Below are 72,089 nucleotides of genomic sequence, written 5' to 3' on the forward strand. Positions count from 1 at the left end.
TAAGAAAAAAGGTACAATTATTTGTAAAATCAGCAAACGGGTTAATGTGTGAGGAGGATGTATCAGAAAATCTTCCTATAGAGGACCCACTAACAGGCAAACAAGTTGAATGTAAAATTGTGATATCTAAACGATGTCCGGTTAACCTGCTGGGCAGGGACTTGTTTCATGCACTTGATATTTTGGTTATACCAGCTGAAGGGGGCTTGAGAGCCCACCGCACTTGCAAAACACATGTAGTGGAGGCTCACAGCGAGCCTTATTACTGGTATAGCCTGGATCTATGTACTGCAGGTCCTGGGTGCATGCAGCAACCCCTACTGAACAAGGTGGAAGAAAAGGTTAAAGTGAGGAACTGCAAGGTCCAGCATCATTCACATTGTACAATGTATTTCAAATGTTCTTCAGGACCTGATATGAATTATGAAAAGAAACTAAATTAAAAGGGGTCAGAATCACCTTGAAAACCCTGTATTGGTATCGGGAGGGAAACAGAATGGCCACCTGTCTCCTTCCTGATGAGGTATTCAAGCTGCACAGAGAAAGAGTTTCCACCCCATGTGTCAATCACTGGAAACACTACAGTAGAATGGTATGAGTTGGGAGATTTGTTAAATGATTGGGCACACATGACACCAGAACAACGAAAAACAAAGGGAATCCAGTCCTGTAGCTTTAATTGGGTGACACAAAGTACTCCAGGGGTACACCTTTCAGGGGGAGATTATGATGAAGAATGACTGGTCCTCTTGACCTGGGAGGAAGAGGAGGCACTTAAAGACATCCCCGACCACCTTTGGTCAAGAGGAAAAGGTGATGTAGGACTAATTAAAACAGCAAGTGAAGTGCATATCACCCCCAAAAGTACTATGAGACCACATCAAAAACAGTACCCTTTGAGAAAAGATGCAGAGGTTGGAATAGATCTTGTAATCAGGGAACTGCAGGATAAGGGTATAATCATAGAATGTCCAGATTCACCCTGTAATACACCATTGTTTCCTGTTAAGAAGCCACAAGGAGGCTGGAGACTCGTTCAGGACTTACAAGCAATAAATAAAGCTGTGGTGTCGTGGGCCCCAGTAGTCTTTTCTGTCATTGATATAAGTAATGCTTTCTTTTCAATACCTGTGATTAAGGATAGCCAGTTTTGGTTTGCATCTACCTACAAAAAATAAATAATCAAAATAAAATACGCGTACACAAGATTACCACAAGGGTATTGTGAAAGTCCTACAATTTTTCACAAGAAATGTCAAATAATTTGTCCAGGTTTTCACCTCCATGTGGCAGCCAAATACTTCTGTATGTGGATGACATCCTGGTGGCATCTCCTACAGAACTGAGCTACAAGGAAGACACACTGGCCTTGTTGTCCTTTCTTGCTGAACAAGGACACAAGGTCAGTAAAGATAAACTAAAGCTATGGAAAGATCAGGTAAAATACCCGGGGTATACCCTGTCACAGGAAGGTAGACACTTGAATGAGGGCCGTAAGACATTTATACTTCAGGCCCTAAAACCACGCACAAAAAATAAATTATGTCTTACCTCGTAATGGCTAATTTCTGCCGGTGTTCTGACGAGAAAGCCCCCCCCCCATTGGATAGTGTCCACCATGTACTGTGATGGCGCAGCGCTTGCGCAGTACGGAGAACAAAGGAGACGCAAAGGAGACGAAAGTCTCCGAAGATGAACAGGTGATCATCAGCTCTACACGCCGCCTACGCACTTAATAGTACATTCTGTCACACGCTCCTGATAACAGGGCCCCTCGCGGGCTCGCTTCACTTGCCACTCTTTGGGCACGGCCTTCGCTTCGCTCGGCATAATTATAATCTAACTCTATGTTTACTTGGATGATGGGGCCTGAACCTGGACTCAGGGCAGAATGTAGTGTTAAGTGCGCAGGCGCCGTATAGAGCTGACGATCAGCTGTTCATCTTCGGAGACTTTTGGCGTCTCCTTTGTCTTCCGTACTGCGCAAGCGCAATATAGGGCAGACATTATCCGGTGGGGGAGATTCCTTGACAGGACACCGGCCCTAGATAGCAAATTATGCAGCAGAAACAGTTCCACTAGCAGAACTAATTTATGACACCCCCATGGCAGCCAAAATACAATGAACATCTAATGCTGAGGTGGCCTTTGTGAGGGTTAAGCAATTGATTGTGGGATCAGTTTTTATCAAACATTAGATTGCAAGAACGGGTACATGACATCTGTCCTCACCCAGATATATGGTAGCAAACACAAACCAACTGCATTTTATTCCACCAGATTGGCCTCAGTAGAACACGGTCTACCCAATGGTGTTCAAGACGTTGTAGCTGCTTCAATGGCCATTAAGTCCTCAGCCATGATAGTTCCCTTTCACCCTCTTGTCCTGAGGGTCCCACATGCCATTTCAGTAATCTTGCTGCAGGACAAAATCTCCTATTTGTCCCCGGCAAGACATCTGTCATGCATGACTACTCTTTTAGGGCAACTTCACATAACCATTGGAGAGGTGTACTACCCTAAATACTTCCACACTCATGCCCGCACCCACTGAAGGGGACCCACATCACTGTATAGATCAAATTGATGAAAGAATACTTCCCAGAAAAGATCTCACGGATTTGCCATTTGATAATGCCGATATTACTTATTTTGTTGATGGATCATGCAAAATAAAATGTGATACAGGTACAAATAAGACAGGATATGCTGTTGTAACACATGACCAGGTTATTGAGGCAGATAAACTACCTGATTCTTACTCAGCCCAACAGGCAGAAATCATAGCTCTGACAAAGGCATGTGTCTCATGCCGCGTACAAACGATTGGAATTTTGGCCATTGGAAAATGCGACTGTGTGTATGCTCCATCAGACTTTTGTTGGTGGAATTTCGGCTAGCAAGTTCTCAATTTTTCCGACAAAAGAAATTCCTAATCGGAAATTCCATTTGTGTGTATGCAATTCCGCCGCGCAAAATTCTGACACATGCTCGGAAACAATTCGATGCTTGCTCGGAAGCATTAAACTTCCTTTTTATAGTGCCGTCGTACATGTTGTACGTCGCCGCGTTATTGACCCGTCGGAATTTGGTGTGACCGTGTGTATGCAAGACAGCTTGAGCTGAATTCTGTCTGAAAAAACCTTCGGACTTAATCCCGATGGCAAAACCGGTCGTGTGTACGCGTCATTAGGAAAAGGGAACTAGGTGAATATATACACAGATAGCCAATATGCCTTTTCCACCATACATGTGTTTGCACAACAATGGAAAAATAGATGAATGGTCACATCAACAGGCAAAACCATCCTACACAGAGATCACATTTTAGCCTTGCTAGACAGTGTACAAAAGCCAGCTATATGCAAATGTACAGCACACAAGAAAGGTAAAGATCCGATTACACTAGGAAATGCCTTAGCAGATAGAGCAGAAAAAGAGGCAGCTGAGGGCAAACGAGGGATACTGTACATTCCTATCTTGCGAAACCAGCAGAAATGCAGAGCGTGATAGAGGAAACATGGTTAATAGAAATGCAAAAATCAGCACCTGAGGCTGAAAAACGAAAGTGGTTGTCAAAAAGGGGCAGTACAGATAGAAGGTATTTATACAAGTATAGATGGTAAACCTATATTGCCTACCTCATTGTTTAGATATGCAGCCTTATGCCGCATACACACGACCGGACTCTGACGGACTAGGTCCGACAGTCTTCCGACAGATTTCCGACGGACTTTCCGAAAGAACAGACTTGGCCAAACACACTCACACCAAAGTCTGATGGATTCGAACGTGATGACGATACGACCGGACTAGAATAAGGAAGTTCATAGCCAGTAGCCAATAGCTGCCCTAGCATCGGTTTTTGTCCGGACTAGCATACAAACGAACTGATTTCTTGATAGGAACTGGGTCCGGTGGAGTTCTATTTCTAAAGTCCGTCAGATTTTGGACAGCAAAGGTCTGATGGAGTCCACACACGATTGGATTGTCCGATGGAATTGTTCCATCGGACCTTTGTCAAAAAGTCAAATCGTGTGTACGTGGCATTATTGAGTCATGAGCAGGCCCATGTCTCAAAAAGGGGGGATGGTACAGATGATTATTAAAGTGTTCACAACGTATGGATTTACACATTACTAAAAAAAAAAAATCTGTGTGACCTGTAACAAATATCATGTGCAAGGGGGCTGAGACCTCTGAGAGGCCAATTTCCTGGGCCTCCCTACCCCTTTCACATGATAGCCCAGGTTCCCCAACAAAAGAGGAGTCTAGCCCATCGTTTAAGATTATATAAATTATCACCATGGAGGAAGGGCTTTAACCAACTATTATTAGCCTTGAGAGATGCAAAGATTCGGGAACCTATGGGCTAGGAAGGAATACATATACCCCTGGGCAAAGATGCAGTGGGGACCATATGGATTCAAGTACTCAGGAAAGGACAAGTTGTGCCCTCAGTCACCAGCATGCCACTAATAAAGCCACGTCAAGACCTGTTCAAAGCTGACTTCGCCTATAAAGAGCAGTTAAGTATAGAAACGGGGTTTGGAGATAAAAAATTAGTGGATAGAATGGGTAAGATGGACAACCAAAACCAAGGGGCTGGGGAATTGTATCTCATGTGCAAACTCACAACCCCAACTAGCGACTGCTCCTTTCCTAACTGATGAAAAAAACCTGACATGTATAATAAGAATGTTCAAGGAAAATGTCACAAATACACAAAATGTACAAAAGAGCAGAAATGATATTCAACCACCAAGATGCGGAGTATATCCCCCTTCTGTTAGAGCGGTCCCAGGGAATGTCACCTGCTTTGTCAGCACCGAGGATAATGGGCAGCAGGTAGGAGACTTACCCCCGATGTACTGCATACAAAATATATCAACTAGTGAGCCACCATACCAGCAGATTTGTTTTTTCAAAACAAAACAAACAAAAAAGAAAAAATGAGCTGATGTGTGGTGGATGTGCGGGGATATGAAACTTAGGACCAAACTCCCTCCTAAATGGAAAGGGAGCTGTGCTTTAACCCATTTGCTTCTCCCCTTGTATATGATACCTGTAGGTGATGAGATAAAGTTGTCACAGTTGAAGAAACAACATTTACGAATGAAAAGGAATGCACCACAAGGATTGTTTGACAATCGAGTCTACATTGATTCCATTGGAGTACCGCAAGGAGTCCCTAATGAATTCAAAGCACAGGATCAGATATCTGCCGGATTCACCTCCATCTTTTTGCGGATTCAACCTAACAAGAAATGTTGATTGGATAAACTACATCTACTATAACCAACAAAGGTTTGTGAACTATACCAGAGATGCCCTTAAAGTAGTAGCCAGCCAACTGGACGCAACCTCATTGACAGCCTGGCAGAATCGTATTGCTCTTGATATGCTGTTGGCAGAGAAGGGAGGGGTGTGCAAGATGTTCAGAGCCTTTTGTTGCACCTTCATTCCTAACAATACAGCCCCTGATGGTAGCATAACGAAGACCCTGCAAGGATTGAAGATACTGTCTGAAGAATTGGTGGAAAACTCTGGTGTGGAAGATTCTCTGGCTGGACTCTTTGAGACATGGTTCGGTAAAGTGGGGTAAACTGGTGAGAAATATGTTAATCTCAATAGTAATGGCAGCCACAGTACTGACTCTGGGTGGTTGCTGTTGCATTCCCTGTGTCCGAGGATTCCTCCAACGACTCATTGACACATCCTTGACAAAGACTATGTTTCTCCAAAAGGAGCTAAACAAACTTTATTCTGGACTTCATTCTGAAACAGATGAGGACGAGTATAAGAACTTTCCCCCGACTCTCATGTGTGAACTATATGATGGACCTTGGTGGAATCCTGAAAGATGAGGTTCTGAAAGAACATCATAAATGAGTATAAACAGGGGGGGTGTTAGAGAAATTAAATGCATGTTTTATAAAATGTATACCTCCTTGTATATCACGGCTTAAATGTAGGATTGTTTTATGTAAACCACAGAGAAGATTCGATTTCCTGAAGCATATAAATCACAGGAGATAATAGTTCCGGGTTACAGAGAAATGGAGCTTCAGATCCTGAAATATACACAATCAGTTCCATTTGTTTTTATTTTAGTTTGTGGGACTGAGCATGCTCACTTCTAAGATATGAAAATAAAGGTCAAGCCCAGACATTTACGTCAACCAATCATATCTAGGGGAGGGGCCTAGTCAGGCTTGTAAAGGTAAATTATTGCAAGTTTTTCAATTGTCAATAGGACAAGTCAGATATGTGCCGATCAGGCTGACCTTTATGTATGTTGTCCCACTGCACGGGTCATAGAGGTCAGAACCAATAGGCAAATATCTGTCCTTTTCTTGTAACTTGTCTCCTCGTACGAGAATAAACTTCTTAACTTGATCCTGAGTGCGGTCTAAGGTGAATTTCCCTCACACATTGTACTGCTGTGGATAGAGATATCAGACTGGTTGCGTTGATATCATTGTATGCCGGTACAGCCAGCCAGTGTCTCCAATCACTCACCACAGCAGTACAATGTCACCACACCAGTGCAGCCATCAACAGTGTCCCTGATCACCATAACACCAGTCCCAGTGTCACCAGACCAGTGTGACCATCAACAGTGTCCCTGATCACCATAACACCAGTCCCAGTGTCACCAGACCAGTGTGACCATCAACAGTGTCCCTGATCACCATAACACCAGTCCCAGTGTCATCAGACCAGTGTAGTCATCAACAGTGTTACCATATTCCACCACACCAGTACCAGTCCCAGTGTCACCAGACCAGTGCAGCCAGTCACAGTGTCCCTGATCACAGTACACCAGTCCCAGTGTCATCAGACCAGTGTGACCATCAACAGTGTTCCTGATCACCAACACACCAGTCCATAGGTATGTACAGCCTATTGCATCAGGGTGTGTAATCCAAAGCGCAAACAAATACCTGTGTGTGTGTATATATTGGCTATATATATATATATATATATGTGTAGCGCTGGCTCCTGATGAACAGGTGCTATTGTTTTTGAAAATTAAGATGCCTGAAGCCACAGTTGGGCTTGAGGATAATTCTTCTAAATTTCTGATTTCAGTACCAGTCCAGCTGGGTTGCACTGGATTCTCCTCGACCGTAGGTGTCGCAGTCACCGCCGGCAAGAGTAGAAAGCAGACTAGCTGGATGCATTAAATGCCACTTACCTCTCGGAACCAGCCCCGTGGGAGTATTCTCCCGCTGTGCACTTTGGGGGGGTATTTAAGGTACCGACACCATGTGACAAAAATAAGCTTTTCCTGTCCGCATGGTTCGGTTGGTCCTTCTGACCCAGCTTCATGGCCCATCTGGCCCGGGGTGCAGAACCATGCATCCTATGTCTTGGGGCTGGCTGGCCTGAGGCAATGTAACTGCAGGGGTAGGTCCAAGTGACTTTCGGAGCCTACTGATTCAAGGAAGGTCCAGTGCCGTCTCATCGGAATGGAGAGGCCCAGCAACTGAAGAACCACAGGGGAGGACTCTTCAGGAGAAGGCCATGTGCAAGGGTGGCTTCTCTGAAGGAGCCTGAAGGCATAGTTGAAGGATGTGACCCGGATCAACCCTCATATGGTAACGCCGGATCAGCTGAGATAACTTGGTACCCTATGACATATCTTTAAAGTTCATCTAATACTTCAGTGACGCTAAAGTGTAACTTGCAAGTCTGTAGCAGAGACTTTACCGAGCATCCTACCGGCTGCTAGGCTTAGTGAGAGAGACCTATCCAGGGGACTGCAGGAATCCAGTTTGTGAAACAGTTAATTTCTCTGTATTCGTCTAATGTATTCACCCTGCAATATATATTATTACTTTTTATAATTCCTTTTTTAATTTTTATGAAATATTTTTTGCAATTATTTATTATTATTTTTTTACAATCTTTTACGAGCCCCATTGGGGGTCTTTGGTATAATATCAAGGGTCAAAACCAGCCCCCGACATCTCACTTTTGACACAGAGATTCCCCAGTCTTTTTCTTCAGCAGCCAAGCAGCAGGGGAAATCTGTGCAGCACAGGGTGATTAGGGTGGGCCCAGGCACACCTGGCACACCCTGTGCGCACGCCTATGCACCAGTCCCATTGTCACCAGACCAGTGAAAGTCAGTAACAGTGTTCCCGATCACCACCACCAGGGCCGGACTTACCATTGGGCTTGACTGGGCTCAAGCCCATGGGCCCCACCCAATAGGGGGCCGTGGGCCCCACCGAGATATATAACCGAGTGTACTCGGCTCGGCTCCACTCACAGTCCTGACAAGTCTCACCCTATGATGAACTGGGAGTGACTGTGAGCCGAGCCGAGTACACTCGTCTACTCTCGGCTCTGCTTGGGACTGCGAGAGGACCCGAGACAAGCCTAGAGATCCTGAGAGCCGCCGAGAGGACCTGAGAGCTGCTGAGAGGATCCAAGAGCCGCGGAGAGTTGCTGAGAGGACCAAAGAACCGCAGAGAGCCACCGAATGACACTGGGGCAAGGCTGAAAATGACAAGTCTACACTGACAAGGCTGCAATGACAATGGACAAGGCTGCCTATGGATGGGCAACGCTGCAGATGGACACTGATGAGGCTGCATTGATGGGCATTTAAATGTAAGTTTTTTCCTTAAACTTCCCTCCTAAAAGTTTTGTTCCTTAAAATTCCCTCCTAAACTTGGGGTGCGTATTATACGCCGGTGCGTGTTATACGCGATAAGTACGGTAATGTATAGAAGTTAGAGCCCGAAAGTGACTCAAGCCCAGGGGCCCCCACCACCCTAAGTCCTGCCCTGACCCCCACACCCATATACTTGTAGTGTAACAAAGTCTATCAATCACCTTCAGTACTCTCATCCTGGGGGGTATTTCTGTACACTGTGACGATACATTAGCGCAGCAGAAGGGATTCCACCAATAACACGGACTGTTCTGTTGGGGAATATCTTCTAACTTGTGGTTGAAAGAAAGAAAATTGTATAATCTGTGGCCTGCCTTAGGCTCGATTCACATCAATGCATGTTGCTTTTGAGCATTTTTGCAGTGATTTTTGCGGTGCTTGCCGTGTTTTTGGACACGCGTTTTTACCACGATTTTGCCGCGATTTTGCCGTGTTTTGCGTTTTTTTATTTTATTTATTTTTTTACACTGTGGTTGCTTAGCAACTAGATATATACAGCAAAAAAAAGGAAAAAAAAACGCAAAACACGGCAAAATTGCGGCAAAAACGCAGGTAAAAAAGCGGTACTTGCATTTTTGATGCAGGTCTACTGACTTCTATTACATGCAAAGCATTTTGCATGAAATGAAGTCCCCAACCTTTTCCAAAAACGCAGAAGCACAAAAATGCATTGATGTGAACATGTTCTATAGGAACCCATGTTAAAAAATGTCCTTGCATTTCTGCAAAATGTAAAATGCATCAAAAAACGCATTAGTGTGAATCAAGCCTTAGAGGAGAGCACACTGCTGCCTGTTCCATAGAAACTTAGAAAAGTACCTGCAGAAAAAAGAAGTGAGAAGCCTTCAGGATACGGAGAAGCGGTCATACAGGACAGACACACCCTGAAAGATTAATGAGATACCGAGAGGAATGCGACAAATCAATACACAGCAAACAAGCAATGCAGGGGGAGAATGAGGGGAGTTGGAGCTTCAGTGAGACTTCCTCTGGTGAAGAGTGAATGGTAACAAGCCTTGAGCAGAGCGCCCCCAGCAGGTGACACCGGAGAAGTGCGGGCTCCTTACATTTGTCTCATTGTATGCTCTGGATCCAGAGGTGTTACTAGGAATGTAGAAGACCTGGGGGGGTAAAAATGTGACACAACGACCAGTGTTTGTAGACAAACCAATGGGAGAGAATACAGTAGGGATGAGCTTCGAGTTCGACTCGAACATTGCCTGTTTGCCTGTTCAGCGAACAGTGAACAATTTGGGGTGTTCGCGACAAATTCGAAAAGCCGGAACACCCTATACAAGTCTATGGGAGAAATCTAAAGTGCTAATTTTAAAGGCTAATATGCAAGTTATTGTCCTAAAAAGTGTTTGGGGACCCGGGCCCTGCCCCAGGGGACATGGATCAATGCAAATTTTTTTTTTTTAAATCTGCCGTTTTTTCGGGAGCAGTGATTTTAATAATGATTAAAGTGAAACAATGAAAGTGTAATATTCCTTTAAATTTCGTACCTGGGGGGTGTCTATAGTATGCCTGTGAAGGGGCGCATGTTTCCCGTGTTTAGAACTGTCCCTGCACAAAGTGTCATTTGGCAAGGAAAAAAAGTATTTTAAGATCACTCAATGAGTGTTCTCTGTAATACATGAGCCGACAATTCATTAATTGATAAAAAAAAATATAAAAAATAAATAAAAAGCATGGGGGTTCCCCTAAAATCAATTACCAGGCCCTTCAGGTCTGGTATGGAAATTAAGGGGAACCCCGTCTCAAATTTGACGTGGGGGTCCCCCTAAAAATCCATACTAGACCCTTTATCTGAGCATGCAACCTGGCAGGCCGCAGGAAAAGAGGGGGGCGAGAGAGCACCCCCCTGAACCATACTAGGCCACATACCCTCAACATTGGGAGGATGCTTTGGGGGTCTGTGACCCCTCAAAGCACCATGTCCCCATGTTGATATGGAGAAGGGCCTCATCCCCACAACCCTGAGCGGTGATTGCGGGGATCTGCGGGTGAGGGGCTTATCAGAATCTGGAAGCCCCCTTTAACAAGGGGACCCCCAGATCCTGCCCCCCCCGTTTGAAATGGTAAGGGGGTACAAAAGTACCCCTACCATTTCACAAAGAAAGTGTAAAAATGGTTAAATAAGACAAACACACTTTTGAAAAATTCCTTAATTTAAAAATAAAATAAAAAAATGATTCCAGCGGTGCTAATCCACTTGCTATCCAGCGATGGATGATCACCTCTCCGGGGTCCAGCGATGGCTGATCTGATCCAGCAACGGGGGATCTCTCAGTCCAGCGCTGTCCATCCATCTGTCTTCTGTCTCCACTGCGGAGACACTGCGGGGATCCCAGCCCTGACGTTTCTTATATTAGGAGGGTGGTGAGGAAAGCCATGGGGTTCCCCAGTGATGTATGGGTGACCCCGCCCCTTCTGATGTAATGCAGGTTTCCGTTACATCAGAAGGGGGCGGGGTCACCCATACGTCATTGGGGAATCCCTGGCTCCCCTCACCAGCGTCAGAGGGGGCAGGATAAGGTGACGGATGGCCAGCCCTCCTAATATAAGAAACATCAGCGCTGGGATCCCCTCAATGTCTCCACAGTGGAGACAGAAGACGGATATATGGACAGCGCTGGGCTGAGAGATCCCCCGTCGCTGGATCAGATCAGCCATCGCTGGACCCCGGAGAGATGATCATCCGTCGCTGGATAGCAAGAGTGGATTACCACCGCTGGAATCTTTTTTTTATTTTTTATTTTTTTTAATAAAGGAATTTTTCAAAAGTGTGTTTGTCTTATTTAACCATTTTTACACTTTCTTTGTGAAATGGTAGGGGTACTTTTGTACACCCTTACCATTTCAAACAGGGGGGCCCGGGATCTGGGGTCCCCTTGTTAAAGGGGGCTTCCAGATTCTGATAAGCCCCCCGCCCACAGACCCCCACAACCACTGCTCAGGGTTGTGGGGATGAGGCCCTTCTCCACATCAACATTGCGACATGGTGCTTTGAGGGGTCTTTTTCTGCAGCCTGCCAGGTTGCGTGCTCAGATAAAGGGTCTGGTATAGATTTTTAGGGGGACCCCAACGTCAATTTTTTATTTTAACTTGATACAGGGTTCCCCTTAATATCCATACCAGACCTGAAGGGCCTGGTAATTGAATTTAGGGGAACCCCCACGCTTTTTTTTTTTTTTTTATCAATGAATGAATTGTCGGCTAATACAGAGAACACTCATTGAGTGTTCTCTGTATTATGGAGCCGACAATGGAAAGTGATTTTAAAAGACTTTTTTTCCTTTGCGAAATGACACTTTGTGCAGGGACAGTTCTAAGCACGGGAAACATGCGCCCCTTCAAAGGCATACTATAGACACCCCCCAGCTACGAAATTTAAAGGAATATTACACTTTTATTGTTTCACTTTAATCATTATTAAAATCACTGCTCCTGACAAAAACTTCAGTTTTTAATACTTTTTTTTTGCATTGATCCATGTCCCCTGGGGCAGGACCCGGGTCCCCAAACACTTTTTATGACAGTAACTTGCATATTAGCCTTTAAAATTAGCACTTTAGATTGTGAACATTCGAGTCCCATAGACTTTAATAGGGTTCTAAAGTTCACATCAAGTTTAGGTCTGTTCGCAGGTTCTGGTGCGAACCGAACAGGGGGGTGTTCGGCTCATCCTTAGAATACAGGGACATAAATAAAACCCGAGTCTCCTGGTACTCAGAAGTTATACTTTAATTGCTGGGCCATCAGCAAGAGTCTGACAGACATGAATACTCCTTATCATCAATATTTTCTATCTAATATTTCCCTCTCAGTACAAACCTTCTTCCCCATCCAAATCCCTCCTTAAAACATCAATCCCCTCTTTCCCAAATCCCCCCTCCAATCACAAATTATTTCCTCTGACCAAATCCCACCTTCCAGCAGAAATCCTCTCCCCAACCAAATCCCCCCCCCCCCGAAAACATCCTCAACTTCTGTCCATATTCCTTCCCAGCACAAATCTTTATCCCCCACCCAAATCCCCCATTCCAGCATCGATCCCCCAAATCCCTTCTTCAGCACAAATCCTCTCCTCCCTCCAAGCATTAATATTGCCCTCTAAAATTCCCCATCCCAGCACAAATCTTTGTCCCACACCCAAATCTATCATGCCAGCACAAATAATCTACCCCTCAAAATCCCAAGTCCCAGCACAAATCTTTTCCCCTCAAAATCCCTTCTCCCCGCGGAAATCATTGTCCACTAACTAAATGATCCTTCCCAGTACAAATCCTTTCCTCAAATCCTCTTTCCAACACAAATCTTTCTCTTTTGCGCAAATCCTCCTCCCAATACCATCTAAAGTCTCTCCTCTATACACAAAACCCCCCCACCCCCCCTCCCTTGTGCCCCTCTTAGCACAAATCATATTTCCCCCAAATATCACCTCCCAACACAAATCCTCTATGTTTCAAATCACCCCTCCCAGCACAAATTCACTTCCCCCTATCTCCCTTCCCATCACAAATAATCTTCCTACAAATCCCCCTCCCATCAAAAATTCTCTCCCACCAAAAAAATCTTTGCCCCCATCTCTATCCCCCTTCCCAGCAACATTTTTTTTTATTCCAATAAGTTTTTATTGAATTTTGTCAGAAAAGGTACAAAGTATACCATGAATATAGTATAACACAATAACAAGATAATAAAAACATAATAAAAGTAGCGTCTTCTCTTATATTTAACCGAGCAATTTGTAGGCACTTATACAATGCATATATTGGTGAGATTCTTATTAGAAGGATTCAAGACAATGTCCACTGTCTTCTTATTGTAAGAGGGTGAATCCCCCCCTCCGACACCCCTTCTGGGGTCACACCGTGTCCTGGGAGGGGGGATTCTCTATCCCTCCTGATGCACATGTGTTACTATCAGACATTTGTAGTGCTCACTGATTTACCCATCTTAGTTGGTTTTGGTTATTGCTTTGAGCAAGAAAATAAAAATGTTTGAAACAGATTACAATGTACAATAAAGAAATAATGAAAAGAAAAGAGAAAAATAATAACTGAAATGAAGTAAAACGTGCGTGTACACAGCTTCAAGTGTCTTTTGATTGTATGGAAGTCATAAGTAGTATTCAGAACTCTTTGTCTGATACCAGTCAGTCCGGTTTCCATTGTTTGTGTGATGATTGAAATTTTCCCCGGGATGAAGGGAACATAAATGTGTATGTGGCGTGTGTGTTAGTCGTTATTATTATTTCCTTCATTGTAGGGGCTTCCTGGTCCAATGTCTGGTAATCACTAGTCTGGTGCTTAGTAAGATGCGGCTCGTTATTGCCCTTGTATCTTCTGGAAGCGAGTCTATACCTGAGGATAGAATAGCCAATCCTGGAGTTTTGGGGAAACGGAGTTTCAATGTTTGTACAATCATGTCAAATACTTTGTCCTGAAGCTTACGTGTATTTGGACATCCCCAAAGTATATGGTATAAAGTACCTATATTATTCCATTCCCTCCAGCATAGTGGAGAAGCATGAGTATCGAATGTAGAAATTCTATATGGGGTTAGATACCAGCACAATAATATTTTTTGTTTTAGTTCTCATAGATTGATGCATTTAGTGGCGGAATATGTTGTTTGGAGTGCATGTTGCCATTGGTCTGGGGTGTAGAAGGCTCCCAACTCCTGCTCCCAGGCCTCGATATTAGAAAGCTTAGTAAACATTAGCTTGTTGTTTAGGGTGTTGTAGAATAGAGAAATTCCCTTGATATTAGTGGAGTGTTTGGTAAGGTGTAGTGTTATTCTCCAAGGTAGTTGGGCGGAGAGTGGAGGACTGGTTCGGAGGAAGTGGTTGATCTGGAGGGATCTGTAATATTCAGACTCCCCCAAATTAAATTCAATTTGTATTGCTCTGAACGTTTTCATGGTGGGTCCTATCATAAGGTCTGTAATGGGTGTGATTCCTTTTTCTACCCGGTGTATTATGTAGAGATCTGGTATAATTCCAGATAGACTGGTGATAGGAATTGGTAGTGATGATGTAGGGAATTCGTTTTTTGTGTTTCTGTCAGTGTTTTCCATGCCTGGAGTGATGCTTTCATCGAGGAAGCTAGAGAAGTGATGCCATTAAGTAGTCATAGAGGTTATTGTTTAGAATTTGATTTTCCTCTAATTCTTGCCATCTTGGTCTAGGTGAATTGGTGAACCATGTCCTCAATGGCGCAAGAATCGAGGCAATGTAGTAATATTTAATCAATACATTTCCCACTCCTCCCATCTTTCTTGATGTTATTGATTTTTTTGAAGGCCCATCGCACTTTCTTCCCTTTCCATAGAAACCTGTCAACTATGGATTGAACTTTGGAGAAATAAAAATTGGGAACTGGAATAGGAAGTGCCCTGAACATGTGGATTGGTTGTGGTAGTATCACCATCTTAAAAGCTGCTAAACTCCCTGACCATAATGCTGCGTACACACGACCGGACTTTTTGACTGAACTGGTCTGATGGAACAAATCCGTCGCACAATTTGAACATGTGTTGGCTTCATCGGACCTACAGTGCACCGTTTCTGTTGAAGATCAGACGGACTTTAGATTTAGAACATGTTTCAAATCTTTCTGACGGACTCGAGTCTGGTCGAAAAATCAGTTAGTCTGTATGCTAGTCCAACAGACGAAAACCGACACTAGGGCAGCTATTGGCTACTGGCTATGAAGTTCCTTTATTCTAGTCCAGTTGTACGTCATCATGGTCAAATCCATCGGACTTTGGTGTGATTGTGTGTAGACAAGTCCGATTCGACGGAAGTCCGTCGAAAATCAGTCGAAAAGTCTGACGGAATTCAGTCCGTCGAAAAGTCCAGTCGTGTGTACACGGCATTAGAGTTCTGTTTTAGCTAAATCTTGAAGTCCTGAGGTTAGGGAGTTGAGAAAGGGAACATAGTTAGCTATGAATAGATCCTCTGTTAAAGCGGTTCAGGTGATTCCCAGATATTTTATACCATCATTACTCCACGTGTATGGAAACCGTGAACTGAGTTTCTTCTTTAGTTGTGTTTTTATGCCCAGTCCCAATATGTAGGATTTACTTTCGTTCACTTCATAGTAGGAAAGTTTATTAAACAATTGTAGTGCTGCGTGTACCGAAGCCAGGGATGTTTCAGGGTCTATGAGCATCAGAATGATATCATCGGCAAATAGACTAATGATATGTTTGGATTTGTAGATCGGGAATCCTTTGATGATCTGGTGTGATCTAATATACGTAGCCAAGGGTTCTAATAATAGATTAAATATTAAAGGGGAAAGTGGGCAACCTTGGTGGGTTCCATTTGTTATTGTGAATGGTTTGGAAATTACCCTTGATGTATATACTCAAGCTGATGGTTCTGAGTAAAGGGCCATTATTGCCATTAGGATGGTTCCAGAGAACCCAAATTTCTTTAGGACCAGATCTAGGTGTCCCCAGTGGACTCTATCAAATGTCTTCACTGCGTCCAGTGCTGGCAGCAGAAAAGGCCTTCACTGGATCTTGGCTAAGTGAATAATGTTTGTCAGCCTCCTAGTGGCGTCGGAGGTCTGACACCCCCTGGTAAACCCAGTCTGGTCCGAATGTATTAGATGAGGTAGAATATCTATCAGGCGATTTGCTATAAAGTTTAGCGTACAATTTTAGATCGGTATTTAATAGTGAAATGGGTCGGAAATTAGCTGGAGTGTTTGATTCTTTCCCTGGCTTGGGTAACGTCACTTTCAGAGCATTAAACATTTCTGGTATAAAGGAGGAAGAGGCCGCGGCTGCATTAAATAGCTTGCCTAGATAAGGCGATAAGAGGAGTTTGTATTTTTGATAGTTTTCCCCTATAAAACCATCTGGTCCTGGAGATTTGTTAGCAAGTAGTGATTTTATTGCTTTGTGGATTTCTTCTATAGTGAACGATAAGTTTAGAGACATTATTTGTTGTGGGGATAGCATCAGTAGGGATATTTGCTTTAAGAATTTGGTTATCATTTCAGTATTGGGTTGGGTTGTTTCTCTATCATCTTTAAGATTACAGAGTGTGCCATAATAATGGCTGAATGTATCCGCTATATCTTGTGGATGATGCATTTTGTTTTTGTTTATAGGGTGTAAGATATAGGGGATCTTGGTCTTACTTCTATGGCCCTTTAGCTGATGAGCTAATAGATTCCCAGCCCTATTTCCATGTGCATAACGAGTCATTTTAAGTCTTTTTGTGTTTTTTTTTTTCAAACGCCTCTAATAAAAGGAGATTGAGGTCATATCTCAACTGATTTAGTCTGTTGGATAGTGAATGGGGATGACTGTTTTTTGTTTTTGGACTCAAATTCAAAAATTTTGTCTGTAATGTCTTGTACTTATTTTTCTTCTGCTGCCTCTTCTCCCTGGCCCCCAGTTTTAAGAAAATCCCTCTTACATATGTCTTATGGGCATTCCATAAAGTAAATTAGTTTTGCATACAAAGGATTCGTTTATAGAGAAAAATTATTTTAGATGGTTCTCAATAATTTGTTTGGTTTCTGGTTGTTGCATGAGAAATGAGTTATCTCTCCACAATGGGACTAAGCTGACTGTTGAGGCATCAGTTCTAGAAAGTGTTATAGAGGTGTGATGAGACCACGTGATGTTGTTAATGGATGAAGAAACAGTTCTAATTAGAGTCTGTTGGTCTACCACGAATGGGTCAATTCTTGTGTATATACGATGTGGGGCGGAGAAGAACGTAAAGTCTTTTTCTCTGGAATACAAGCACCGCCAAACATCATATAGGGCCTCTTTATAAAGGGTTTCTTTAAGGGATGCAGTTGGACGTTTCGCCGCTGTTGTTGTGTCTATGGTTGGGTCTGGCACTATGTTAAAGTCTCCACAAATCACTAAAAAAAAACCTTTCTTGTGAGTTTTTATTTTTTTCATAAGTTTGTGAAAGAAGCGAATCTGGTGCTTGTTTGGAGCGTACACATTCACAATTGTGTACGTTACTAGGTTGATGTCACATACTAGGATTAGGTAGCGTCCTTGAGGATTTGTATATTCTGTATGCAAAACAAACTTTACAGTATCTTGTATTGCAGTCATCATTCCTCTAGACTTTGAATCTGCATTGACAAAGAAAGTGTATGGAAAGTTCCTGTGTTTGCATACCGGAGTGGACACATTGCAAAAGTGAGTTTCCTGAGCACACAGTATGTGACATCTATTTGTCAGAGCTTCTTTCCACAAGGATTTCCTTTTTACAGGGTGGTTAAGACCTTTGGTATTTATAGATAAGAACTGGATAGCCATGGTGATAGTGGTTGCAGAAGTGTTATGCCGTTGTAGTGTCATATTTTGCTGCCTATCACAGAATGGTGCGGAAGTGACGTTGCCGCCAGAAATTGCGTACTGCGCATGCGCAAAGCGTTCCAAACACTCGCGCCGTGCGTTCCAACATAGTTTCGGCAATACAGTTCAGCGAAACCATCACATAATGTTACGGAAGTGACGTTACAGACAACACAAACACTGGGCCGTGCGTCACAACACTAATACTTCCCTTGTTACCTCATATCATTATTTACCATCCATGCTGAGCTACGTGCAATGTTAGGTTCTGCATTGCTGGGACTTGTAGTGCCTATCCTGAGCTACATGCTTCAATGTTCAGTGTCCTCATCCTTATCCCCGGGCTTCAATGTTCAGTGTCCTCATCCCTATCCCCGGGCTTCAATGTTCAGTGTCCTCATCCCTATCCCCAAGCTTCAATGTTCAGTGTCCTCATCCCTATCCCTGTGCTTCAGTGTTCAGTCTCCTCATCCCTATCCCCGAGCTTCAATGTTCAGTGTCCTCATCCTTATCCCATGCTTCAATGTTCAGTGTCCTCATCCTTATCCCTGTGCTTCAATGTTCAGTGTCCTCATCCTTATCCCCGAGCTTTAATGTTCAGTGTCCTCATCCTTATCCCCGAGCTTCAATGTTCAGTGTCCTCATCCCTATCATCCTCACCATAAAATCCCCCTCTTACCACAAATCCTCTCCCCGACCCAAATCCCCCCTCCCAGCACAAACCCTCTCCAACACCCAAATCCCTCCTTCCAGCACAAACCCTCTCCAACCCAAATCCCCCCTCCCACCACAAACCCTCTCCAACACCCAAATCCCCCCTCCCAGCACAAACCTTCTCCAACACCCAAATCCCTCCTTCCAGCACTAACCCTCTCCAATACCCAAATCCCCCCTCCCAGCACAAACACTCTTCAACACCCAAATCCCCCCTCCCAGCACAAATCTTCTCCAACACCCAAATCCCCCCTCCCAGCACAGACCCTCTGCAACACCCAAATCCCCCCTCCCAGCACAAACCCTCTCCAACACCAAAATCCATCCTCCCAGCACAAACCCTCTCCAACACCCAAATCCCCCCCTCCCAGCACAAATGTTCTCCAACACCCAAATCCCTCCTTCCAACACTAACCCTCTCCAATACCCAAATCCCCCCTCCCAGCACAAATGTTCTCCAACACCCAAATCCCCCCTCCCAGCACAAACCCTCTGCAACACCCAAATCCCCCCTCCCAGCACAAACCCTCTCCAACACTCAAAACCCACCTCCCAGCACAAATCTTTAACCCCCACCTAAATTTCTTCTGCAGTAAAAATCCCCATCCCAGTGTCCATATTTCCTTCCCAGATCTAATTCCCACTCTGCATCCACCCTTCTAGCACAACCCCCCCCCCCCCCCTAAAGGCCACCCCAACACAAATAGCCCCCCATATTCCCCTTCCCAACACAAATATATATCTTTTTTATTATTCACTATTAGTTTATTAGTCCCTTTTGCTTTATATGTCACTATTTTATAGATGTTTTTAGTGCTGCTTTTCGTAAGTATTTAGACTGAGTGCAAGGTTTATTTATTTTGTTTACATTTTATACTCTAAAAATGAATAATGGTGTCATTTTATTGTAATGACGGTATTAGGAATTCGGTGCAGCACATCAGTAACATTATAAAATAGAGTCTGTGATAAATAACAGTCTCATTACTTCCGGCTGACATACAACTTCTCCTGCTTCTCACATTTCTTCGGATTAAAAAACATGTAATTCCATATGCATCACTTCTATCATGTGAAATATCTGGTGATCCTGCCAGTCCCCTTGGTTTCCTGTTTCAAACCGACCACCCGGAGGAGGGGGGAGTTTGCTTCTTTGCATTCTACTTAGGCGCACAACTTGGCTTTATTCCAGTAAAGCACAGCGTGTGCCGTGCTCTTTGTCTCCCCCTACAGTGCAGTACATGGCAGGAAGAGGTAAGGTAAAGGACTGAAGATTTGTATAAGACTATCTATCTACTGTATGTGTGTTTATATGTGTGTGTGTGTGTGTGTGCATGTATGTGTGTTTATGTGTGTGTGTGTGTGTGTGTGTGTGTGTGCATGTATGTGCGTCCATGTATGTGTGCATGTATGTATATGTGCATGTGTGTGTACATGTGCATATGTATGTATGTATGTGTATGTGCATGTGTTTATATCAGTGGCGGTGTGTCCACAAGGGCACACGGGCGCTGCCCCCTCTCTCCAGCCACCCCCCTCTATGACTAATAGATATATTCATGCATTGCATGAATCTATCCATGGCTGCCTCTGCCACCCCCTATTCAGGAGCCCGGCCCCTTTTTGGGCACCGGGTCCCTGAAAATACTGCGGCGGGGGGTATTTTTGAAGCACCTAAATAGCGCCATAGACTCTAATAGCCTTTAAAATAGCTGAACTGTGAGCTCCATGCTTGGCACTCGCAGTCCACCCAGGTGTGTTAGAAAAGCAAATGAATATTCGCTTTCCTAACACTGAACCGCCTCTCTGCCAATAAGGTTCTCGGGTCTGTTACCTGTCACCTGAGTAAGTGCCTGTTACTCACCTAAGTAAGTGCCAGGCAGACTGCGAGCGGGCGAGTGGGGTCACAGTGGCAGCATTCAATGGCACAGTTGCAGCATTTGAAGGCACACTGGCAGCATTTGATGGCACAGTGGCTGCGTTTGATGGGCACAATGGCAGCGTTTGATGGGCACAGTGGCTGCCTTTAATGGGCACAGTGGCTGCGTTTGATGGGCACAGTGGCTGTGTTTGATGGCACAGTGGCTGCATTTGATGGGCAAAGTGGCTTTGTTTAATGGGCACAGTGGCAGCATTTGATGGCACAGTGGCTGCATTTGATGGGCACAGTGGCTTTGTTTGATGGGCACAGTGGCTGTGTTTGATGGCACATTGGCTGCGTTTGATGAGCAAAGTGGCTTTGTTTGATGGGCACAGTGGCTGCGTTTGATGGCACATTGGCTGCGTTTGATGGCACAGTGGCTACATTTGATGGCCACAGTGGCTGTGTTTGATGGGCACAGTTGCTGCGTTTGATGGGCACAGTTGCTGCGTTTGATGGGCACAGTGGCTGCGTTTGATGGGCACAGTGAGGCTGCAATTTATGTTATTTTTCAGAATTTTTCAGTTTGTTTGCGCCCCCAAACATTTTTTATCACCAGCCGCCACTGGTTAATATGTGTGTGGGTGTGTGTATATATACAATATATGTGTGTGTATTATGTGTATTATGGGTGTGTGTGTGTTTACATGTATGTATGCACATTTTATGTATGCGCTTTTAATCTGTCAGATTCAGGCTCAGAATATGATCCTGTAGACAGCAGCGGCACCCTGACAGATAGCTCTGATGACGGAGTTGTGGTCCCTGCCAAGGTCAGGCGTACCCGACCCCATTCTTCTGCTGTTGTTGAGGTACAAGAACCGCAGGTCCCTTGTATGGAGCAGAGAAGTACTAGTGCCGCTCATCCTTCTGGTGAACTGGCAAGCACCAGCGGTCGTACATCACCTGGTCGTACATCCAGCACTGCAGTATCACGTGGTGATGTGGTGAACCACGTAAGCGCAGTTCAAGCTGGTGAGGTTGCTAGCACAAGCAATGTCCCACAGCCACCAAGAAGAAGACAAACACAGGCCCGTCGAGCCCATAGTGCCCTTCCTGCTGCATTGCCAATCTGAATTGGGAGTCCACCACTTCTGCAGCACCCATAATTCCCCCATTCACTGGCCAACGCGGAATTCAGGTGGAAACAGTTGATTTTATGTCACTTCAAATTGGTCCACTACAGATCTCTATAGATCTGTAGTGGACCAATTTGTATGTTGGTCAATTCATCGCCGCTAATCCCCATTTGACCCTTGCCAGAGAATGAAAATCAATTACGGTTTCCGAATTTGAGAACTTTCTGGCCCTATTCCTCCTCATGGGCATAACTAAAAGGAGTGAGTCGCAGTTATATTGGCCCACTGACCCAATTCACCATCCTCGTGTTCTCTGCCTCCATGACCAGGGCTAGATACTAGCAGATGTTGCGGTTCATGCACTTTAATGATAATGAACTCTGTAGTCCATGGGGTGACCCTGGATTTGATTGGCTCTACAAAATTTGGCCCCTCATAAACCACTTCAACCAACGGTTTAAAGCCTTGTTTACTCCCAATCAAGTTGTCTGCATTGATGAGTCCCTAATTAAGTGTTCTGGCCACTTGTCTTTCAAAAAGTATCTTCCCAGCAAGCATGCCAGATATGGGCTCAAGATGTATAAGCTCTGTGACAGGGCCACAGGCTATACATGTAGTTTTATCGTTTACGAGGGAAGAGATAGTCACATAGAGCCGGAGAACTGCCCAGATTACATAGGGAGCGCTGACAAGATTGTGTGGGATTTAGTGTCACCCTTATTCGGAAAGGGGTACCATTTGTATGTGGACAATTATTAAACGAGCATGCCACTGTTTAGTCGCTTGTTTAATCATGGAATTGGTACATGTGGCACCGTGCGATCTAATCACCGGGGCTTACCCCAGTGGCTTGTAGAATCCCATCTTAGACTAGGGAGAGAGCCTGCTTGAAGTGTAATAATTTGCTTGCTATGAAGTGGAGGGATAATAAGAAAGTTTTCGTTCTGTCCTCCCTTCACGGTCCAAATTCCTACAGTGACTGGTGTTGTGGAGAAACCCCTCTGTGTCCATGAATATAACCTTAATATGGGAGGGGTGGACCTCAATGACCAGTTGATAGCACCGTACCTAATTGCCGTAAGGTCAGACGCTGGTATAAAAAAAGTGTCTGTATATTTATTCAAATTGCCTCTGCTGAATGCTTATGTGCTATACAAAGCTTCAGGACAAACTGGATCCTTCCTTAAATTCCAGGAAGAGATCATCACAGCCCTTCTGTTTCCAGACGGTGCTGTGGCCCAACTTCCCAAGCCATATGCAGTAAGCCGGCTGCATGAGAGGCATTTTCCTTATGTCCTCCCTGGTATCCCTACCCAACGAGCCCCCCAAAGAAGATGTCGTATCTGTAGAAAGCGCGGATATAGACAGGACACCCGTTATTATTGTCCCCGCTGTCCTGACAATCCTGGTCTTTGCATTGGTGAATGTTTTGAACGCTACTACACACTAGTGGAGTATTATCATAGGGTACAGCACTGTACAGGCTAGGACACACATTCACAGGGTCTCCAAAGATGCCATTGCATTTTGGGAGACCCGAACCTGGAACTGAACCCTTACAACCGTTACAAAAAAAGTGTAATAAATAAATAAATAAGTGAAAAAAAAAAAAAATATATATATATAAAACTAAAAAATAGTTGTCGTTTTATTGTTCTCTCTATCTCTATTCTTTCTCTATTGTTGTTCTCTTTTTTACTGTATTCTACAATGCAATGTTTTATTGTTATTATGTTTTATCATGTTTGCTTTTCAGGTATTTAATTCTTTCATAATTTAGTGTTTACTGTATTTTATTGTTAACTATTTTTTTGTTTTTCGGTACGTCATTCAGCTGCAGCACATGTTTATTAATCTTGACAGCAACAGCGTTTGCTCCCACGATATGTAAAGCCAAGACTCCAGCGCTGTAGGAGGTGATTTCATCACTGCAGTTAAAAAAAAAAGAGCATATATGCCGAAGCATGGGGGCAGGAGTGGAGGAGCGATTTGCTCCTAACATTAGGGGTGGATTGCCCCCATGCTTCGGCATATATTTTTTAGGTACAAATTGCGTTAAAAATCGTTTTATTTTTTATTGTATTTGCTTTGCAGTTACTTTGTTTTATTGTTAACCATCATTTTCTTATGCCGCGTACACACGGGCGGACTGTATGGCCAACTTAGTCCGTCAAAACACATTTCAGCGGACAGTCCGCTCGTGTGTGGGCTTCAGCTGACTTTTTCAGTGTGCAGTCTGGCGTACTAAGTATTTCGGAATTTTCGAAATACTGTCCATTATACTTTGGTTTCAGAGGACAATCCGCTCGTCAGTAGGCTAGTTCGACGGACTAAGTATGGTGCAAGCTCAGAAAGGATTTACACGGCGGAAGGTTGCATTGCTGTGTATTGGACTTCTTATTTCTAGTCCCGTCGTACATGCTGTATTCGTCATCGTGCAAGCTTTCGACTGACTGTTTGTTCATCCGTGTGTGGTCAAGTCCGTTCATTCGAAAGTATGACGGACTGTCCGTCGGATTGTATGACAGACTAAGTAGGCCATACAGTCCGCCCGTGTGCACACGGCTTTAGCGGGAAAATTATATTTTTCCATGTAAACAAAAAGTGTCAGAAAGGGCTTTGTCTTCAAATGGTTAGAAGAGTGGGTGATTTGTGACATAAGCTTCTAAATGTTGTGCATAAAATGACATTTTAACCCCCCCAATGACTCATTTTTGGAAAGTAGACACCACAAAATTTTCGGGAAAATTACACTTTCTTTTTTTTTTTTTTGCACAAAGTTGTCAATAAATGATCTATTTCTCAAACATGTCATGGGCATATGTGGAATGACACCCCAAAATACATTCTGCTGCTTCTCCAGAGTACAGGGATACCACATGTGTGAGACTTTTTTGGAGCCTAGCCGCATACAGGACCCCGAAATCCAATCACTGCCTTCAGGCTTTCTAAGGGCGTAAAATGGTGATTTCACTTCCTCACTACCTATCACAGTTTTGGAGGCCCTGAAATGCCAAGATGGCACAACCCCCCCAAAATGACCCCATTTTGGAAAGAAGACACATCCAGCTTTTTGGTGAGAGGCATGTTGAGTCCATGGAATATTTGATATTTTTCCACAAGTTTCGGAAACATTAAATTATTTTTTTCTTTTTTACACAAAGTTGTCACAAAATGATATATTGTTCAAACATGCCATGGGCATATGTGAAATTACACCCCAAAATACATTCTGCTGCTTCTCCTGAGTACAGGGATACTACATGTGTGAGACTTTTTTGGAGCCTAGCCACGTACAGGACCCCAAAAACCAATCACCACCTAAGGGCGTAAAATGGTGATTTCACTTCCTCACTACCTATCACAGTTTCGGAGGCCCTGAAATGTCAAGATGGCACAACGCCCCCCCAAATGACCCCATTTTGAAAAGAAGACACTTCAAGCTTTTTGTTGAGAGGCATGTTGAGTCCATGGAATATTTGATATTTTTCCACAAGTTTTGGAAAAAATTACAATTTTTTTTTCTTTTTTACACAAAGTTGTCACAAAATGATATATTGTTCAAACATGCCATGGTTATATGTGGAATTACACCCAAAATACATTCTGCTGCTTCTCCTGAGTACGAGGATACCACATGTGTGAGACTGTTTGGGAGCCTAGCTGCGTACAGGATCTGAAAAAAACAATCACCGCCTTCAGGATTTCTAAAGGCGTAAAATTCAGATTTTACTCCTCACTACCTATGACAGTTAGGTCCTGAAATGTCCAGATAGCACAACCCCCCCCCCCAAAAAAAAACGACCCCATTTTGGAAAGTAGACACCCCAAGGTATTTGCTAAGAGGCATGGTGAGTATTTTGCAGATCTCATTTATTTTTGAAAATGAAGAAAGAAAAGAAAATTTTATTTTTTAAATTTTCAAAACTTTGTGACAAAAAGAAAGATCTGCAAAATACTCAATATTCCCCTGAGCAGATAGCTTAGGGTGTCTACTTTCCAAACTTGGGTAATTTGGGGGTGGAAGTTGTGCTATCTGGGCATTTCATGGCCTCCGAAACTGTGATAGGCAGTGAGGAGTGAAATAAAAAATGTACGTCCTTAGAAAGCCTGAAGGTGGTGATTGGTTTTTGGGGTCCTGCACACGGCTAGGCTCCCAAAAAATCTCACACATGTGGTATCCCCGTACTCAGGAGAAGCAGAATATTGTATTTTGGGGTGTAATTTCACATATGCCCATGGCATGTTTTAGCAATATATAATTTAGTGAAAATTTTGTGCAAAAAAAAAAAATGTAATTTTCCTGCAACTTGCAAATATTCCAGGGACTCAACATGCCTCTCAGAAAATAGCTTGGGGTGTCTAATTTCCAAAATGGGGTCATTTGGAGTGGTTTTATGCTATCTTGGCATTTTATGGCTTTCAAAACTGTGATAGGTAGTGAGGAGTGAAATCACAAATTTACACCCTTAGAACTCCTAAAGGCGGTGATTGGTTTTTGGGGTCCCGTACGTGGCTAGGCTCCCAAAAAGTCCCACACATGAGGTATCCCTGTACTCAGGAGAAGCAGCAGAATATATTTTGGGGTTTAATTCCACATATAACCATGGCATGAGTGAACAATATATCATTTAGTGGCAACTTTGTGTAATTTTTTTGTCATTATTCAATATCTTGTGACAAAAAAATAAAATATTCAATGGGCTCAACATGCCTCTCAGCAATTTCCTTGGGGTGTCTACTTTCCAAAATGGGGTCATTTGGGGGGGGGGGTTGTACTGCCCTGCCATTTTATCACCTCAAGAAATGAGATAGGCAGTCATACATAAAACTTGCGTAAATTCCAGATAATGTTCCCTAGTTTGTAGACGCTATAACTTTTGTGCAAACCAATAAATATACGATTATTGACATTTTTTTTTTTTTTTACCAAAGACATGTGGCTGAATACATTTTGGCCTAAATGTATAACTAAAATTGAGTTTATTAAAAAAAATTCTAACAAAAAGTAAAAAATATAATTTTCTTTTCAAAATTTTCGGTCTTTTTTCATTTATATCGCAAAAAATATAAAACGTGGAGGCAAAGAAATGCCATCAAAAGCAAGCTCTATTTGTGGGAAAAAAAAGGACACAAATTTTGTTTGGGTAGAACATTGCATGACCGCACAATTACCAGTTAAAGCAGCACAGTGCCAAATTGTAAAAAGTGCTCCGGTCATTGAGCAGCCAAATCCTCCGGGGCTGAAGTGGTTAATGTGGGCAATTGTTTGTTTATATTCTGCGGTCAGTGTCCAGATGGCAGCAGATGAGTTCTGGTTGTAAAGGACGCCGTGGCCAGCTTGCCGGCCCGTTACTTAACAACCATCTATTCTTTACACAGAATTCAGATCGGTCGATCAATTTTCAACCAATTTGAATAGTAATTGGTCCAAAAATTTGGAATTTGTGTGAAAATTTATAAATTAAACTAAACAAATTCCAAAAGCGAATAACAAAACAAAATTAGTAACGTAACATTTTTCTGCTCTGCACTTGCTTAGACCTTATTATCACTTCCCCGTTACTCAGAACTGGAGCCAACGTGGCAGTAGGTCTCAGCTGCAGGAACATTGGTGCCAATTGGTTGATCCTGCCTTATGTCACTCCCCTCTATGCTCCCATTGGTCTCCTCCCCAACCTCGCCGTTCATTAATTGCTGTACATCCTCATGGAGCAAGTGACTGACACTGTGCTGAAATATCTCAGATGACTTCTCCATGCCAATTGGTGGGGCAATGACAGGAGTATCTGTGGATGAGGAGGAAGAACAGGGAGCTTTAGCAGCTACTGATGACTTCAATCTATTCTGTTCCTGGAAGACAGAGGAGGAGGAGGATGAAGACTTTATTAGACTCCACGGTCTTCTCTTCAGCTCTGGGTGTATAACAGGCTTGCTGCCAGAAAAATGTGCCCCACCCCTAGGTGCTGCACCCCGATGTGGTCTGTGGGTACAAATGCTGGAAGAAAAGTATGTCATGGTGGCCCTCAAGGGGTTAAATAGATGTTTATAAGTGTAAATGTACACAATCATGGGGGTCTCCTAATCTGACATAGAAAGCTTTCTAAGTCAACAGAGAGCTGAGCTCAGCCTCACCCTGTGTAGGAGGATGTCACCCCTCCCCCATCCACATTCCTCTCCGGTGTCAGAGACTTTCAGTTTCGTTTCTCTTCTGCTGTCAGCGATGGCGTCTGGTGATCTGAGAGCTGAGTTGGAATGTTCCATCTGTCTGAACATTTATACGGATCCTGTAATGCTGAGATGTGGTCACAACTTCTGCCGGGTCTGTATTGATGGTGTGCTGGATACACAGGGGGGGTCTGGAGGATATTCCTGTCCTGTATGCAGAGAGAAGTTTCCGGATCGGCCTGCACTGCACAGGAACATAACACTATGTAACATAGCAGAGACTTTCCTGTCTCCTCAGCCAGATCAAGAGGAGTCCGGGGTCTTCTGTACTTACTGTGTGGACTCTTCTGTACCTGCTGTTAGATCCTGTCTGCACTGTGAGGTTTCTCTGTGTGATAAACACCTGAAAGTCCACAAAACGTCCCCAGAACACGTCTTATGTGACCCCACCTTGTCCATGGAGAGCAGGAAATGCTCCATCCATAAGGAAGTTTTGAAGTATTTCTGCACTAACGATGGTAGCTGTGTCTGTATGTCTTGTTATGTGATTGGAGAGCACACAGGACATAAGATGGAGTCACTGGATGAGGCTTCTGTGAAGAAGAAGAAGACACTGAGGAATGTTCTGCAGAAACTTCTGACAAAGAGAGAGGAGACGGAGGAAAGAGTCCAGAGTCTGCAGGAACACAGGAGGAAAGTAGAAGAAGAAGCAGCCGGTGACACCGAGAGAGTCACTGCCCTGTTTAGAGACCTCAGGTAGACATGTGTACTGACAAAAAATTCATTGGTTTTCTTTTCATTCTTGTTTTGCTTTTTTTAGAAATTCAGAAATGAGAAAATTTGGAAATTCAGAAATCCGAAAATTTGGATTTTCAAATTTCCGAATTTCAAATTTCCGAATATTCGAATATTCCAATACCTGAATTTTCCAATTTCCGAATTTTCCAATTTCCGAATTTTGAGTTGTCCAATTTCCAAATTTTCCAGTTTCCGAATTTTTGGAATTCAAAAATGAGAAAATTCAAAAATTTGAAAATATGAAAAAAACTAAAAAATCAGTAAAATTGAAATAATAACGAAGCATTAAATTATAGGTATTGAAATTTCTTTTCACATTTGGCTGTTAGTGAATGTAACAAATAGAAATGTATCTGAAGTTATGAATTATCCAAAATAATGAATGCCACATCTAAACAAATGGAATTGAACAAATTCATAATTAATAATAAAAAAGGTTTTGTTATTATTATTGTTAATTATTATTTTTAGATCATTACTTTCCTTTCCTGACAGACTCCATGGCAGCAACGTGTGGGTTAAGTCCCGCCTCCACTACCCATAGGACACTACTCCCATAAATCTTTGCTCCCTGCCCCTGGCCGTGTTCTTTTTTTGTCCTCCTCCGAAGGACCCAGAAGTGGTCTTCCTACCTGAAGATTTATCATCCCCACGATCGAGGTCGGCCGGTCTGCGACTCTGGGTCTGGAAAGTCGCATTACTCCGCTAAGCCCTAGCTATTAGCAGGGTATGGAGTGGGCAGTGGAAGAGGCGCTGTGAAGAAGCCCATGTCCTGGCCACTGGCAGGCAGGCTGCGCATTGGTCGGATAGCCAGCTATTAGCAGGTGACCTGTTTTGCCCCCTGGAAAGTCCGGTGTCATCTTACCTTATCTTCGGCCGAGTGATCGATCGTGGTGGGAGTGGTGAGAGGTTCTAAAAGTTCTTTATGGCAGCAGTTTTTGTATCTTATTATCTGTCTTCGTTTGTTTCTGTTTGTTTGTATGTGCAGGCATGGCGGCTTGTTCTTCCGCGTTCCAGCCGCCGTTCTACTTCCGGGTTTGCGTTTTCGGCCGTACTGCGCATGCGCGAACGCGGTTGAGATTGAGGCTTGGTTTCGCGCATGCGCGATAGCGGCAAATTGCCGCTGTTTCGCGCATGCGCACAGGCACGGCGGTGACATCACAGGGGCGGGCTATTTAAATGTGGAATTTGTCTGCAAGCTTTGGGAATGCTTGCGGGCTGTTGCGGTGACTTCCCCCTGCCTCTGTGTTGCATCCACTGGTAAGTGGCATTCTGGGATAGGGAGGCTATCCCTTCCCTGTCCCTTGCACTGATCCCTTGTCATCTTTTCAGCGCGTATGGATATCGCTGAGGACATGGATTCCTTACCGCCTGCTTGTGGCCAGCCCTCTCATAAAAGGTATTTCTAATGATCACCTGAAGGTCTGGTGGGGGAGGGGTATTTATCTGTTAGCTCTGTCCTGATGTCTTGTCTCTTGTGGTTTCTTGTCTTGTTCCTTTTTCAGCCCTTCCAGGTCAGAACAGCATCGCAGCTCTCATAGAGGGAGCGACTCCTCCAAGTCGCATCACCGGCACTCCTCTTCCAAATCTAAACATTATGGTTCCTCCTCAAGATCAGGACACCGTAGTGAAGAAAGATCGCACTCCTCGAGGACTCAATCTAGTCACTCAGCTAGTGCCTGTTGGGGGTGCAGAGCTCTTGTACCGGCAGGAAAATCTTTATGCGACCCTTGCTACGCCAAGGCTTCCAATGAAAGGGGTGACGTGGATCAACAACTTAAAACCCTGGTGGAAAAAGTTGTTAAGGAGTCCCTCAGAAATATTGAGGGCCAGTCCTATGTTCCCCCGGCAGAGCCGCCACTTTCTCCAGGAAGGGAGACTCAGCTGCAGGATACTTGGGAATCCTCTGCGCATAGCCACCCCTCAGCTGCCATATCTGACAGTGACTCTGATGAAAGTGATCCCTGTGTGGGCTTTGATTTTGCTCTACTGCCTCCTCTGGTCAGAGCTGTTAGAGAGACACTGAACTGGGAAGATTCTGTGGCTGCTCCTTCCAAACAAAGAAAATTCTTTAAGCAATTAAAGAAGGAACGGATTAATTTTCCTTTTATCTCTGAGCTAGGTGAGATTATCACAGATGAATGGGGCAAGGTGGAGAAGAAAAATTCCATGCTATCAAAGGTTTCGAAACTCTATCCTTTCAATGAAGAAGAGGTGAAGCATTTGGAGTCAGCACCACTGGTAGACGCAGCAGTCATGCGGCTGGTGAAACATGTCACTCTTCCCTTAGAGGATACCGTGCCCGAGCCACTGGTGGGAAGTCGGGGTTCCTCCCCCAGGACCGGCGTTTGCAAGCCCAGAGAAGGTATTTTCCAAAGAGACAGTACCAGGAACGAGCCAGGGAAGCTCGCAGTTCAGACCAGGCCGTGATTTTTCCAGGTCCTGGAAATCAAGACAATCCTCTTTTAAAAAATCTACAAAAAGTGATTTGAAGGGAGAGAGGGAACCCACTTGAACAGTTTTATCAAAAAAGAAAAATTCAAGATGGAGTCTTTATCCACAATTCAACAATCTGTCCAAGCAAGGGACTGGATGGTCTCCATAGACCTCAAGGACGCCTATTTTCATGTCCCAGTTGCAGAAAATTACCAGCAGTATCTCCGCTTCTCTGTGAGCGAAAGCCATTTTCAATTTACTTGCCTTCCCTTCGGGCTATCAACTTCTCCTCGTGTATTTTCAAAAGTATTGTTGGCAGTGGTAGCTCTTCTGAGAACCAAAGGGATTCGTCTACATCACTACCTAGACGACCTTCTGTTGTTGGCTCAAGACAAGGATCAACTTCTGGTACACAGAAAGCAGGTCATCTCCACCCTACAGGAATTCGGGTGGATCTTGAACTTGGAGAAGAGCCAGCTTGTCCCATCTCAGCGGCTGGTGTTCTTAGGGGCCCTATTCAACACTGTCAGAGGCACCATCTCATTACCAGAAGAGAAGTTGTCAGTGGTCAGGGACAGAATCTGTCCAGCCCTCTCTGCCTCTCATCTCCAGGCTCTCCAGTGCCTGAAAATTATAGGCACTATGGTAGCGATAATCCCGATGGTGAGGTGGTCACAGTGGAGGATGAGGCCCTTTCAGAAGGGTTTCCTTCATCAATGGTCAGGCAGCAAAACCCAGCTGATTCGGATCACCTTATCCATGAGGAATTCCCTTCTGTGGTGGCTCCAACGGGAAAATCTCTGCAACTGCCATTCCATTCTCCCCATCTCATGGGTCACCATAACAACAGATGCCAGCAACAGGGGTTGGGGCGCCCACTGTCTGGCGGAAGTGGCTCAGGGCACCTGGATTCTCCCCTCCAGAGGGACGGTGTCGAACATCCTGGAGTTAAGGGCAGCCTTTCAAGCTCTGCTAGCCTTTCGGCATCTGATTTCAGGAGCCTCGGTCTCACTCAGGCTAGACAATACCACAGCAGTGGCGTACATAAGAAGGCAAGGGGGTACCCGAAGTCTATCCCTTCTCCAGGAGGTGGAACCGATCATGACCTGGGCTCAGAGGAACCTGAAGGATCTGACAGCATCTTATGTCCCAGGGATTCAGAACGTTCAGGCAGACTTTCTTTCCCGGATACTTCTGGACAACAACGAGTGGTCTCTCCACGAGGAAGTGTTCAACTGGATCCTGACAATGGGGCTCTCCCCAGAAGTCGACCTGTTTGCCTCCCCTTGCAACAAAAAACTGGAGAAGTATTACTCAAGGTACAGGGATCCCCAAGCCTACGGGGTGGATGCCTTGACAGAGAAATGGTGGTTCCACAAGGCCTATGCCTTTCCCCCAACTCCTATTATTCATCAGTTCCTGAGGAGACTCAGGTCAGAGACAGCAGAAGTGATAGCCATAATTCCCTATTGGCCCAACAGACCCTGGTTTCCGCTTCTGATGCTCCTCAGTGTCAGGGATCCAATTCCTTTACCATCCAGGCCAGACCTTCTGTCCCAAGGGTCGAGATTACATCCTTGCCCGGATCACCTGCGCCTAAAGGCTTGGTTTTTGAAAGGGGACGGTTGAAGGCTTTAGGCTGTTCTGAAGAAGTCATTCCCACTCTTCTTAGTGCTCGAAGAAGCAGTACTAACCGGGTATATGAGAGAATTTGGGCGAAGTTTGCAGATCACTTGTCTTCCAGGTCCAGTTCCTGTAATACCCTGACAGTCCGGGACGTTTTAAGCGTCTTGCAATCAGGATTGGATATCTCCCTTTCGGTTAGTTCTCTCCGGGTCCAGGTTTCAGCAATTTCAGCTTTTTCTGGAGTCGCATGGGCCAATCATCCCTTGGTCCAACAATTCTTCAAAGGAGCAGTCAGGCTTAGGCCACAAAGGAAGCCTAGATTCCCCAAATGGGACCTTCCATTGGTTCTAGATTTCTTCTCTCAACTTGACAGAATGCTCTCAATCAGAGAATTAACCCTTAAAACCTATTTTCTGGTAGCCATAACTTCGGCGAAGAGAATCTCCGAAATTCAGTCTCTAGGTACAAAGGAGCCTTTTCTCACCTTCTTTCCAGATGGGGTGGTCCTAATTCCGATGTTGGGGACAAATCCCAAGGTGACCTCTGTTTTCCATGAAAACCAGGAAATCACTCTTCCTACCTTCAATTCTGCTGGAAGTCAAGATCCACATCCACTCGATTTGGGAGTTACTCTAAAACAATATCTGGATATTACAGCTTCTTTTCGTCAATCTGACTTCCTCTTCGTACTTTTTAACGGGAAAAGTAGAGGCGCCAAGGCCTCCGTTAGATCCATCGCTGCTTGGGTAGTTCAGGCAATTCAATGGGCTTATAGAGAGAAGGGCTTGGCTCCTCCTGAGGCGGTTACAGCTCACTCTACCAGAAGTCTCTCAACCTCATGGGCGGCTTCGCGCCACGTTGCACCTGATGTAATCTGCAGAGCGGCCTCCTGGTCTTCTATTCATACTTTCATGTCTCACTATTGTGTTGAGCCAGCTTCTTTATCCTCTGTTGATTTTGGTTTGAAAGTCCTGTCGGCCGACAGTGTTAAATAAATCTTTTGTTCAGCATTTTTGCCCACCCGGGTGTGTTTGGCGAGTTATTTCCCACACGTTGCTGCCATGGAGTCTGTCAGGAAAATGGAAAATTCCTATCAAAATACTTACCGTAATTTTCCTTTCCTGATGGACTCCATGGCAGCAGGAGTTCCCTCCCAAATGGCTGGAGTAGGCTAGTTACCGAACACGGCCAGGGGCAGGGAGCAAAGATTTATGGGAGTAGTGTCCTATGGGTAGTGGAGGCGGGACTTAACCCACACGTTGCTGCCATGGAGTCCATCAGGAAAGGAAAATTACGGTAAGTATTTTGATAGGAATTTTCCATTTTTGTTTAGATCCGTTATTTGAGATAATTTGTAACTTTGGATTAATTCATATTCATTATGTTCACTAACAGCCAAATTTGAAAAAAAAATCCAATACCTATAATTTAATATTTATTATTGTTTCATTTTTTTTTCAGATTGACGGGTTTTCAAACTTTCAGATTTTCATTCTTATTTTTGAATTTTCAAATTTACACATTTTTGAATTTTCAGATTTTTATTCTTATTCTTGAATTTTCAAATTTACAAATTTTTGAATTTTCAGATTTTCATTCTTATCTTTGAATTTTCAGATTTACACATTTTTGAATTTTCAGATTTCATTCTTATTCTTGAGTACTGTCCGTGATGCTTTTTTTATTTGCACTACCAATTTTTCAGGACAAGCTTTCGGGGCATGTCCCCTTCTTCAAGGTCCAAGCAGTACTGATTTACAAATTTTTAAGCAGAATGTAAAAACAAAGCAAAAAAAAAACACCTCTGAGGAAAAGAAGAGAAAAAAAAGAGAACAAAACAAAACAAAAAAAAAACACATACAAATCAATGGCAATAAAGATAACAGAAGAGTTAGTGAGATAAGACAGAGGGAGAGCTATGGAATGGAGGGGGGGGGGGGTTGCTAGTCACAGAGGGGGTTGTAAAACTTTAGTATAATGGGTAAGGAAACCTATATCTAAATTCAGGCCAATATTTTTTTTGTCAAAAAAAATTATCATTCTTAGTTCAAAGGTTTTCCTTTCCTGGGTAGTTCTGAAATTCCCTTTAAGAACTAAAACATTGAGGTCTTCTATAGTGTGGTCCGGTTGTGAGAAGTGATGTCCCTCAGGTGTCCATAAACTGTCTTCTTTATGTTCCTTGATGGTGTGTCGGTGTAAATTCATCCTCGTTTGCAACTTCTGTCCTGTTTCACCAACATAAGATCCTTTGCTGCACCTTTTGCATTGGATGGAGGTCCACCACATTGCTGGAGGTCCAGTTGTAAGATCCCATGATATTGAAGGTCCCGTTTGTGTGTGTGACACTTTTGGATAGATTGATCTGGTAAGGCTCCGAGATACATCCCTGCTATCCACCCAGCAAAAGAAAATATTATACAACCTTTCACCACTGGAGCGAAGAGCTGTACATGTTCTGCGCAATAATCAGGCCTCAACCATCAAACCAGCAGATAAAGGGGGAGCAGTCGTTGTGATGGATACACACAAATATATACAAGAGGGCCAGAGGCAGCTGGCAAATACTACTTACTACAAAAAATTGGATTATGATCCGACCCAGGATTTTACTAAGCAATTAAAGGATCTCATTGTGACAATACCAAGCCACCTACATTCAGAACTCATCAATGCGATTCCGGATAATCCAGAAATTGGAGACTTCTACATGCTGCCCAAGATTCACAAGCCAGAAAATCCAGGCAGACCCATCATAACAGATATGAATACACTTACTGAACATATCTCAGGCCTTGTAGAAAACATGTTAAAACCTTTAGTCATGAACACTGCGAGTTTCCTACAAGACACCACTGATTTTCTGAACAAGCTTAACAATATACGACAATTACCACCAAATACACTTCTAGTCACCATGGATGTAGAATCTCTGTACAGTAACATCCCTCACAAGGATGGGTTGGCGGCATGTCACAGATTCTTATCATCCTCACCAAACCAGAAATACACTGCTGAGGATGTGACACAGCTCATCGAATTCATTCTTACACACAACTACTTCACTTTCAATAATGACATCAATCTCCAGTGTATGGGTACTGCTATGGGTAGCAAAATGGCACCCCGATATGCAAACTTATTTATGGCTGACCTGGAGGACAAATTTCTGAACAGCATACAACAAAAGCCATACAGATATCATCGCTATATTGATGATATCTTCATGATATGGACTGAAGGTGAAGAAAATCTAAACCAATTCTTCTCATTGATCAACACTTTTCACCCATCTATTAAACTAAAAATGGATTATTCAAACACACATGTGAACTTCCTAGACACTACAGTATACATCAGGGATCACAAGCTTCACACATCCATATACAGAAAACCGACTGACCGATGCAGCTATCTTCACAGTTCCAGTTTTCACCCCCAACACACTAAACGGGCATCATACACAGCCAGGCCATCATACACAGCCAGGCCATCATACACAGCCAGGCCATCATACACAGCCAGGCCATCATACACAGCCAGTCCATCATACACAGCCAGGCCATCATACACAGCCAGGCCATCATACACAGCCAGGCCCATCATACACAGCCAGGCCATCATACACAGCCAGGCCATCGTACACAGCCAGGCCATCATACACAGCCAGGCCACCGTACACAGCCAGGCCATCATACACAGCCAGGCCACCATACACAGCCAGTCCATCATACACAGCCAGTCCATCATACACAGCCAGGCCACCATACACAGCCAGGCCATCATACACAGCCAGGCCATCATACACAGCCAGTCCACCATACACAGCCAGACCATCATACACAGCCAGGCCACCATACACAGCCAGGCCATCATACACAGCCAGGCCACCATACACAGCCAGGCCATCATACACAGCCAGGCCACCATACACAGCCAGGCCATCATACACAGCCAGGCCACCATACACAGCCAGACCATCATACACAGTCAGGCCATCATACACAGCCAGGCCATCAGATACCACCAAATTTGTTCAGACCCAGAAGACAGAGATAAACATCTCAGAATACTGGCAGACTCCTTCCACAAGAAAGGTTACAAAGACAAAACCATCAACAACGGCATAAACACAGCCTTGAAAACCCAAAGAGAAAACCTCCTCCAATACACAGAGAAAAAAACAAATAACCGAGTACCTCTAGTCACCACATACAACCCAACACTAGAAGGGATCAAAAAGACAATCAAAGATTTACAACCCATTATAACAGAGGATGACCCTCTGAAAGGAATATTCCAACAACCCCCATTATTGGCTTTCAGACAACCACCCAACCTCAGACCTAAACCAATCAGCAGGAAACTTCACTCTGATTATGAAGTCACAAATAATGGAAGCAAACCCTGCAATAAAAAATGCTGCAAACTATGCAACCAGATCAATCTATCCAAAAGTGTCACACACACAAACAGGACCTTCAATATCATGGGATCTTACAACTGGACCTCCAGCAATGTGGTGGACCTCCATCCAATGCAAAAGGTGCAGCAAAGGATCTTATGTTGGTGAAACAGGACAGAAGTTGCAAACGAGGATGAATTTACACCGACACACCATCGAGGAACATAAAGAAGACAGTTTATGTACACCTGGGGGACATCACTTCTCACCACCGGACCGCCCTATAGAAGACCTCAATGTTTTAGTTCTTAAAGGGAATTTCAGAACTATCCAGGAAAAGAAAACCTTTGAACTAAGAATGATAATTCTTTTTGACAAAAAAAAATATTGGCCTGAATTTAGATATAGGTTTCCTTACCCATTATACTAAAGTTTTACAACCCCCTCAGTGACTAGCAACCCCCCCCCCCCTCCATTCCATAGCTCTCCCTCTGTCTTATCTCACTAACTCTTCTCTTATCTTTATTGCCATTGATTTGTATGTGTTTTTTTTTGTTTTTTTTTTCTCTTTTTTTCTCTTCTTTTCCTCAGAGGTTTTTTTTTTTTTGCTTTGTTTTTACATTCTGCTTAAAAATTTGTAAATCAGTACTGCTTGGACCTTGAAGAAGGGGACATGCCCCGAAAGCTTGTCCTGAAAAATTGTATGTTAGTGCAAATAAAAAAAGTATCACGGACAGTACTCAATTTTCTTTGTCACAATTGCACTAATATGGCTACAATCACATTAAGTAAGAATAAGAATGAAATCTGAAAATTCAAAAATGTGTATATCTGAAAATTCAAAAATAAGAATGAAAATCTGAGTAAGTATTCTTATTCTTGAATTTTCAAATTTACAAATTTTGGAATTTTAGAATTTACAAATTTTGGAATTTTAGCATTTACAAATTTTAGATTTTTTTGATTTTCATTTTTATTTTTGAATTTTCAAATTTTCAAATTTTTGAATTTTCAGATTTTCATTCTTATTTTTGAATTTTCAAATTTACAAATTTTGGAATTTTCAGATTTTCATCCTTATTTTTGAATTTTCAAATTTGCACATTTTTGAATTTGCAGATTTTCATTTTTATTCTTGAATTTTCAAATTTACAAATTTTGGAATTTTCAAATTTACAAATTTTGGAATTTTCAAATTTACAAATTTTGGCATTTTTAAATTTACAAATTTTTGAATTTTCAGATTAAAATTTTTTGAATTTTCTGATTTTCATTTTTATTTTTGAAATTTCAAATTTACACATTTTTGAATTTTCATTCTTATTTTTGAATTTTCTAAATTAAAAATGTTCAAATTTACAAATTTTTGAATTTTCAAATTTACAAATTTTTGAATTTTCAAATTTATGAAATATAGAATTTTTGAATTTCCAAATTTAACATTTTCAAATTTCTTAATTTAGAATTTTAGAATTTCTGAATTTTCCGAAAATTTGAATTTTGGAATTTTCCGAAAATTTGAATTTCTGAATTTTCCAAAATTTTGAATTTCCAAATTCAAATTTTGAAATCTAAATTTTCCGAGATCTCACTTTTCCAAATTTCTAAATTTCAGAAACTTCAGAAATTCAAAAGTTCAGAAAATCAAAAATTTCAGAATTGACAAATTTGTCAAAATTAGTTAAAAACCAAATTCGGAAATAAACAAATTGCACATGTGTAATCTCAGGAGACGTCTGGAAGACCTGGAGAAGAGAGTCCTGAGGGACATCTCCGGGAGGGCAGAGCGGATCTCCATCTCCATCCGGGATCTGGAAATAAAGAAGGAGGAGCTGTCCAGGAAGTTGCGTCACATTGAGGAGCTGTGTAACGTGACGGATCCACTGACTGTCTTACAGGAATCAGACACAGGTGACTTGTGTGATACTGAGGATGGAGATAACGAGGACAGAGAGAGACATGAGGAGCTCCTCCATGATGGAGGGGGTCTGGGTGTGGCGGGGGTCTTACACACAGGTTTATCTGATATAATAACAGAGGTAAATGTATACTCCTATATACAGGGAGCTGCAGACATATTACTGGATGGAAACACAGCCAATAATAATCTACAGATATCATATGACAGGAAAACTGTATCCTGGTCAGATAGAAACCAGAATTACCCAGAAACACCAGAGAGATTCCAGGATTGTTATCAGGTGTTGAGCAGTTGGAGTTTCTCCTCAGGGAGACATTACTGGGAAGTGGATGTCGGGGGGTCAGAGAACTGGAGAGTCGGGATGTGTTACCCCAGTATAGAGAGGAGAGGGGGGAAGTCATTGATTGGAAGGAATAAGAAGTCCTGGGGATTGTTCAGGTATAATAATCAGTATAAGGTGAGACATGACAGTAAAGAGACCCCCTTACCCACCGATCTCTCCAGTAACAGAGTCAGGATATATCTGGATTATGAGGCCGGGCGGATCTCCTTTTATGATCTGTGTGACCCGATCCGACACCTCCACACCTTCACCACCACCTTCACTGAGCCCCTCCATGCTGGGATATGGGTATGGAGAGGTTGTATAAAGATATGTGGGGGGAGGCGGGAGATGTGAGAACTCCGCCCACAGTCTGGTGACGTCACAGTGGACGGGTGGTGGGATTGGTTCATTGATCAGCCAATGTTTGGAGGAAGTGGTGGCTTCTGGGAGAAGTTTGAGGGCCTCCTTCTGAAAATACTAGTTCCCTGGCTGTGTGTAATGTAAGAACTTATAAAGTGGTAGTAAAGACAAAATATAAAATGATGGATATGACGGCGTCTGTCACTGACATGAACACAGCAGTCTTTGTTTTTTCGGAGTCCTCCTGGAATTTTGTTCTTTTACCTGTTGGTTCTGCTGTTATTTCCCAACTTCCTATAACAGACCAATCTGTCCAGCAAAAGTGGCAGTTAGAGGATTGGGACAAACCATTCAACACTGACAGGGGTGCTTACAATGATCAGCTTTTATTCATTGATGTAAAACCTTTATCCCAAAAGGAGACACAAATGTTGGTGTAACGGCTTATAAAGTGTTATCTGGAGTTCTCCTTTAATTTGTTAGTCACTTATGTAAAGTCCATCTAAATCTACTAGTCCATCCAACACCCCCCTCTCCAGACAAGGCTGCTGTCCAAGGGGGTCTCCACTGCCCCTCCATAGATAGAGGAGCCGCCCTAAGACAGGAAGTGTGTTACTGGCAGGATCACCAGGGGAAAATAAAGGTAAAAACAGAAAAGGAATGCAGCCACCACATCTAAGGATCGGTAAGCTCCAATAATTGTCATTTCTGTTTTGGGATTTATTACCACTTTAAGTCTCCGACCCGGAACAAGCATGGGGGGAATAAGAATCAGAAAAGAGTCAGAATTCCTTATCTCTATACTTGTTCCGGGTCACAGACTGAGACAGTAATGAAGGCAAAGCATCAGCATGACAGCCAGGGAACTAGCATTCTCACAAGGAGAGTAATGGTAGAAATGGCGGCCCCCATGATTCTCTCATGACAGGGGCCCTTTAACCCTTTCTCTTCCAGAAATGTTTTAGCATTTTTGCACACATGTTTAAAAAAAAATCATTTCAGGCTTGAAGATAAAACCCCAAAATAAGATATATTTTCTGACAGCAGAAGCCCTAGAGCAGGGATATGCTATTAGCGGACCTCCAGCTGTTGCAGAACTACAAGTCCCATGAGGCACAGCAAGACTATGACAGCCATAAGCATGACCCCTAGAGGCAGAGGCATGATGGGACTTGTAGTTTTGCAACAGCTGGAGGTCCGCTAATTGCATATCCCTGCCCTAGAGAATAAAATAGTGTTAGTTCCAATTTTGTATGTCACACAATATTAGCTAAATAGTTTATTAACCGGTTCCCGTCAGGCGCACGACGATGTACGTTTGCAGAATGGCACAGACAGGCATAAGGGCGTACCTGTCCGTCCCTTTAAGAATGCCGCCGTGCCATCGTGTGCGTGCCACCAGCAGCACGCACGTGCCAGTCAAAACCCCCGTGAGTCCGGTTGCGGGTCCCGCGGACTCGATCGCCGCGGGGATACCCGTGATCGTCTCACGGGAAGGCTGAACGGGGAGATGCAGAAGAAAACAGCATCTCCCCATTCTGCCTAGCAACAAGTGTCCCTGTGATTGGAGCAGAAATCAGTGTTCACTAACACACAGCCACACCCCCCACAGTTAGTAACCCTATCCCTGTACATTGTGCACTCACTTCCATTCCTACCCTCAAGGAGCCCACAATCCAAGACCCCCATTCATATACTAGGGCCAATATTGGACAGAAGCCAATTAACCTACCAGCATGTCTTTGGAGTGTGGGAGGAAACCGGAGTACCCGGAGGAAACGCACACAGGCACAGGGAGAACATGCAAACTCCAGGCAGGTAGTGCCATGGTTGGGATTCAAACCAGCGACCCTTTTTAATGCTGGCGAGAGTGCTAACCACTACACCACTGTGCCGCCCGATAATAAAGTAATCAGTGCATTTTTATAGCTCTGATCACTGTAAAAATATCAGTGGTCCCAAAATAGTGTCAAAAGTGTTCGATCTGTCCGCCGCAATGTTGCAGTCCCGCTAAAAATCGCTGATGACCGCCATTACTAGTAGAAAAAAAATAAAAATAAAAATGCCATAAATCTATCCCCTATTTTCTAGATGTGATAACTTTTGCACAAACCAATCAATATACGATTATTGCGATTTTTTGTTACCAAAAATATGGAGAAGATATATATCGGTCTAAACTGATGGAAAAATAAAAAATAAAAAAAAAATGAAATATTAATTATCGCAAAAAGTAAAAAAAAAATATATTTTGTTTATAGAGCAAACAATATAAAAATGCAGAGGTGATCATATACCACCAATAGAAAGCTCTATTTGTGGGGGAAAAAGTGACGGTGATGGGTATTTTATTAAATAATATATAGTGCAGTGCAACCAAAAACTCATAAATCAAGTCCAAATATTGACAAAATTCCACCGCAGTGCAACTTTCAGTGACAGTTCATTGATATCCGGTGACTTCAGACTCTCGCTGGAATGTCTGATATATTTTGTTTATTATCGATGATGTGGAAATATTGAGCTTCATATTTATATCAAGAGGCTTCAAGGGAACCATTGTGAGGACTTTCTGATTAAATGACCATGCCCCGTTAGATGGGTATATATATATATATATGAGTGTTTTTACAGGAAGATGATGTACATAATATATTTTATGATATTATGATGAGATTTGGGTCCGGCTCACAAGACTTCTTCATGTTTCTCACAAGCCGTTTGATGTCTTCAATAGTCGGGTGATAACTAAGCCCCCCGATTGTTTATAGAGATGGACATATCAGAGGAACTGGTTATACTCGGATCAAAGAGGGTTTCTTACCCAACAACCAGAAACATGGTAGACAGAGAGGCACCGAAGAGAGTCTAATGCTTATGTGAGAAGCATGATGGCCAACTAGGCTTCAGGTACAGCAATCAGAATTTGATACAACTCTGAACCAATGAAAGTAGTCCATTTGTGTAATTGGTGGGGGAGGGTAGAGAGGGAACATAAAAATCAAAGCTCCCATTGATGGGCCTCTCTTAGCCTCATGGTCTCCACAAGCATGGTCACGTAAGATCTGTCTGTGGAACGTATCCGTATTATCTTATTTCTCTTTTCTTTTTTCTCTCCTAGGATTTGCCTTAATACACTGATAGCATTTATATGTTCATTGTAACAATATATCCTTTTTGTATTAATTATCTTTGTCCGCTGGCAACATTGTGTGTGTAACATCACTACGTTATATTTGGTGATATCTGATTATTCTAATGTTTCTTTTCTGTATAAATAAAATTGAATTGTTATTCTTTCCGCACAGTTATTATTCATTTTTTTAAAATTCTATCCATAATAGCTGCAACCGCATTGGTTGATTCTTATATAGACAAAAGGTTTTAATCACTTATTGTATGTATCATTAAGGCAGCGTACACACGGGCGGACTGTCTGCCGAAACTAAGTTCGTCAAACAGTCCGCTCAAACTTTTGAATGAACGAACACGCCCACACACGGCACTTTTTTGGAGCGGACTTAGTTCGTCTTACTAAGTCCGCGCAACTTTTGAAATGAACGGACTCGCCCACACACGAGGCAACAGTCCGCTCATTTCGAGCGCGTGTCAAGGTAGGCGGGGCCCACGACGGAGACGTCGCGGGCTCCGCCGCCTGGAATGGACTTAAAGGGGAACCCCAACGCCGAAAAAAATCGGCGTGGGGGTCCCCCCAAAGTCCACAACAGACCCTTGTCCGAGCACGCTACCCGGCCGGCCAGGAAAGGGGGGCGAGCGAGCGCGCCCCCCTCCTGAGCCGTACCAGGCCGCGTGCCCTCAACATGGGGGGTGCCTTGGGGAAGGGGGGGTCGCGCGGCCCCCCCACCCCAAAGCACCTTGTCCCCATGTTGATGAGGACAAGGGCCTCTTCCCGACAACCCTGGCCGTTGGTTGTCGGGGTCTGCGGGCGGGGGGCTTATCGGAATCTGGGAGCCCCCTTTAATAAGGGGGCCCCCGGATACCGGCCCCCCACCCTATGTGAATGAGTATGGGGTACAATGTACCCCTACCCATTCACCTGTAAAATAAAATTATCCAAAAAAAAACCACAACACACGAGATAAAATATTTTATTGCACAGCTCCGGGGGTCTTCCGTCTTCGGGGGTCTTGTCCCCCTTTTCGGTTCTTCTGCCGGGCCACCGCGCCTTCTTATAGCTCTTTTACAGGCGGTGGCCCGGTCTTCTGTCGCCGCCTTCCGTTCTTCTGCCGGGCCACCGCGCCTTCTTATAGCTCTTTTAGAGGCGGTGGCCCGGTCTTCTGTCGCCGCTGTCGCCTTCCGGTCGCCTTCCGGTCGCCTTCCGTTCTTCTTCTTGTTCTTCTTCTTCTTCTCCAGGAGATGTTGACACGTCGCTCTCTCCAGCCGGAATACCAGAGCCGCGCTGCGCGGCCACTTATATAGTGACAATGGGGCGGTGTCACATGGTATATGTCACATGGGTTGGTCACATGGGTTGATGTCACATGGGGACTATGACATCGTAAGGGGGCGGGGTCACCATGTGACCAACCCATGTGACATATACCATGTGACACCGCCCCATTGTCACTATATAAGTGGCCGCGCAGCGCGGCTCTGGCATTCCGGCCGGAGAGAGCGACGTGTCAACATCTCCTGGAGAAGAAGAAGAAGAACAAGAAGAAGAACGGAAGGCGACCGGAAGGCGACCGGAAGGCGACAGCGGCGACAGAAGACCGGGCCACCGCCTCTAAAAGAGCTATAAGAAGGCGCGGTGGCCCGGCAGAAGAACCGAAGAGGGGGACAAGACCCCCGAAGACGGAAGACCCCCGGAGCTGTGCAATAAAATATTTTATCTCGTGTGTTGTGTTTTTTTTTGGGTACTTTTATTTTACAGGTGAATGGGTAGGGGTACATTGTACCCCATACTCATTCACATAGGGTGGGGGGCCGGTATCCGGGGGCCCCCTTATTAAAGGGGGCTCCCGGATTCCGATAAGCCCCCCACCCGCAGACCCCGACAACCAACGGCCAGGGTTGTTGGGAAGAGGCCCTTGTCCTCATCAACATGGGGACAAGGTGCTTTGGGGTGGGGGGGCCGCGCGCCCCCCCCTTCCCCAAGGCACCCCCCATGTTGAGGGCACGCGGCCTGGTACGGCTCAGGAAGGGGGGCGCGCTCGCTCGCCCCCCTTTCCTGGCCGGCCGGGTAGCGTGCTCGGACAAGGGTCTGTTGTGGACTTTGGGGGAACCCCCACGCCGATTTTTTTGGCGTTGGGTTCCCCTTTAAGTCCATACCAGGCGGCGGGGCCCGCGACGTCTCCTTCGCGGGCCCCGTCTACCTGGAGACGCGCTCGAAATGAGCAGACTTTCCTCCGGGCGGAACAGTTCGCTCATTTCGAAAGTACAGCGGACTGGCCCACACACGGGCGGACTGTCCGCTCAAACCAAGTTTCAGCGGACAGTTTTTCGGAATTTCCGAAAAACTTTGTTCGTCAAACTGTCCGCTGAAACTGTCCGCTGAAGCCCACACACGAGCGGACTGTCCGCTGAAACACTGTTCAGCGGACAAAGTTGAGCGAACAGTCCGCCCGTGTGTACGCGGCCTCAGTGTATAAGTGAAGTAGGTAGAAATCTTAATCACACCTATTGAGAGTCACATGTGGATACACTCTAAGCTCTAAGTGGTGTGGCAGCAATCACATCAAGCCTATTAGTAGGCTAATTACATTACATGATTATTTTATTTTTATTTTCACAATCACATTGTTTATTGTGCTGATTATATATATTTTTTTCACAATTACAATTATTTTATTCCTCCTTTTCCTGTTTCTATCAATGTTGGCAGCTTTCAGTCCTGGAAATCAGTGGCAGCTTTTGCTCAAATTTTTATTGGGGAGGTGTAAAATTTTTTGGAAAAAAAACATCAATTGCAGCCAATGTGCCCATCTAACGCTGCCACTGTGGCCATCAAATGCTGCGACTGTGCCCATCAAATGCAGCCACTGTGCCATCAAAAGCTGTGACTGTGCCCATCAAACACTGCCACTGTGCCATCAAAAGCTGCGACTGTGCCCATCAAACACTGCCACTGTGCCATCAAACACAACCACGGTGTCCATCAATTGCAGCCACTGTGCCATCAGAAGCAGCCACTGTGCCCATCAAATGCTGCAACAGTGCCCATCAAACGCTGCCACTGTGCCATCAAACACAACCACGGTGTCCATCAATTGCAGCCACTGTGCCATCAAATGCAGCCATTATGCCCATCAAACGCTACGACTGTGCCCATCAAATGTTGCCACTGTGCCAAACGCAGCCACTGTGCCCATCAAACACAACCACTGTGCCCATCAAATGCTGCAACTGTGCCCATCAAATGTTGCCACTGTGCCAAACACAGCCACTGTGCCCATCAAACACAACCACTGTGCCCATCAATTACAGCCACTGTGTCTTCAAATGCTGTCACTGTGCCCATCAAACGCTACCACTGTGCTCATCAAATGCTGCCACTATGCCAAATACATCCACCGTACCTATCAAATGCTGCTACTGTGCCAAACACTGCCACATTGCCATCAAATGCTGCCACTGTGCCCATCAAATGCAGCCACTGTGCCCATCAAATGCAGCCACTGTGCCAAATGCTGCCACTTTGTCCAACGCTGCCAGTGTGCCCATCAAACAATATTTGAGGAATAATGAGGTTGTCTCACTTCCTGTTAAAGCAGAACTCCGGGCTGTATTCATGTATACAGAGCCGCCTTCATTTCTCTCTTCTATCTGCCCGGAGTTCAGCTTTACATTAGAGAAGACACCCCGACATTCTCCTCCTCATTGCTTTCCTAAGATTTTGTTAGATTTTTTCCTAAAGTCTCCATTAATATAGAGAAATGTTCTTTTATCTTTTATAGTGATAGGAAGTGATGAGGATTTAGGCCCCGTTCACACTTGTTCGACTTGTCATGTGACTTTGGACCCCAAAGTCGCACAAGTCGCACCCCATGTTTCCCTCTGAGTACTGTTCATATCTGTGTGACTTCAGAGAAGTTCCTGAACTACTTTGGTCCGACTTTCATGTATAGACCTCAATGTAAACCCTCAAAAGTCGCATGACTTTATTTTCTAAAGTCTCTTTATTTTCTAATGAATTACACATTTTCAAATCGATCGCAATTCTAATTCTATGTGAAGAATAGATGGTTGTTAAGGAGTGGGTCGGGAAGACGGTTGCAGCGTCCTTAGCAACTGATGATTCATCAGCTGTCAGCGGGTTTCCCCACTGACAGCTGAATGAGAAAAAAAGAATGCCGGCAAAAAAAAAAGACTTGGCGTCCCCCCCAATGAATGCTTTGTCTCTCGGGTCTGGTATGGATTTTAAAGGGAACCCCATGCAAAAAATGTAAATAAAATGGCATTGGGTCCTCCCCGAAATCCATACCAGACCCTTATCTGAGCATGTATCCCAGCAGGTCAGGAAAGGGGGGACAAGCGAGTGCCCTCGCTGAACCATGCCAGGCCATATGCCATTAACATGGGGGGTGCTTCTCAAAGCACCTTGTCCCCATGTTGATGGGGACAAAGGCCTCTTTCCCACAACCCTGGGCGGTGGTTGTGGGGGTCTGCAGGCATGGAGCTTATCGGAATCTTAAAGGACCCTTGAACAAGAGGACCCCCAGATCCCAACCCCCCCATGTGAATCAGTATGGGGTGCATTATACCCCCGCACATACACCAAAAAAGTGTAAAAATTTAGTAAAGACACTACACCAGATTTTGACAATTCCTTTATTAAATATTAAAAAACAATGTCCCCGGGTGTAGATCCATTGTCAATCATGCCGCCCGCTGCCACCCCCATATCTGAAAAAAGAAAAAAAAATCTCCAACCCTGACAAACACTCCTGTCGTCTGCCAGCTTTGTTATGTGACAAATACCTAAGGGACATGGAACGGCCCCCTTTTGACTTCACTGACCCAGAATGCCCTTGGTTGACAATGTCATAAGGGGCGGTGCCACCCAGAGATGTCACCAGGTGGCCCCGTCCTTTAGTTATTTAAGAGCTGACACACGGCGGAGCAGGCAGATGATGGGAGCCTTCATCGGGGCGGAGGGTTTTTCTTCTTCTTTTTTTGGGTTGGCAATGCGGCGGGCTGTGTGATGGATTTTCTTTGGGGGACATTGTTTTTTTATTAAAGAAATTGTCAAAAACTGGTGTCCTCCCTGCCCCAAAGCACCCCCCATGTTGAGGGCATGTGGCCTGGTATGGTTCTGGGGGGGCACTCCCTTCCTTTTCCTAACCTGCCCGGCTGCCTGCTCAGATAAAAGTCTGGTATGGATTTTGAGGGAGACCCCATGCCGTTCAATTTTGTTTTATTTCTTTTATTACCGCCATTATTTTTTTCACATTCAGCTGTCAGTGGGGAAACCCGCTGAAAGCTGATGAGTTATCGGTTGTTAAGAACGCCGAAATTTGGGTGACAGGCCCGCTCCTTAACAACCAGCTATTCTTCACACAGAATTCAAATCCGTCTATCAATTTTTGACCGATTCCAATTCCAGTCATTATGAAAATTTGTAATTCGTTAGAAAATAAAGAAACCTAAGACATTTTTTTCCATTCTGCACAAGACACACTCATCCAAAGTCCCATCAATGTCCCATTATGTTGCACAGTAAAGTCGCAGTGGAAATCACATGATATTTAAGTGTGAATGGGGCCTTAGTGTTATAGGGGAACGGCTGGACTGAGGAGCTGCTAGAACTAGTATTGTCCATGTCTAAAGGGGTCCCGGGAAATCTTTATTTCATAGAAAAGAATCCAGAAATATATCTGCAGATCAGGGTCTGGATTGTACTTGGCAGAAGAGCTGACAATCCACATCAGATTTCCCCTATGATAACCCCAGAGACATCTATCATCTGTTATAGTCATCCTGCCGTCCACCTGAGGACCCGATTAGGAATGTTCATGTTTCTATTGGTCATGTTCTATTTCTATCACCGGAGTCATGTGATCAGTTCTGTCAATCATTTTTCGGATTTTTTATGTCCCAATCATGTCCAGTAATTAGAAGTGATTGTCAGGAATCGTATTGTATTGGAAGTGATTTCTTTATAATAAATGGAGATGAAGCATTTCCTCAGATTGGGTTGTGCTCACTATGATATCAGAAGTTCTAGAACCCCAAAGACCCGTGACACCGGGGTTACTGTGTATATTCAGGATGAGCCCCGCCACTGCACACTGCGGGATCCGAGCCAGAAGAAGCCCCGCCCACATCCACCAATAGGGATCAGTATAGAGGCTGATAGGGGGAGGGGCTGGAGGATGACACGCCTACACAGGGACTTCTGCAGCTCACTAAACACATAATAAACCATAGAACCTGCAGGCTCCAGGATTTTATTGCATATACAGGCCACGCTGAAAGACATTTCCAATCAAAAAAGAAAGCGAAAAAAGGAAAGGCGTTTGCTGTAGAAGATGGAACACTCATGTTGCCGAAAGAGGTACAGAAAAGTCAAAACCCCAGCGTATACCTCGCATTAAGGATTACGAGGGAAGGAAAGAGAGGGATGAATGTTTTTTATGTGGCAGGAAAGGCCACTTGGCCATGGATTGCAAGTTGAAAAAGGACGAGGAGGCATGACTAGAGGGAGAAGAAATGTATGAGACGCAATGTATGGACAATGAAAGGAATTCAGAAGGGTCTGAAGATTTGGAGATATGTAATGTGGAAATGTATTTACAGAGTGAGATTAAACCTGAAATAACACTTGTTGTAAAAGGAAGGGAAGTCACCTTTTTGTGTGACACAGGGGCATGCAGGACCCTGATTCATCCCCAGGACATGCCTGGAGGAGTTAAGAAAAAAAAGATACAATTTTTGTAAAATCAGCAAACGGGTTAATGTGTGAGGAGGATGTATCAGAAAATCTTCCTATAGAGGACCCACTAACAGGCAAACAAGTTGAATGTAAAATTGTGATATCTAAACGATGTCCGGTTAGCCTGCTGGGCAGGAACTTGTTTCATGCACTTGATATTTTGGTTTTATCAGCTGAAGGGGGCTTGAGAGCCCACCGCACTTGCAAAACACATGTAGTGGAGGCTCACAGCGAGCCTTATTACTGGTATAGCCTGGATCTATGTACTGCAGGTCCTGGGTGCATGCAGCAACCCCTACTGAACAAGGTGGAAGAAAAGGATAAAGTGAGGAACTGCAAGGTCCAGCATCATTCACATTGTACAATGTATTTCAAACGTTCTTCAGGACCTGATATGAATTATGAAAAGAAACTAACTAAGTTAAAAGGGGTCAGAATCCCCGTTACTTAAGGTAGTTAGAACCTTATTAGAGAAATGGCAACAGGGATTGCATTCATGGTTTGGACGCTGTAATTCCATTAAAATTAGTATTCTGCCCAAATTTTTGTATTTACTAGAGGTCCTACCGATAGAGATTCCATCTGCCCTTTTTCGTCAAGTAGACACGCTTTTTACTAAATGTATTTGGTCAAGTAAGCGACCAAGGATCAGTAGAAGTCGGGTGACTATTTCAAAAAGAGATGGAGGCCTAGCAGTTACAGACTTACTTAAATACTATAAGGCAGTCCATATTGGTAGGATGATTGATTGGTGTAGGCACACAGAATTTAAATTGTGGATGGAACTAGAACAAGAATTGAGTACAGTACCCCTACGAAGAGCGATTTGGTGTTACGCGGGATTACCGGAGTCTCTGAAAAAAAGCATCCCCTTATAGGCCCGACACTGCGAATAGGGCTCAGAATTAGTCAGGACCCTAAATTTTTGTCAATACAATCCCCACTGTTTCCGATACTGGGTAACCCTAGCTTTGGACCAGGGATGGAGAGAAAGGCCTTTAGGAGACTTTGGGAAAAAGGCTACACCCAGGCATCACTTTCTGTAGTCTGACTCTTGGCCTACAGTGACTTCACTGACACAACAGGGGGATCGATTTGAAATTAATTACCGGCAGGCATTGCAGCTTCATCACTTTTTTGAGTCACTGGGACCAGCGACAAATTATAGACGAGACCTGACAAGGTTTGAATTATATTGTGAAGAGAAGGAGCCCCTCTCTCGAAACGATATCGAAGATATACAGGATGCTCACTGCCCTCCCAGATAACTATGAGATGCCAGGATTCGTAAAGTGGGAAAGGGATCTTAATAGGACATTCACACCAGACCAACGCCAGAGGATGATATACCTCTTGTTAAACTCATCAGTCTGTACCGGAAACTCAGGAATTAAATTATAAGCTGTTGACGAGGTGGTATTACACTCCGTCGAAGCTTCAGAGGTTCTTCCCTGAAGCCTCAGATCAATGTTGGAGATGCAACGGGGGACGGGGGACTTTATACCATATATTTTGGACCTGTCCTAGGATCAGACAATATTGGAGGGAAGTGCAAAAGATTGCTCAAAAATTTACAGAATACCCAATATTGGATGATCCGGCCCTCTTCCTGTTGCATCTCTCATATATCCCAATACTGACATATAAGAACTCGGTACTATTAGTTAATGAGGCCAAGGCGTGTATCGCCCGATGCTGGAAAGACCCTAAGCCACCTACGATAGCAATGTGGTTAAATAAGGTTAGAAAGGTGGGGGCCATAGAAGACCTGGTACACTCGGCCCAGGATAGGAATGAGCAATACGTCAGGGTCTGCACAGTATGGAATAGTTTTGTCTATTCAGAAGAGGTGAGGAGACTGATGGGGAATAGGGAAGGATAAGGAATTCGCTATGTATTGGAAGCTAATAATAAAATAACAATATGGAGGTCCCTGACCCCCCTCAGGGGAGGGAGATAGGAGAGGAGAGAAGAGGTAGGAAGTAGAGGAAAATTAATAAATCCTTTGTTTTTTTTTGGGAGGGGGGGACAGGGGAAAATATACAAATAAAAGGAGGAATGAACCCCACCTAATAGTATAGGAGATGAAAGAAAACCGGGGTAGGTGACAGAACAGTAGTATAAGGTTTATTATAGAGCTTTCAACTACTAAAAACAGAGAAATATGAATATCCTGTCTAAAGTAAGATTGGCTGGGAATTGCTTAATGTATGTATGTGACTATATAAGGATATGTAATGTAATACTTTGACCTCCTTTGAATATAAATAAAGAATATATAAAAAAAAAGGGGGTCAGAATCACCTTGAAAACCCTGTATTGGGATCGGGAGGGAAACAGAATGGCCACCTGTCTCCTTCCTGATGAGGTATTCAAGCTGCACAGAGAAAGAGTTCCACCCCATGTGTCAATCACTGGAAACACTACAGTAGAATGGTATGAGTTGGGAGATTTGTTAAATGATTGGGCACACATGACACCAGAACAACGGAAAACAAAGGGAATCCAGTCCTGTAGCTTTAATTTGGTCACACAAAGTACACCATTGGTGCACCTTTCAGGTGGACATTATGACGAATAATGACTGGTCCTCTTGACCCGGGAGGAAGAGGATACACTTAAAGACATCCCGACCACCTTTGGTCAAGAGGAAAAGGTGATGTAGGACTAATTAAAACAGCAAGTGAAGTGCATATCACCCCCAAAATTGCTATGAGGCCGCATCAAAAACAGTACCCTTTGAGAAAAGATGCAGAGGTTGGAATAGATCCTGTAATCAGGGAACTGCAGGATAAGGGTATAATCATAGAATGTCCAGATTCACCCTGTAATACACCATTGTTTCCTGTTAAAAAGCTACAAGGAGGCTGGAGACTCGTTCAGGATTTACAAGCAATAAATAAAGCTGTGGTGTCGTGGGCCCCAATAGTGCCTGACCCCCCATGTCCTCCTGAACGACCTCCAGCCTGAAAACAAGGTATTTTCTGTCACTGATATAAGTAATGCTTTCTTTTCAATACCTGTGAATAAGGATAGCCAGTTTTGGTTCGCATTTACCTACAAAAAATAAATAAAATACACATACACAAGATTACCACAAGGGTATTGTGAAAGTCCTACAATTTTTTCACAAGAAATGTCAAATAATTTGTCCAGGTTTTCACCTCCATGTGGCAGCCAAATACTTCTGTATGTGGATGACATCCTGGTGGCATCTCCTACAGAACTGAGCTACAAGGAAGACACACTGGCCTTGTTGTCCTTTCTTGCTGAACAAGGACACAAGGTCAGTAAAGATAAACTGCAGCTATGGAAAGATCAGGCAAAATACCTGGGGTATACCCTGTCACAGGAAGGCAGACACTTGGATGAGGGCCGTAAGACAGCTATACTTCAGGCCCTAAAACCACGCACAGAAAATAAAAGATGTGTTTCCTCAGAATGGCTCATTTCTGCCGGTGTTCTGATGAGAAAGGCCCCCCCATCGGATAGTGTCCACCCTGTACTGCGCAGGCGCAGCGCTTGTGCAGTACGGAGGACAAAGGAGACGTCAAAAGTCTCTGAAGATGAACAGGTTATCATCAGCTCTTCACGCCGCCTGCGCACTTAATAGTACATTCTGTCACACTCTCCCGATAACAGGGCCCCCCGCGGGCTCCCTTCCCACGCCATGCTTCGGGCACGGCCTTGCTTCGCTCAGATTAGATTCATTATAATCTAACTCTATGTCCACTTGGATGGTGAAGTTTGAACCTGGACTCAGGGCAGAATGTAGTATTAAGTGTATAGAGCAGACGATCAGCTGTTCATCTTCGGAGACTTTCGGCGTCTCCTTTGTCCTCCTTACTGCGCAAGCGCAGTATAGGGCGGACACTATCCGATGGGGGACATTTCTTGACAGGACACCGGATAGCAAATTATGCAGGAGAAACAGCTCCATTAGCAGAATTAATTTCTGACACCCCCATGGCAGCCAGAGACAAAGTACAATGGACATCTAATGCTAAGGTGGCCTTTGTGAGGGTTAAGCAATTGATTGTGGGATCAGTTTTTATCAAACGGTAGATTGCAAGAACGGGTACATGACATCTGTCCTCACCCAGATATATGGTAGCATTTTATTCCACCAGATTGGACTCAGTAGCACACGGTCTACCCAATTGTGTTCAAGCCGTTGTAGCTGCTTCAATGGCCATTAAGTCCTCAGCCATGATAGTTCCCTTTCACCCTCTTGTCCTGAGGGTCCCACATGCCATTTCAGTAATCTTGCTGCAGGACAAAATCTCCTATTTGTCCCCGGCAAGACATCTGTCATGCATGACTACTCTTTTAGGGCAACCTCACATAACCATTGGAGAGGTGTACTACCCTAAATCCTTCCACACTCATGCCCGCACCCACTGAAGGGGACCCACATGACTGTATAGCTCAAATTGATGAAAGAATACTTCCCAGAAAAGATCTCACAGATGTGCCATTTGATAATGCCGATATTACCTATTTTGTTGATGGATCATGCAAAAAAAAGTGATACAAATACAAATAAGACAGGATATGCTGTTGTAACACATGACCAGGTTATTGAGGCAGATAAACTACCTGATTCTTACTCAGCCCAACAGGCAGAAATCATAGCTCTGACAAAGGCATGTGACTCAAATGCCTTTGACACACATTCGGAATTTCGGCCATCGGAAAATGCGACCGTGTGTAGGATCCATTGGACTTTTGTTGGTGGAATTTTGGCCAGCAAAAGATTGAGAGCAAGTTCTCAATTTTTCCAACGGAAGAAGTTTCTAATCGGAAATTCCGTTTGTGTGTATGCAATTCCAACGCGCAAAATTCCGACACATGCTTGGAAACAATTAGACGCATGCTCGGAAGCATTAAACTTCCTTTTTATAGTGCCGTCGTACATGTTGTACATTGCCGCGTTATTGACCCGTCGGAATTTGGTGTGACCGTGTGTATGCAAGACAGCTTGAGCTGAATTCCATTGGAAAAAACCTTCGGACTTAATCCCGATGTCAAAACCGGTCGTGTGTATGTGGCATTAGGAAAAAGGAACAAGGTGAATATATACACAGATAGCCAATATGCCTTTCCCACCATACATGTGTTTGCACAACAATGGAAAAATAGATGAATGGTCACATCAACAGGCAAAACCATCCTACACAGAGATCTCATTTTAGCCTTGCTAGACAGTACAAAAGCCAGCTATATGCAAATGTACAGCACACAAGAAAGGTAAAGATCCGATTACACTAGGAAATGCCTTAGCAGATAGAGCAGAAAAAGAGGCAGCTGAGGGCAAACGAGGGATACTGTACATTCCTATCTTGCGAAACCAGCAGAAATGCAGAGCGTGATAGATGAAACATGGATAATAGAAATGCAAAAATCAGCACCCGAGGCTGAAAAACAAAAGTGGTTGTCAAAAGGGGCAGTACAGATAGAAGGTATTTATACAAGTATAGATGGTAAACCTATATTGCCTACCTCATTGTTTAGATATGCAGCCTTATGCCGCGTACACACGACCGGACTCTGATGGACTAGGTCCGACGGTCTTCCGACAGAGTTCCGACGGACTTTCCGAAAGAACAGACTTGGCCACACACACTCACACCAAAGTCTGACGGATTCGAACGTGATGACGATACGACCGGACTAGAATAAGGAAGTTCATAGCCAGTAGCCAATAGCTGCCCTAGCATCGGTTTTTGTCCGGACTAGCATACAAACTAACTGATTTTTTGATAGGAACTGGGTCCGGTGGAGTTCTATTTCTAAAGTCCGTCAGATTTTGGACAGCAAAGGTCCGATGGAGTCCACACACGATTGGATTGTCCGACGGATTTGTTCCATCGGACCTTTGTCAAAAAGTCAAATCGCGTGTATGTGGCATTGTTAAGTCATGAGCAGGCCCATGTCTCAAAAGGGGAGGATGGTGCAGATGATTAATAAAGTGTTCACAAAGTATGGATTTACAAATTACTCAAAAAAAGAAAACTGTGTGACCTGTAACAAATATCATGTGCAAGGGGGCTGAGACCTCTGAGAGGCCAATTTCCTGGGCCTCCCTACCCCTTTCACACGATAGCCCAGGTTCCCCAACAAAAGAGGATTCTAGCCCATCGTTTAAGATTATATAAATTATCACCATGGAGGAAGGGCTTTAACCAACTATTATTACCCTTGAGAGATGCAAAGATTCGGGAACCTATGGGCTAGGAATACATATACCCCTGGGCAAAGATGCAGTGGGGACCATATGGATTCAAGTACTCAGGAAAGGACAAGTTGTGCCCTCAGTCACCAGCATGCCACTAATAAAGCCACGTCAAGACCTGTTCAAAGCTGACTTCGCCTATAAAGAGCAGTTAAGTATAGAAACGGGGTTTGGAGATAAAAAATTAGTGGATAGAATGAGTAAGATGGACAACCAAAACCAAGAGGCTGGGGAATTGTATCTCATGTGCCAACTCACAACCCCAACTAGCGACTGTTCCTTTCCTAACTGATGAAAAAAACCTGACATGTATAATAAGAATGTTCAAGGAAAATGTCACAAATACACAAAATGTACAAAAGAGCAGAAATGATATTCAACCACCAAGATGCGGAGTATACCCCCTTCTGTTAGAGCGGTCCCAGGGAATTTCACCTGCTTTGTCAGCACTGAGGATAATGGGCAGCAGGTAGGAGACTTACCCCCGATGTACTGCATACAAAATATATCAACTAGTGAGCCACCATACCAGCAGATTTGTTTTTTCAAAACAAAACAAACAAAAAAGAAAAAATGAGCTGATGTGTGGTGGATGTGCGGGGATATGAAACTTAGGACCAAACTCCCTCCTAAATGGAAAGGGAGCTGTGCTTTAACCCATTTGCTTCTCCCCTTTTATATGATACCTGTAGGTGATGAGATAAAGTTGCCACAGTTGAAGAAACAACATTTCCGAATGAAAAGGAATGCACCCGGAGGATCGTTTGACAATCGAGTCTACATTGATTCCATTGGAGTACCGCGAGGAGTCCCTAATGAATTCAAAGCACAGGATCAGATATCTGCCGGATTCACCTCCATCTTTTTGCGGATTCAACCTAACAAGAATGTCGATTGGATAAACTACATCTACTATAACCAACAAAGGTTTGTGAACTATACCAGAGATGCCCTTAAAGTAGTAGCCAGCCAACTGGACGCAACCTCATTGACAGCCTGGCAGAATCGTATAGCTCTTGATATGCTGTTGGCAGAGAAGGGAGGGGTGTGCAAGATGTTCAGAGCCTTTTGTTGCACCTTCATTCCTAACAATACAGCCCCCGATGGTAGCATAACGAAGACCCTGCAAGGATTGAAGATACTGTCTGAAGAATTGGTGGAAAACTCTGGTGTGGAAGATTCTCTGGCTGGACTCTTTGAGACATGGTTCGGTAAAGTGGGGTGAACTGGTGAGAAATATGTTAATCTCAATAGTAATGGCAGCCACAGTACTGACTCTGGGTGGTTGCTGTTGCATTCCCTGTGTCCGAGGATTCCTCCAACGACTCATTGACACATCCTTGATAAAGACTATGTTTCTCCAAAAGGAGCTAAACAAACTTTATTCTGGACTTCATTCTGAAACAGATGAGGACGAGTATAAGAACTTTCCCCCGACTCTCATGTGTGAACTATATGATGGGCCTTGGTGGAATCCTGAAAGATGAGGTTCTGATAGAACATCATAAATGAGTATAAACAGGGGGGGATGTTAGAGAAATTAGATGCATGTTTTATAAAATGTATACCTCCTTGTATCTCACGTCTTAAATGTAGGATTGTTTTATGTAAACCACAGAGAAGATTCCATTTCCTGAAGCACATAAATCACAGGAGATAATAGTTTCGGTTTACAGAGAAATGGAGTTTCAGTTCCTGAAATATACACAATCAGTTCCATTTGTTTTTATTTTAGTTTGTGGGGCTGAGCATGCCGACTTCTAAGAGATGAAAATAAAGGTCAAGCCCAGACATATACGTCAACCAATCATATCTAGGGGAGGGGCCTAGTCAGGCTTGTAAAGGTAAATTTTGCAAGTTTTTCAATTCTCAATAGGACAAGTCAGATATGTGCCGATCAGGCTGACCTTTATGTATGTTGTCCCACCGCACGGGTCATAGAGGTCAGAACCAATAGGCAAATATCTGTCCTTTTCTTGTAACTTGTCTCCTCGTACGAGAATAAACTTCTTAACTTGATCCTGAGTGCGGTCTAAGGTGAATTTCCCTCACACATTGTACTGCTGTGGATAGAGATATCAGACTGGTTGCTTTGATATCATTGTATGCCGGTACAGCCAGCCAGTGTCTCCGATCACTCGCCACAGCAGTCCCATGTCACCACACCAGTGCAGCCATCAACAGTGTCCCTGATCACCATAACACCAGTCCCAGTGTCACCAGACCAGTGTGACCATCAACAGTGTCCCTGATCACCATAACACCAGTCCCAGTGTCATCAGACCAGTGTAGTCATCAACAGTGTTACCATATTCCACCACACCAGTACCAGTCCCAGTGTCCCCAGACCAGTGCAGCCAGTCACAGTGTCCCTGATCACAGTACACCAGTCCCAGTGTCATCAGACCAGTGTGACCATCAACAGTGTCCCTGATCACCAACACACCAGTCCATAGGTGTGTACAGCCTATTGCATCAGGGTGTGTAATCCAAAGCGCAAACAAATACCTGTGTGTGTGTATATATTGGCTATATATATATATATATATATATATATATATATATATATATATATGTAGCGCTGGCTCCTGACGAACAGGTGCTATTGTTTTTGAAAATTAAGATGCCTGAAGCCACAGTTGGGCTTGAGGATAATTCTTCTAAATTTCTGATTTCAGTACCAGTCCAGCTGGGTTGCACTGGATTCTCCTTGACCGTAGGTGTCGCAGTCACCGCCGGCAAGAGTAGAAAGCAGACTAGCTGGATGCATTAAATGCCACTTACCTCTCGGAACCAGCCCCGTGGGAGTATTCTCCCGCTGTGCACTTTGGGGGGGTATTTAAGGTACCGACACCATGTGACAAAAATAAGCTTTTCCTGTCCGCATGGTTCGGTTGGTCCTCCTGACCCAGCTTCATGGCCCTTCTGGCCCGGGGTGCGGAACCATGCATCCTATGTCTTGGGGCTGGCTGGCCTGAGGCAATGTAACTGCAGGGGTAGGTCCGAGTGACTTTTGGAGCCTACTGATTCAAGGAAGGTCCAGTGCCATCTCATCGGAATGGAGAGGCCCAGCAACTGAAGAACCCCAGAGGAGGACTCTTCAGGAGAAGGCCATGTGCAAGGCTGGCTTCTCTGAAGGAGCTTGAAGGCTTAGTTGAAGGATGCGACCCGGATCAACCCTCATATGGTAACGCCGGATCAGCTGAGATAACTTGGTACCCTATGACATATCTTTAAAGTTCATCTAATACTTCAGTGACGCTAAAGTGTAACTTGCAAGTCTGTGCCAGAGACTTCACCGAGCATCCTACCGGCTGCTAGGCCTAGTGAGAGAGATCTATCCGGGGGACTGCAGGAATCCAGTTTGTGAAACAGTTAATTTCTCTGTATTCGTCTCATGTATTCACCCTGCAATCTAAGGTCCTGAACTCACCCCTAAGCCTCTACCCTTTATCAAGAGACTGTGTTCTATTTTCTCAATAAATAGCCTAAAAGAGGATTCAGTGTCAGTCTCAACCTTTCTCTGGGTTACTTTCCATGGTAACCCCAAGACGGAGGTACAGCAGGTGAGGTAACAGTAAGCCCAAATAAAACCAGCAGCTCCTTTGGGGGTCAGTGCTACATATAAATATATATATATATGTGTGTGTGGTAATTGATAATGTCAGTAGAGAAGAGATTAGTGTTAGTAGTTTATTTTTAGTTTATTTTTATTATATTTTTATTATTACTTTTTATAATTCTTTTTTTTATTTTTTACGACATTTTTTTGCAATTATTTATTATTATTATTTTTGCACTCTTTTACGAGCCCCATTGGGGGGCTTTGGTATAATATCAGGGCTCAAAACCAGCCCCTGACGTCTCACTTTTGACACAGAGATTCCCCAGTCTTTTTCTTCACCAGCCAAGCAGCAGGGGTAATCTGTAAAGCACAGGGTGATTAGGGTGGGCCCAGGCACACCTGGCACACCCTGTGCGCACGCCTATGCACCAGTCCCATTGTCACCAGACCAGTGAAAGTCAGTAACAGTATTCCCGATCACCACCACCAGGGCCGGATTTACCATTGGGCTTGACTGGGCTCAAGCCCATGGGCCCCACCCAACATCACTCTATGATGAACTGGGAGTGACTGTGAGCCGAACCGAGTACACTCGGCTACTCTCGGCTCCGCTTGGGACTGCGAAAGGACCCGAGACAAGCCTAGAGATCCTGCGAGCCGCCGAGAGGACCTGAGAGCTGCTGAGAGGATCCGAGAGCCGCGGAGAGTTGCTGAGAGGACCAAAGAACCGCAGAGAGCCACCGAATGACACTGGGGCAAGGCTGAAAATGACAAGGCTACACTGACAAGGCTGCAATGACACTGGACAAGGCTGCCTATGGATGGGCAAGGCTGCAGATGGACACCGATAAGGCTGCATTGATGGGCATTTAAATATAAGTTTTTTTCCTTAAACTTCCCTCCTAAAAGTTTTTTTCCTTAAAATTCCCTCCTAAACTTAGGGTGCGTATTATACGTCGGTGCGTGTTATACGCGATAAATACGGTAATGTATAGAAGTTATTGCCTGAAAGTGACTCAAGCCCAGGGGCCCCCACCACCCTAAGTCCTGCCCTGACCACCACATCTGTATACTTGTAGGGTAACAAAGTCTATCAATCACCTTCAGTACTCTCATCCGGTGGGGTATTTCTGTACACTGTGACGATACATTAGCGCAGCAGAAGGGATTCCACCAATTAGACGGACTGTTCTGTTGGGGAATTTCTTCTAACTTGTGGTTGAAGGAAAGAAAATTGTATAATCTGTGGCCTGCCTTAGGCTCGATTCACATCTATCTATGCATGTTGCTTTTGAGCGTTTTTGTAGTGCTTTTTGCGGTGCTTGCCTTGTTTTTGGACATGCGTTTTTACCACGATTTTGCCGCGTTTTGCGTTTTTTTTATTTTATTTATTTTTTTACACTGTGGTTGTTTAGCAACCAGATATATACAGTGAAAAAATAAGAAAAAAAATGCGGCAAAATCGTGGCAAAAACGCAGTAAAAACGCGGTAAAAAAGCGGTACTTGCATTTTTGATGCAGGTCCATTGACTTCTATTACATGCAAAATGCTGCATTTTGCATGAAAAGAAGTCCCCGACCTTTTCCAAAAATGCAGAGGCACAAAAATGCATTGATGTGAACATGTTCAATAGGAACCCATGTTAAAAAATGTCCTTGCATTTCTGCAAAATGCAAAATGCATCAAAAAACGCGTTAGTGTGAATCAAGCCTTAGAGGAGAGCACACTGCTGCCTGTTCCATAGAAACTTAGAAAAGTACCTGCAGAAAAAAGAAGTGAGAAGCCTTCAGGATACGGAGAACCGGTCATACAGGACAGACACACCCTGAAAGATCAACGAGATACTGAGAGGAATGCGACAAATAAATACACAGCAAACAAGCAATGCAGGGGGAGAATGAGGGGAGTTGGAGCTTCAGTGAGACTTCTTCTGGTGAAGAGTGAATGGTAACAAGCCCTGAGCAGAGCGCCCCCAGCAGGTGACACCAGAGAAGTGTGGGCTCCTTACATTTGTGTCATTGTATGCTCTGGATCCAGAGGTGTTACTAGGAATGTAGAAGACCTGGAGGGGGGGTAAAAATGTGACACAACGACCAGTGTTTGTAGACAAACCAATGGGAGAGAATACAGTAGGGATGATCTTCGATTTCGACTCGAACATTGCCTGTTTGCCTGTTCAGCGAACAGTGAACAATTTGGGGTGTTCACGGCAAATTCGAAAAGCCGGAACACCCTGTACAAGTCTATGGGAGAAATCTAAAGTGCTAATTTAAAAGGCTAATATGCAAGTTATTGTCCTAAAAAGTGTTTGGGGACCCGGGTCCTGCCCCAGGGGACATGGATCAATGCAAATTATTTTTTTTTAAATCTGCCGTTTTTTCGGGAGCAGTGATTTTAATAATGATTAAAGTGAAACAATAAAAGTGTAATATTCCTTTAAATTTTGTACCTAGGGGGTGTCTATAGTATGCCTGTGAAGGGGCGCATGTTTCCCGTGTTTAGAACTGTCCCTGCACAAAGTGTCATTTCGCAAGGAAAAAAAGTATTTTAAGATCACTTGTGGCGTAATACAGAGAACACTCAATGAGTGTTCTCTGTATTACATGAGCCGACAATTCATTAATTGATAAAAAAAAATATAAAAAAATAAATAAAAAGCGTGGGGGTTCCTCTAAATTCAATTACCAGGCCCCTCATCCCCACAACCCTGAGCGGTGATTGTGGGGATCTGCGGGTGAGGGGCTTATCAGAATCTGGAAGCCCCCTTTAACAAGGGGACCCCCAGATCCTGCCCCCCCTGTTTGAAATGGTAAGGGGGTACAAAAGTACCCCTACCATTTCACAAAGAAAGTGTAAAAATGGTTAAATAAGACAAACACACTTTTGAAAAATTCCTTTATTTAAAAATAAAATAAAAAAATGATTCCAGCGGTGCTAATCCACTTGCTATCCAGCGATGGATGATCACCTCTCCGGGGTCCAGCGATGGCTGATCTGATCCAGCAAGGGGGGATCTCTCAGTCCAGCGCTGTCCATCCATCCGTCTTCTGTCTCCACTGCGGAGACACTGCGGGGATCCCAGCCCTGACGTTTCTTATATTAGGAGGGCGGTGAGGAAAGCCATGGGGTTCCCCAGTGACGTATGGGTGACCCCGCCCCTTCTGATGTAACGCAGGTTTCCGTTACATCAGAAGGGGGCGGGGTCACCCATACGTCATTAGGGAATCCCTGGCTCCCCTCACCAGCGTCAGAGGGGGCGGGATAAGGTGACGGATGGCCCCGCCCTCCTAATATAAGAAATCAGCGCTGGGATCCCCGCAGTGTCTCCACAGTGGAGACAGAAGACGGATATATGGACAGCGCTGGGCTGAGAGATCCCCCGTTGCTGGATCAGATCAGCCATCGCTGGACCCCGGAGAGGTGATCATCCGTCGCTGGATAGCAAGAGTGGATTACCACCGCTGGAATCTTTTTTTTATTTTTTATTTTTTTTAATAAAGGAATTTTTCAAAAGTGTGTTTGTCTTATTTAACCATTTTTACACTTTCTTTGTGAAATGGTAGGGGTACTTTTGTACCCCCTTACCATTTCAAACAGGGGGGCGGGATCTGGGGGTCCCCTTGTTAAAGGGGGCTTCCAGATTCTGATAAGCCCCCCGCCCACAGACCCCCACAACCACCGCTCAGGGTTGTGGGGATGAGGCCCTTCTCCACATCAACATTGCGACATGGTGCTTTGAGGGGTCTTTTTCTGCGGCCCACCAGGTTGCGTGCTCAGATAAAGGGTCTGGTATAGATTTTTAGGGGGACCCCAACGTCAATTTTTTATTTTAACTTGATACAGGGTTCCCCTTAATATCCATACCAGACCTGAAGGGCCTGGTAATTGAATTTAGGGGAACCCCCACGCTTTTTTTTTTTTTTTTTTATCAATGAATGAATTGTCGGCTAATACAGAGAACACTCATTGAGTGTTCTCTGTATTATGGAGCCGACAATGGAAAGTGATTTTAAAAGACTTTTTTTCCTTTGCGAAATGACACTTTGTGCAGGGACAGTTCTAAGCACGGGAAACATGCGCTCCTTCACAGGCATACTATAGATACCCCCCTGATACAAAATTTAAAGGAATATTTTATTGTTTCACTTTAATCATTATTAAAATCAATGCTCCTGAAAAAAACTTCAGTTTTTAATACTTTTTTTTGCATTGATCCATGTCCCCTGGGGCAGGACCCGGGTCCCCAAACACTTTTTATGACAGTAACTTGCATATTAGCCTTTAAAATTAGCACTTTAGATTGTGAACATTCGAGTCCCATAGACTTTAATAGGGTTCTAAAGTTCACATGAAGTTTAGGTCTGTTCGCAGGTTCTGGTGCGAACCGAACAGGGGGGTGTTCGGCTCATCCTTAGAATAAAGGGACATAAATAAAACCCGAGTCTCCCGGTACTCAGAAGTTATACTTTAATTGCTGGGCCATCAGCAAGAGTCTGACAGACATGAATACTCCTCATCATCAATATTTTCTATCTAATATTTCCCTCTCAGCACAAATCTTCTTCCCCATCCAAATCCCTCCTTAAAACATCAATCCCCTCTTTTCCAAATCCACTCCAATCACAAATTATTTCCTCTGACCAAATCCCACCTTCCAGCAGAAATCCTCTCCCTAACCAAATCCCCCCCCCCCAGAAAACATCCTCATCTTCTGTCCATATTCCTTCCCAGCACAAATCTTTATCCACACCCAAATCCCCCCTCCCAGCATCGATCCCCCAAATCCCTTCTTCAGGACAAATCCTCTCCCCCCTCCAAGCATTAATACTGCCCTCTGAAATTCCCCATCCCAGCACAAATCTTTGTCCCACACCTAAATCTATCATGCCAGCACAAATAATCTACCCCTCAAAATCCCAAGTCCCAGCACAAATCTTTTCCCCCTCAAAATCCCTTCTCCCCGCGGAAATTTTTGTCCACTAACTAAATGATCCTTCCCAGTACAAATCCTTTCCTCAAATCCTCTTTCCAACACAAATCTTTCTCTTTTGCGCAAATCCTCCTCCCAATACCATCTAAAGTCTCTCCTCTATACACAACACCCCCCCACCCCCTCTCCCTTGTGCCCCTCTTAGCACAAATCATATTTCCCCCAAATATCACCTCCCAACACAAATCCTCTATCCTTCAAATCACCCCTCCAAGCACAAATCTTCTTCCCTTATCTCCCCTCCCATCACAAATAATCTTCCTACAAATCCCCCTCCCATCACAAATTCTCTCCCACCAAAAAAATCTTTGCCCCCATCTATATCCCCCTTCCCAGCAACATTTTTTTTATTCCAATAAGTTTTTATTGAATTTTTTCAGAAAAGGTACAAAGTATACCGTGAATATAGTATAACACAATAACAAGATAATAAAAAAAAAGTATCATCTGCTCTTATATTTAACCGAGCAATTTGTAGGCACTTATACAATGCATATATTGGTGAGTAGGGATGAGCTTCGTGTTCGAGTCGAACGTACGTTCGACTCGAACATTGGCTGTTCGTGCGTTCGGCGAATTCCGAACGTTTTGGCCGTTCGCGTCAAAATTCGAGTGACGCGCGCGCGGGCCACAATGCACTGCGTTGGCGCAGTGCATTGCTGCCCGATGATTGGCCAAGCATGCACTGTGACCCCGCATGCTTGGCCAATCGCAGCACCGGCAGCGGGGAGAGCTATGATTGGCCACAGGCAGGATGCCTGTGGCCAATCATAGCTCAGGCTGTGTAGTGCACGCCCCACACTATATAAAGCCGCCTTTAAGGCGGCCTCCTGTAGTGTGTTACTTTGCATCTGAAGCAGTGGGTGTTCTGTGTACCTTCAACACAGTACACACCAATCGTTTTTGGCTGATTTCCTATCTTGCTGCTGTGTAGTGGTTGTTGTCTGTGCCCTGACTGCAGTATACACCACTATATTCACCTCACCTATATAGCTAGTGATATAGCTTTAACCACTTAACAACTGCCCATTGCCGATTAACGGCTTTAGGGCGGTTGTTTAACTCAGAGAGGCCATTAATTAACGGCCTCCCAGAATTCTGCTCTCGCGTGCCCCGAGGTGTGCGCACTCGAGAGTGTCCGTGACCGCCGGGTCCGCAGGACCCGGCGCATCACGGTAAACGGCCGCTCATAGTGGCCGTTTACCACGTGATTGCTCCGTCAAATGACGGAGTGATCACTTGGAAACAAACCGGCGTCATGTTATGACGCCTGTTCCTCCCTCCCCTTTCTGTACCGATCGGTACAGCGGAGGGGAAAGATCGGTGTCAGCAGCGATGTGGGCTGCATCTGCAGTGCCCACATCGCTGCTCACCGAATTTAACCCCTCAATTCCCTGCCAATACTCTGCAATACCAGTGCATACTCTGCAGTACCCTGCCATTACTCTGCAGTACCCCGCCATTACTCTGCAGTGCAGTACCCTGCCATTACTCTGCAGTGCAGTACCCTGCCATTACTCTGCAGTACCCTGCCATTACTCTGCAGTACCCCGCCATTACTCTGCAGTACCCCCCATTACTCTGCAGTAACCCCCATTACTCTGCAGTACCCCCCAATACTCTGCAGTACCCGCCATTACTCTGCAGTACCCGCCATTACTCTGTAATACCCTGCCATAAATTGCCATACCCAGCCATACTCAGAGATACCCAGCCATACTCGGTGATACCCTGAAATACCCAGCCATAGACGCCCCCCACCCCTCACCGCCCTCCGGTGCTTCTACCAACTCGCCAGTACGATCAAAGCCAGAATCTTTTTTTTATTTTTTATTTCAGGCTTCCCAGCCTAGAGGTGAGATGTGGGGTCATATTGACCCCCCAGATTTCACTGTAAAGAGGACCTGTCACCCCATATTCCTATTACAAGGGATGTTTACATTTCTTGTAATAGGAATAAAAGTGATCAAAAATATATTTTGGGGGAAAAAAAATGTCAAACTAAAATAAATAAAGTAAAATGAACAATAAAAAATAAAATAAAAATTAAAGCGCCCATGTCCCCATGTGCTCGCATGTGCCACACATGTGAGGTATCGCTGAGAATGTTAGAGCGAGAGCAATAATTCTAGTCCTAGACCTCCTCTGCAACTCAAAACATGTAACCAGTAAAAAAATATTTAAAGCGTCGCCTATGGGGATTTTTTAAGTAGCGACGTTTGGCGCCATTCCACGGGCATGTGCAATTTTGAAGAGTGACATGTTTGATATCTATTTACGCAGCATAACTTCATCTTTCACTTTATGCAAACATTGGGCTAACAAGTGGTTAATAATAGAGCTTGCAGTCAGTAGTGTTAGGAGATAGTGCGTGCTGTCTGCGTGCTCTGTACCCAGTACATACCGCTATAATATAGGGCAGGACCCTACTTTCAAACATCCAACTTACAAACATCTCCTACTTGCAAATGCAAGGAGACAGCAGCAAGTGAGATGAAAAAAGATGGACGACAAAACAAATTATACAGGGGTGATAACCCTTCCCTATGTTTTCCAAAAAGCTTAAAGATAGTTTTTTTGACTGGAGCTACACTTTAAAAATGTACCGGTTGAAAATGACAAACAGATTCAACTTAACACAACAAACCTACACAGTCCCTGTCTTGTTTGCACCGCCTGTATACTGCTGTTCTGAGTATATAGGGCCTGGGGGCCACACGCATTTCCTTTTTTTTAATATGGGTACGGGGTTCCCCTTAATATGTGTACAAGACCCAAATAGGCTGGTAATGGGCAGGGAGGGCTACCCATGCCATGTTTCTCAAGGATTTTCAACCATATTGCAGGAACCAGATATAACATTAAAACCGCAAGCAGTTTTAAATGGTGTTATTTCCGTTTAATGTCATTTTGTGCAGGGACTGTTCTAAACACGGGAAACATGTGGCACTTCACAGGCATACTACAGACACCCCCCAGGCACCATATTTAAAGGAATATTTCACTTTTTTTTTTCACTTTAATCGTCATTAAAATCAGTGTTCCCGCCAAAACTGTAGTTTTTAAAACTTTTTTTTGCATTGACCTATGTCCCCTGAGGCAGGAGGCAGGTCGCCAAACCCTTTTTAGGACACTATCTTGCATATTAGCCGTTAAAATTAGCATTTTCCAATTCGAACGTTCGAGTCCCATAGACTTCAATGGGGTTCTAACGTTCGTACCGAACGCGGGGGTCGTTCGCAAGTTCTGGTGCGAACCGAACCGGGGGGTGTTCGGCTCATCCCTATTGGTGAGTTTCTTATTAGAAGGATTCAAGACAATGTCCGCTGTCTTCTTATTGTAAGAGGGTGAATCCCCTCCTCCGACACCCCTTCTGGGGTCACACCGTGTCCTGGGAGGGGGGATTCTCTATCCCTCCTGATGCACATGTGTTACTATCAGACATTTGTAGTGCTCACTGATTTACCCATCTTAGTTGGTTTTGGTTATTGCTTTGAGCAAGAAAATAAAAATGTTTGAAACAGATTACAATGTACAATAAACAAATAATGAAAAGAAAAGAGAAAAATAAAAACTGAAATGAAGTAAAACGTGCGTGTACACAGCTTCAAGTGTCTTTTGATTGTATAGAAGTCATAATTAGTATTCAGAACTTTCTGTCTGATACCAGTCAGTCCGGTTTCCATTGTTTGTGTGATGATTGAAATTTGCCCCGGAATGAAGGGAACATAATTGTGTATGTGGCGTGTGTGTTAGTCGTTATTATTATTTCCTTCATTGTAGGTGCTTCCTGGTCTTTGCAATGTCTTGTAATCACTAGTCTGGAGATTCCCTCCAGCGTAGTGGAGAAGCATGAGTATCGAATCTAGAAATTCTATATGGGGTTAGATACCAGCGCAATAATATTTTTTGTGTTAGTTCTCATAGATTGGGGCGTTTAGTGGTGGAATATGTTGTTTGGAGTGCATGTTGCCATTGGTCTGGGGTGTAGAAGGCTCCCAACTCCTGCTCCCAGGCCTCGATATTAGAAAGCTTAGTAAAAATTAGCTTGTTGTTTAGGGTGTTGCAGAATAGAGAAATTCCTTTGATATTAGTGGAGTGTTTGGTAAGGTGTAGTGTTATTCTCCAAGGTAGTTGGACGGAGAGTGGAGGACTGGTTCGGAGGAAGGGGTTGATCTGGAGGTATCTGTAATATTCAGACTCCCCCAAATTAAATTCAATTTGTATTGCTCTGAACGTTTTCATGGTGGGTCCTATCATAAGGTCTGTAATGTGTGTGATTCCTTTTTCTACCCGGTGTATTATGTGGAGATCTGGTATAATTCCAGATAGACTGGTGATAGGAATTGGTAGTGATGATGTAGGGGAACTCATTTTTTGTGTTTCTGTCAGTGTTTTGCATGCCTGGAGTTTTGCTTTCATCGAGGGAGCTAGAGAAGTGATGCAGGGAGGATTGAATGTGCTTACCATTAAGTAGTCATAGAGGTTATTGTTTAGAATTAGATTTTCTTCTAATTCTTGCCATCTTGGTCTAGGTGAATTGGAGAACCATGTTCTCAATTGTGCAAGAATTGAGGCAATATAGTAATATTTAATCAATACATTTCCCACTCCTCCCACCTTTCTTGATGTTATTGATTTTTTGACGGCCCATCGCGCTTTCTTCCCTTTCCATAGAAACCTGTCAACTATGGATTGAACTTTGGAGAAATAAAAATTGGGAACTGGAATAGGAAGTGCCCTGAACATGAGGATTAGTTGTGGTAGTATCGTCATCTTAAAAGCTGCTAAACTCCCTGACCATAATGCCGCATACACACGACTGGACTTTTTGACCGAACTGGTCTGACGGAACAAATCAGTCGCACAATTCGACTGTGTGTGGGCCTCATCGGACCTTCACCGTTTCTGTTGATCAGACGGACTTTAGATTTAAAACATGTTTCAAATCTTTCTGACGGACTCGAGTCCGGCTGAAAAATCAGTTCGTCTGTATGCTAGTCCAACGGGAGAAAACCGGCACTAGGGCAGCTATTGGCTACTGGCTATGAACTTCCTTATTCTAGTTCGGTCGTACCTCATCACGATCAAATCCGTCAGACTTTGGTGTGATTGTGTGTAGAAAAGTCAGTTTCGACTGAAGTCCGTCGAAAAGTCAGACGGAGTTCAGTCCGTCGAAAAGTCCAGTCGTGTGTACACGGCATTAGAGTTCTGTTTTAGCTAAATCTTGAAGTCTTGATGTTAGGGAGTTGAGAAAGGGAACATAGTTAGCTATGAATAGATCCTCTGTTAAAGCAGTTAAGGGGATTCCCAGATATTTTATACCATCATTACTCCACGTGTATGGAAACTGTGAACTGAGTTTCTTCTTTAGTTGTGTTTTTATGCCCAGTCCCGATATGTAGGATTTACTTTCGTTCACTTCATAGTAGGAAATTTTATTAAACAATTGTAGTGCTGCGTGTACTGAAGCCAGGGATGTTTCAGGGTCTGCGAGCATCAGAATGATATCATCGGCAAATAGACTAATGATAAGTTCGGATTTGTGGATTGGGAATCCTTTGATGATCTGGTGTGATCTAATATACGTAGCTAAGGGTTCTAATACTAGGTTAAAGACTAAAGAGGAAAGTGGGCAACCTTGGCGGGTTCCATTTGTTATGTTGAATGGTTTGGAAATTACCCCTGATGTATATACTCAGGCTGAGGGTTCTGAGTAAAGGGCCATTATTGCCATTAGGATGGTTCCAGAGAACCCAAATTTCTTTAGGACCAGATCTAGGTGTCCCCAGTGGACTCTATCAAAGGCCTTCTCTGTGTCCAGTGCAAGCAGCAGAAAAGGCCTTCACTGGATCTTGGCTAAGTGAATAATGTTTGTCAGCCTCCTAGTGGCGTCGGAGGTCTGATGCCCCCTGGTAAACCCAGTCTGGTCCAAATGTATTAGATGAGGTAGAATATCTATCAGGCGATTTGCTATAAAGTTTAACGTACAATTTTAGATCGGTATTTAATAGTGAAATGGGTCGGAAATTAGCTGGAGTGTTTGATTCTTTCCCTGGCTTGGGTAACGTCACTTTCAGAGCATTAAACATTTCTGGTATAAAGGAGGAAGAGGCCGCGGCTGCATTAAATAGCTTGCCTAGATAAGGCGATAAGAGGAGTTTGTATTTTTTATAGTTTTCCCCTATAAAACCATCTGGTCCTGGAGATTTGTTAGCAAGTAGCGATTTTATTGCTTTGTGGATTTCTTCTATAGTGAACGGTAAGTTTAGAGACATTATTTGTTGTGGGGATAGCATCAGTAGGGATATTTGCTTTAAGAGTTTGTTTATCATTTCAGTATTGGGTTGGGTTGTTTCTGCATCGTCTTTAAGATTACAGAGTGTGCCATAATAATGGATGAATGCGTCCGCTGTATCTTGTGGATGATGCATTTTGTTTTTGTTTATAGGGTGTAAGATTTAGGGGATCTTGGTCTTACTTCTATGGCCCTTGAGCTGATGAGCCAATAGCTTCCCAGCCCTATTTCCATGTGTATAATGAGTCATTTTAAGTCTTTTTGTGTTTTGTTTTTTTCAAACGCCTCTAATAAAAGGAGTCTGAGGTCATATCTCAACTGATTTAGTCTGTTGGATAGTGAATGGGGATGACTGTTTTTTGTTTTCGGATTCAAATTTAAAAATGTCATCTATAATGTCTCGTAATTATTTTTTTTCCGCTGCCTCTTCTCCCTGGCCCCCAGTTTTAAGAAAATCCCTCTTACATATGCCTTATGGGCATTCCATAAAGTAAATTAGTTTTGCATACAGAGCATTCGTTTATAGAGAAAAATTCTTTTAGATGGTCCTCAATAATTTGTTTTGTTTCTGGTTGTTGCATGAGAAATGAGTTATCCCTCCACAATGGGAATGAGCTGACTGTTGAGGCATCAGTTATAGAAAGTGTTATAGAGGCGTGATCAGACCATGTGATGTTGTTAATGGATGAAGAAACAGTTCTAATTAGAGTCTGTTGGTCTACCACGAATGGGTAAATTCTTGTGTATATACGATGTGGGGCGGAGAAGAACGTAAAGTCTTTTTCTCTGGAATGCAAGCACCGCCACGCATCATATAGGCCCTCTTTATAAAGGGTTTCTTGAAGGGATGCAGTTGGATGTTTCGTCGCTGTTGTTGTGTCTATGGTTGGGTCTGGCACTATGTTAAAGTCTCCACAAATCACAAAAAAAAACCTTCTTGTGATTTTTTTTTTTTTCATAAGTTTGTGAAATCTGGTGCTTGTTTGGAGCGAACACATTCACAATTGTGTACATTACTAGGTTGATGTCACATACTAGGATTAGGTAGCGTCCTTGAGGATTTGTATATTCTGCATGCAAAACGAACGCTACAGTATCTTGTATTTCAGTCATCACACCTCTAGACTTTGAATCTGCATTGACAAAGAAAGTGTATGGAAAGTTCCTGTGTTTGCATTCCGGAGTGGACACATTGCAAAAATGAGTTTCCTGAGCACACAGTATGTGACATCTATTTGTCAGAGCTTCTTTCCACAAGGATTTCCTTTTTACAGGGTGGTTAAGACCTTGGTATTTCTAGATAAGAACTGGATAGCCA

The 72,089-nt window shown here is 44.0% G+C and overlaps 1 protein-coding gene across 1 annotated transcript; it reads left to right on the top strand.

Annotated features, from left to right (window-relative positions):
• The first annotated feature begins 27,861 nt into the window (after positions 1–27,861).
• Positions 27,862–43,052, top strand: LOC143961846 (E3 ubiquitin/ISG15 ligase TRIM25-like). Its single transcript, XM_077471180.1, has 2 exons — positions 27,862–28,675; positions 38,911–43,052. Exons 1-2 carry the CDS (start codon positions 27,900–27,902, stop codon positions 39,779–39,781), a joined length of 1,647 nt encoding a protein of 548 aa, XP_077327306.1. The 5' UTR covers positions 27,862–27,899; the 3' UTR covers positions 39,782–43,052.
• The last annotated feature ends 29,037 nt before the right edge of the window (positions 43,053–72,089 follow it).

Source organism: Lithobates pipiens, unplaced genomic scaffold, assembly GCF_037356315.1.
Source record: "Lithobates pipiens isolate NorthernLeopardFrog02 unplaced genomic scaffold, aLitPip1_a1.2 Scaffold_8, whole genome shotgun sequence".
In the NCBI taxonomy this organism is placed as follows: domain Eukaryota; kingdom Metazoa; phylum Chordata; class Amphibia; order Anura; family Ranidae; genus Lithobates; species Lithobates pipiens.

Coding starts and splice junctions, on each gene's coding strand:
- LOC143961846 (XM_077471180.1), top strand. CDS start 27,900: ATGTCACCCCTCCCCCATCCACATTCCTCTCCGGTGTCAGAGACTTTC. Junction 28,676..38,910: donor GCCCTGTTTAGAGACCTCAG/GTAGACATGTGT, acceptor GTGTAATCTCAG/GAGACGTCTGGAAGACCTGG.